The sequence below is a fragment of the Daucus carota genome, chromosome 7 (assembly GCF_001625215.2).
Source record: "Daucus carota subsp. sativus chromosome 7, DH1 v3.0, whole genome shotgun sequence".
Classification (NCBI taxonomy): domain Eukaryota; kingdom Viridiplantae; phylum Streptophyta; class Magnoliopsida; order Apiales; family Apiaceae; genus Daucus; species Daucus carota.
The window spans coordinates 7,593,978-7,663,927 of record NC_030387.2 but is presented as its reverse complement, the minus strand read 5'-3'; the positions used below and the strand labels follow the sequence as shown (position 1 = coordinate 7,663,927).

Sequence of the window (69,950 nt, the reverse complement as noted above, 5' to 3'; positions counted from 1 at the left end):
TCGTCAAAACCTTCGATTTGAGTATTTGAACGCCAAAATCCGAGTCCGATAACGCTTCCAAATCTTCGTTTGAATCTCAAGAACACGAAGAACACTCTCGGGAATTTCTCGGTTTTAACTGGTTTTATGAGTTTCGTAATAAAATAAAGTACAGTTAAGAATATTTATACTTATGAATAATTAGTACCCCTTTGGATCATATATGACATGAAAATACACTGTTTAATAGCTTTATACTAATAAAACGGGTCCAATCGGTACCGGTTTTCGAGATAATCATCAAAACGGGGCTTTTTAATCCGTCATTAGTATGCGGGTCCCACCGTCATTATGACAAGATAAGGATAAGTATAAAATATCTAGTTTCACGTTTATCGATACAACCGGATAATTATCGAATACCGAAAGATTCCGCCGGACCGGCTCCGGAACAAACCGTACTCCGGATCGAAAAAGTCAAAACATGAAAAGTGTCCGGAATGGTCAAATTAGGCTAAAGATGAATTTTGTTGAAATTTTCGGGAAGTAAAATCTCGGTACCGTTGTAGGTTGACGGTTTTCGAAGAAATCAAAATAATTAATAATTAATTAAAATATACATAATTAAATCCGTAAATCCAATATAAAATCATCGGACAATACATAAATTGATATGAAAATATCTAAATAAACTATATTTTGTACTGAACATATAAAAATTGATATTCCTCAAATTTAATCAAAAATACTTAACTAAATTAATAGAACAGGAACCAATTAATTCACAGAAATTCATATAAAATTCATATAATATTCATTAATCATTCAAATAATTACACAGATAATCCCAGATGTTACAAAGACGGCAGAAGGGAAAACCGAATTCGAGTAGGTTTCTTAGGCAATTAAAACTACGTATGACTTGATCCCCTATAAATATAGGGGTACGTAGGGAAATTAGGGGGACACGAGTTGAGAGCACAAGGAAGCAACTCGAAACTCTAATCTCAGTCACACCTTATTTTCATCACCTCTTGTACAAGTTTCAAGAAGCATCCACCTTTACAGATTTTGATTTTGGTCACAAAACTTGAATTTTATTGACTACCAAATTCCTCTGTTATCAAATTGACGCTAGAAGGAAGGCATTCAAGATCCATATCCAGGAAGAAGGATGTCTTATCGTTATGGAGGCTCCGATGAAAAAGTTCGTTCGGAGCGGAAGGTAACATATAATTTTAATTAATATTATAATTGATGAAAATATTAATTATTTTGACTATTTTTTTTTTGAATAATCAATTTTAATTAATTAATTTGACTATTGGGTGCAAATATATAAATAAGATATCAAAGGTCAAGTGAAATGAAAAATAAAAAGTATAGTATAGATATATAAAAAATAAAAACAATCATTTATTAAATAATATAAAATAAAGTAACATGTGAAAATATCTTAAGAAGCAATATATGTATAAGAAATAAGGAGAAAGAATTAGTAAAGTATGAGAATCGAAGATGATCGTGTGGTAGGCAATGAGAGAATTATTAGAATAAATATAAAACTATATATACTAATTATTTAAAAAGTTAAGATTTATTAAGATAGTGATATATATGAATAGGCAATTATTCAAATACAAACCACTAAAATAAAAACAAAAATACAAATAAGTGAAAATCCCTGAGCCAATCAACATGCTTCGAGGCTCATGATTAGATCTCATCGTACTTGGCGCCTTTTAGGAAGACGGCATAAGGAGAAACCGAATTCGAGTAGGTTTCTTAGGCAATTAGAACTACGTATGACTTGATCCTCTATAAATATAGGGGTACGTAGAGAAATTAGGAGGACACGAGTTGAGAGCACAAGGAAGCAACTCGAAACTCTAATCTCAGTCACACCTTATTTTCATCACCTCTGGTACAAGTTTCAAGAAGCATCCACCTTTACAGATTTTGATTTCGGCCACAAAACTCGAATTTTATTGACTACCAAATTCCTCTGTTATCAAATTGGCGCTAGAAGGAAGGCATTCAGGATCCATATCCAGGAAGAAGGATGTCTTATCGTTATGGAGGCTCCGATGAAAAAGTCCGTTCGGAGCGGAAGGTAACATATAATTTTAATTAATATTATAATTGATGAAAATATTAATTATTTTGACTATTTTTTTTAAATATTAATTTTAATTAATTAATTTGACTATTGGGTGCAAATATATAAATAAGATGTCAAAGGTCAAGTGAAATGAAAAATAAAAAGTATAGTATAAATATATAAAAAATAAAAACAATCATTTATTAAATAATATAAAATAAAATAACATGTGAAAATATCTTAAGAAGCAATATATGTATAAGAAATAAGGAAAAAGAATTAGTAAAGTATGAGAATTGAAGATGATCGTGTGGTAGGCAATGAGAGAATTATTAGAATAAATATAAAACTATATATACTAATTATTTAAAAAGTTAAGATTTATTAAGATAGTGATATATATGAATAGACAATTATTCAAATACAAACCACTAAAATAAAAATACAAATACAAATCAAGTGAAATCACACCTAAATGACATCACCCACTCCTATATGTCATCACCTACCTAGGACCCACACTCGCCCCCACTAAATCCACCCCGGACCTGCTACGGCCTCACCACGGCTCCGCACATACCCTGAACAAGTTCTAGACAGCCTTAAGAGCCAAAACTTGGCCCAACCATAATCCCACTAGGCCCCATCCCGACCCTATTAGTCCCCACTTAGACCCCATTTAAGCTCATCTAAGGGTCCATTCCTAGTCCCAAAGCCCTTACCGTTCTACTTAATCGCATTGTTTTGTATTTAGTTTGTATTGGAGTAGGATCCTGTATGAATAATACCATTTAGTCTAACAAATAAGGGTCCGTTTGGAGAAAGGTGCTATGGAGTTGTAATTATGAATCAAATTAGTGTGGTACGTGATTGAGGTATCATTTCTAATATCAAGAGTTTGATTAAATGGTTGAATGAAAATTTGTCATTTAAAATATTTTTGAATTATTAATACCAATGAATTTGAAATATTATTTTAATTGATATCTATACTATACTATTAAAGCCGAAACATTAAAAGTTTGGTCGGTCGGTCGGTACTTGGGCCAAAATACGGGCCTATCTATATAACCAATTATTCTGGGCCTATTTATATAAATAATTATTCTTTTTAATTTGGGTCAAAGTACGGGCCTATCTATATAACCAATTAATAATAATCCTTTTAAAACTGAAACATTAAAAGTTTGGTAGGTCAGTACTTGGGTCAAAATACGGGCCTATCTATATAACCAATTATTCTGGGTCTATCTATATAACCAATTATTCTTTTTAATTTGGGCCATAGTACGGGCCTATCTATATAACCAGATAATCCTTTTAATTGAAATATATTACTTTTTTATATTTTTGACTAAAAAACTCAATATTCTAAAATAACATTGATAAACATGGTAATTATTTTTTTAACTAAAATATATTATCTTTTTATAAATTTTCCAACTAAAAAATTAATCTTTTACAATTAATACGGACATGGGCGACATATTTATACGTAAAGATGTGTGCCAAAAGTCTAAAAGTCAAATAATTAAAAATAGAGAGAGTATTATTATATTGGTCGGACGGTCGGTACTTGGGCCGAAGTACGGGCCTATCTATATATATAACCAATTATTCTTTTTAACTAAAATATATTATCTTTTATATATTTTTTAGATAAAAAAAACTCAATCTTCTAAAATAATATCGAGCAACATAGTAATTGTCTTTATAATCAAAACGCTTTATCTTTTTTAGATTTTCTAACTAAAAAAACCGAGTTTTTACAATTAACACGGGCGCCATATATATAAAAATATAATATCATTAAATATAATTATTAATAAATAACATGTGATATAATTCAACCAAAATACATTAATAACATTATTTTTAAATACTGTAATGATCTCATATTAAAAGAAATATTACAAATCTGTCATATACTATATATTATTACACTATTAAAGCCAAAAATAAAAATTCACTTGGTTGGTCAGTTAGTTGAGTTTGGTGAATCGTTTGGTATTCGACCCACGGAGCTCTTGAATTTATAACATGTTATAGTATATTTTTTATTATCAATTAAAGCAAAACATTAAATTTAGGTTAGTATGATGGGGAGGTATTTGGTTTCATGCGTATGTTTTATACCATATTATTAATTATTAATAACGAAATATCAAAGGTTGATTGGTTAGTTTATATCTGAGTTTATAGGCCACCTTAAATTATAACATGTAAAAAAAAATATTTTAACATTCTCATTAAAATATATATGTTCGACCTAATTTTCAATTAGCCATTTGACGGACTTAACTATGAAGAATTTATCCAACTGTTAAGTAAAAAATTTATTAAACCATGTTATTCAATCATAATTTTATTTTTACAATAAAATTAGGTAACTTTAAAATATATATAATAAAATAACAAATATGTTAACCGCCCGTGCATTGCACGGGTTATAAGCTAGTTTTTATATATATGTGAGTTGTTGATTTAGTTTTGTATAAAAGATATATATGTAATTGTATAAATATAGATAAAATGAAAAAAAAAAAATTGAATTCTCGTACCCATATATGAAACCCGCCTGGATATGGAAAACTTATATATTGTAAGGTTGAGGTATGGCTTCCAGATTATTTTTTTCTCAATCGAAAATGAAGAAAATCTGTACTCTCTCCGTCCCTCCCATTGGTTGGGCCCGGCGGTTAAGGGGCACGGAGGTTAAGAAATATGTACTCCCTCCATTCCCAATTAATAGTCGCTTTAACTTTTTGCACGTATTTTGAGTTGCAAAAAAACGTATTTCTACATATTATTTTTAAAATATATTTTTCTGATTAAAAATAAAGATGTTAAACTTTATTTCGGAAAAAGAAAATTTCAAAAATAATGTGCGGAAGTATGTTTTTTATACAACTCAAATTACGTGCGCAAAGTCAAAGCGACTATCATTTTGGAATAAAGGGAGTATAAAGTAGTGAAAAAGAGAATGAAAAGTGGGTGAAGTGGTGCGACCCATTGATTTTTAATGTATAAAAAAAAGTTAGTTGTAACACCCTAGTCCCACATCGAGTAGTGTGGAGACTTTAGTTCAGTTTATAAGCATAAGTGGTATTACCAATTTGCACCAACAAATCATGATCTTTTGGGGGCCTGTGGTGGGCTTGTGGATTACCCAAGTTGTTGCAGTTGGGTCAGTTTATTTCGGCTTATTTTTGGATTCGGAATTTGGGACTTGACCCGATTTTTGGAAAAAGACGCGAGACTTGACCCGGGTTGTCACATATAGTATTAGATCGAGGTTGTCGAAAGCTTGATTTCGTCAAGTTGCCTGAGGTGGGGACACGAAAGCTGGTGGTATTATCCCAGAATAGCAAAAGTCTGGAGGTGGGGACACGAAACTAGCCGGTATTATTCCACAATGGCTAGAGAGATGTATGATCTGGGCCTATGGGCTATCTGTTTCGGCCTGACGAGGACGTTAGGAATTTAAGTGGGAAAGTTTGTAACACCTTAGTCCCACATCGAGGAGTGTGGAGACTTTAGTTTAGTTTATAAGTATAAGTAGTACTACCAATTTGCACCAACAAATCATGATCTCTTGAGGGCCTGTGATGGGCTTGTGGATACCCAAGTTGTTGCAGTTAGGTTAGTTTATTTCCACTTATTTTCAGATTCGGAATTGAGGACTTGACCCGATTTTCGGAAAAAGACTCGGGATTTGACCGGGTTGTCACATTAATGGAGTATATTAATTATTGTGAAAAGAAAAGAAAAGTGGAAAATTGATGGGACCCATTAACTATTTTTTATAAATTTTAAATTATAAATAATTGAATGGGACATCCAGAAAAGAATGCGTAAAAAAATGGCTAAAATATATCTAAGGCCCTGCTCCCGAGTTTTTTTAAGAGAAAAATCAAGTGCATGCAAGTGAAAGCAAATGTGCTTTCACTTTCATCCCATTTTTGAAGTGAAAATATGTTATATATGCACCCATTTTCACTTGTTTTCCTCTTTTTAAAAAATTCGGGAACACAAACAAAATTGAAAGTTTAGTAACTTTACTTTTTTTTTGGTTTGCTTTCCTCCCTAATTATATTTTTGGGAGCGGGGCGTAAGTGCTTGAACCAAATCTTCCCTAAATTCTATTGATATTAATAATCTATTATTTTTGTACATATAAAAGCGAAAAATATGTCCATTCACCATTTTGAACCTGACTAGTGTCAAGGCCAAAATTATATTGGATTTTTGTATAAAAGTTCTGTGGTTGGATTGAAGTGATAGATCGAATTTTATATGTGAGTCCTCATTTCCTTACTCGATACTTCCTCCGTCCGGTGATTTATATACAGATGGTTTGGAGACGGAGACCAAGAAAAAGTGTAAAAAGTGGTAAAGTTAGAGGAAAAATGGGTAAAGTGGTGGGACCCATTAATATTTAATGATAGTTTTGAGATAGTGGAGGAAAGTAGTGGGTGTAATAGTGTTTATATTATTATAGAATGAAGATAGTGGAAGAAAGTAGTAGGTGTAATAGTGTTTTATATTATTAAAAATTACTATTTTTGGAATGTATACAAATGATGGGACGGTCCAAAAAGGAAACTGTATAGAATTGACCGGGACGGAGGGAGTATTATCCCACACTTTTGTAAGGTAACATGCTTACACGACCAAATACAAGTTTTCCACCGACCTCATATGTGGTAAGTCGTGAAAAGAACCGACGAGTTGCAAATAATTATTTATCTGTACTATTCTATGTTTTCTTATTGGTCCATTTATATTATAGCGGCTCCAAGAAGCTGTCACGTGGGTAGCAGTGATTAAGCCATGTAATATATTGCACTATGATACGTGGAACTCTGGCATTGCATGCTTTCCTATAACCGACGTCTGTCCCATACCCACTCTTCTTTTTTAATGTGCCCGTCCCAACCAATTGTATACACATGATTGGGGAAAAAAAATGTAGAAAATAAATAAAGTTTAATAAAAAATAGGTATAGTAGTGAAATTTATTTATATGTATAATAAATTTGAGACGAGAACGGAAGATAATGGATGTAATAGTGTTTATATTATTATCAAATTAAGACAGCGGAAGAAAGTGATTGGTATAATAAATGTATAGAGGGCATTCTAAAAAGAAAACAGTATATAAATGAATGGGGAGGGAGCAGCAGTGTAAAGACCAAGACCCAACCTCTTTCATTCTATCCAGACATTTATATTTATGTTGTTGACAAGGGAGAAAGTAGTTAAAATCAGAAGACATACAAAGTAGAAAAAAGATGGAAGATATTGGAGTGACAGAGAATGAGAAGCAACAAGTGTTGACATCAAGACATGATGAGGATCATCAGGAGAAACAAGCTGCAAAGGAAGTCTTGGTTGACGGGGAAGATGTTGAGGAGAAACCCCCCGTTGGATTTATCAACCACCTCATTTCCAACTTCACCCCTGGAGGTAAACAACACGAGGAGGAAGAGAGTGTTATCAACAACAAGATGAGCTATGATGAACAAGAAGAAGAGAAACCAGTTGGTCTTATTAACCAGATCATTTCCAGCTTTGCCCCTCAAGAGGATACTAAAGAAATCAACAAGGCAAGTGAGGAAAAAGACGAGGAGGAGGAGGAGGAGAAAGGAGGGGGGATTTTGAGTCATATTATGTCCAACTTGGTTTCATCTCCAGCCTCAAGCCCCAGGGCCCAGGCAGCAGCAAAAGCTGGTGACCATCTTTTCGACGATGCCAAAACGTCGTCGGAGAAAGATGGTACTAATAGTATTGTTGATAACATTGTGTCAAACTTGCCTACACCCCTACCAGGTAGATACTTTTTTCGTTAAGCGGGATATACCTGGTACGTTTGTTTGTTTGTTTAGATGATTTACTTTTGTTTGGTTTGGTTTGTATCAACAGATGATGCTGCGCCTGCAAGTGATGAGGCCTCTATTCTGATCCACTCTATCATCCATGACTAGCTTGCCCACTGAAGCCTTGTTTTAGTTTTGATTTAGTTTTTATCCTATGCTTTTTACTGTTTTTATTTTTTCCAATTTTGGAGGGGAGCATGCTACTTGACTAGAGCCCATTGGTTTGTTGTAAAACTAAAATAGTTTGTTAAGTTTGGAGCAGGAGATTTTACTTGACCTACCTCACTTCTTGTATCTCTGTAGCAACTTTCACACGTTTGTTTAGTAGTAGTGGGTGATTAATATGACTGCTTCTGGCCTTGTTCAACATTCAAAATGTAATGTTAAACTGTCTTTCAACATTTTACACTTTAAACTTTAGTTAGAAGATCACAACCCAGACGGCTTGTGGTGCGGCTAAATTATTAAGGTCAAATCTAGTATGGCTCTTTCAGGGAGCAACCGCAGCTTTCTCTATAAAGAAATGTTTCTCTAATTATTTTAAAAACTATTCAGTTTTTGTAAAAAATTCACACAGATTTCACTATCTATCCTCATAAAAATATCACAAAATTACCAAACAGATGTACAACTCATTTCTGCAAAAAAACACAACCTTTTTTGGACTGAATACCAGACAAATTATCACATGAAATTTGGTGCCAATAATTACTTTTTTCATCAAGAGAACAATCAAATTGTATGAGCAGATTTTTAAAAAAAAAAAATGTTCGAGCTGAATATGTAAAGTCAACTTTTCATACAAAACTTTGTAGGAACTAACATTTCCTTAACCTTGTTCATTCTATCAATGATGGCATTTAAAGCAAAAAGGGACTCTTTTGCATAATAGATCTGAAATACAAGCCGAGACCAATTGTTTTACCAATAAATTAATAAAACCATCACTGGAAGCGTACACTATTCGCCTCATTTCAAAATTTACTGACACAGCAGCTGTCACATAATGTTCTGAATCAGGTGGGGGAAGGACAAGCATTGCATACAGGGACCACCTCTCACCTTGTAGCTTGCGGAAAGGGTATAGATCTTTATGTCTTAAAAACCAATCCTGAGACTTATCATAAGAAGAATCGTCTTCTGCTGGTATCCATTTCAGGCTGTTTGGAGCAAATAGGGAAACCAAAACAATTAGAAGATTGCTAATTATATAGTACTAAGATTATTATGTTATATACAAAATATATCAACTTATATTTTGAGAGGTATAGAGTACATTACCTTGTGGACCCACTCATATTCCCCACCTTTGGTGTCAAATGTCCCATGCTGCAGAGTTTTCAACTTCAAAGTAAAGCGAGGGCCACATTCCTGCAGGTTAAACATATATACATTAATGCATTTACATGCACCATACAGGCCTTTGCAGTTCAATAGATTAAGAAATTGAAAAAATATTGCAGCATGCTGATTTCTTTTATCAGAGCTCACAAGAGACTGTGATCAATGGCAGAACCAGGAATAGATGTAAGGGTACTGTAAACTACTCTTTAAAATTTTTACAGATGCATATCAGCCATCTGGACATTTATACACCAGTATTAAGCTGCTGTCCAGAAGACTATGTACACTAAGAGTCTATATGATCAAATGTTTTTCTGATGTATTGATGATAGAAAAAACTAATCTTGCTACTTCCCAGTTCACCCATATTCATTCCTCTTTCTATATCTCAAATTTTAGGTGTTTAAATTTAGAAATAAGAAAAGGACATATATTAACAAGTAACAATAGCTACAAATATACGGATATATTGAATATCACGTGGGTTGATAGTTTATGGACTGTTCAAGTTATTTGGCTTGGACCAAACTAGCAAGTAGTAACCGATCTCTTTAATTTGGGCTTAGCTGTTATGTATATTTGAAAAAAATTATTATAACTTGGCATTCTTAATACCTCTGCCCTGACTGATATTTTATTTTATGAAAAAGTCGAATTGACAAAAAAATGTGTTATCTCACTCAGAACACTGAGCATAACCTACTTACAGGTAAAACAGAGTATAACCTAGGTAGGATGTGAAGCATACCTGTAGCCTGGCTATTACTCTATCCTTCGCGACACCCTCAGCCTTGTCGTCCTTGTTCTTTGTATTTTTTGTGTCGGCTTGTTTATCTTCTTTGTTTTCAAATATATAACTGCGCATGACAAAAAGAGTAACTACCAAAAAGTATATAAACTTTAACAGAAATACAAGCTGACTATCATTTTTTCAAGGAGACACACCGATGATGCCTGAAGAATATAAAATCTCTCTGATTGTGGAAGGTTACAACTCGTCGACCACGGAAATTTGGGTCTTGGGGAAAAAGTGACTGGATTAGCCTAGAAAAACATACGAGTTGATAGTGAGAAGAGACAACAAAGAAAAATGACACAAACCAATGAACCCTCTTGAGTATTACAAGAAAGTAAACATTGGTCCAAATCAGAAAACCATATTGCAATCAGGGTATATTTAAGAATAACTGCACTAATATTTTGTCACAAAAAAAGTTGGAGAATGAGTTGCTACCTTCCAATGCGGTGACCTAACTGTGTCGTGAAATTGTTTAATACTAGTTCAGGCTTGTGACTAGTTGGATTTCCATGATTCTGCAAACAATAAGCAGAGGTTATTACATGGTAAAATATGTTGCTGAATCTGGCTCAACTTGACACATTAATCACTATAACTCAACAGGAGTCCAGCGTCACACACACACAAGGGGGTGGGAGGTCAGGGGTTGGTTGTGGCATTTGTAATATAACAGTTTCCTAACTGATAAAAAAAGACCTCGTGACTCTTAAAAATGCTATAGTATACTACCAAAGTCTATATTCCATTCCTTTTTCCCATATTCTTATGCCTTTCGCATGTCCAACAGATGAATTTGCTTTAGTCAGTAAATATAAAAGTATTTGCATAACTGTTCTCATAAAAATTATCGCACACAGGCCTGCATGCACTGAGACTTGAGCAATTTTCCTAACACCTACAAGAGGTATTGTGCTGACAATTTCACATGATAAAGAGTTTATGCTAGTGGTTCTACAAAAGAAAGGCCTGGGTAGCTAAAAAAGAATCAAGCGCAACTAGTGACAAAAACAATAACACTCCACAATATAAGAACCAACTATGTGTATGGAAATAAGAGCAAAGGAACCACATTCAGTGTGTTCAAAATAACCATGACTTAATTATAAAGACATCGGAACTCAAGTCAAACACACTGTAACAGGTAAGATATTGTTATTTGTCTTACAGACGCAACGGACAAATAAACTTTATATTAGCAACACATGAATAAAGCAGTTAAGGAATACCGCAAGAAGTCTGCAGGCTATAAAATGATACCTTAATATCCTTGCGCAAGACCAATTTTGTTAGCTTAAAATGTGCGGTGGGTCCATCAGGCAAGCCAATTACCAGGAGAGCATCTGCGCACAGACAATAGAAAATTTAGTACTTTTTTATAATTTTAGTTCACTACTTTCTATAACATACAAGGAGATACATCATAACATTTGATAATTTAATTGAGTATATAGCCATCTTGCTAGAAAACATAAAGGGTAGACAGTATATAAATGTATTCCAAGTTTTGAGTCATATATATTTGACCAATGCAAAGCAACAAAAATTATAATAACCATTGTAAAACAATTGTAATATCGTGTCAAAAATGAACACTTGAAATGTAACAAGCTCGAAGTTTGGACTGCATCTCATAAGAATAGCATAAATTTAACTCCAAAATTTCCCAAATAAACAGTTTTGCGTCTTCAGTTTTTCCTTTCTTTTTCTTGGATGAAGGTAGCGGGGTCAAAAACATTTGTCTACAAAGATTTATTAGTTTTCACTTAACAGGAAATGTACAAGTAGGAATAGAAAAGAGTCACTAAAATCATAATTCGAATCAAATATACAAACAGTTATGCGTCTTACGTTTTTCCTTTCTTTTTTAGACAGGGGCAGGGCCGCAGGGGTGAAAAACATTTGTCAAGTCAGAATTATTAGTTTACACTAAACGGAAAATGTACAAGTAGGAAGATCAAATGGTTCAACAAATGATAATTCAAATCAAATACACAAACCTGGTTCCCTGCGGTTAGTGTGGACAACTATGAGAGACGTAAAATCCTTCTTTTTTGCATATTCCACAATCTGAAAGATAATGGTGCAATATTTAGCAAAGAAGCCACAATTCACAGTATTATATGCAACAGGAAGTAGGGAAGCACCTTTTTTAAGTCATATGTTCCTCTCTTGTAGTAATGAGCATTTGGTATGACAGACAGCAGATCAGATATAAATTCTGGTCCCCGCTGCACAGAGTAAAATATTTACTAAAAGAAAAACAAAGAATACAAAGAACTAACGTACAGAGCATACCAACCATCCAGCAATCCACAAAGAATGCAAGTGTATATACGGCAAATGAGGAGAAAGAGTTGTTAAATCAAAGGAATAACTTGAAATAATTACAGATAACCTACAGTTGAATTAAAACGGCAGGTGGTGATCAATATCTTCGGAATGTGTTCTTGCTTCAACACAGAACTGAACTCATCAGCATCATTAGCAGCAAACAGCTGCAAATGAACGAAAATAATAAAAGTCAATATTTATTCTTTACATAGCTAAATTTGGCAAAAAGTCAGGAGAAAGGTGGAAAATCATCGAAGGACTAGCATACCTCTTCATCATCTGGTTTACAAATTGTTTCATCCGCTTCCCTTGTATTTTCAATTGTGCGAGGAACTGGCCTTGGGGGAAGCTGCACCCATCAATAATATTTGAGATGTACAAACTTTCCATAAACAATATCTCTGTACTGGCATATACGTCTCTTTTACAAGAATGCACATTTTAAATAGATTTAACCTATCAACTGGGACATATCGGGTATGCTTGGGCTTGTTCATCATATCAATTTCCTATCTAATAATTCAGGTTCCAAAATTTTAAAACAGTTGATGTGCAATCGAGTGAGCAGATAAACATAGTTCTTGAAATTTATATATGAAAATAAAATAGGAAGGATAACAGGCCAAAGTTTGAAAGAACCAAAATTTATAACTAATAGGTATCTAAACCAGCGCTCATTCATCAAAAAAATAAAAATAATATAATATATCATTCATATTATCAGCATAGATATCACAGCTGATCATTTTTAAGGAACAAATGGATGTCTGCTAACTTCTCTTTTGATATGTGGAGTTCCCCATAAACAGTCGGACCAAATATCAACATATGGATTTATACTAAAAAACAAAGGATATTTCATATTGAAATTCATATTCTGGATATGATCTGAAAATATCTGTGACAACAAAGACATAGGAGGAGGAAAAAACGAACCTCTTCACCGAGCTCAAGAGCTCTCCTCTCAAGATCATCACGAGCTTTCACTTTCTTGCGCTTTTCTAGTTTCTTCTGTTCCTTAAGCTTCGCATGAACAGCTGATCTTTTCTCTTTGTTTTTAATCATAGAGGGAAGCAACTGCTGCCCACTAGTCATCTTCGGCTTCTCATCCTTCTTGTAACTATCGTCATCTCCATCGTCATGTTTGCCCTTTCGTTGCTTATAACCCATCTTTAATCCCTCTGGACAATTAACAAAGGAGAGCCAAATTACACGATGCTACACCAACAACAAAATGTTCAACATACGTAGAATTTATACGAACACAATTACAGAAAAGATAAAGCCTTAAACCACAATCTCTCTTTCCTAGATCTAAAAACTCGAGCAAAAATACATTGAAGCTCACAAAACTAAAACATAAGTAGTGTTCTGTCCAGTGTATATATAATCTGCTGCTTTATTAACTAATCGACTTGACGACTAGTTGCATAAATCTCGCGTAACAGAAGAAAATCATTAGCTATATAAACAGCAGTGAGCAATCAAGTAAAATACATAAGCCACAAATATAGCTAGGACAGATATGAATTAATAAACATCTTTTAGGGCTTGAGATTGAAATCTTGCACTGATATAAAGATAAAATATTAATACATGAGGATAGAGTGATACAAAAAATGAGCTTATGTACATAGAGAATACATATGTACATGGAAAGAGGGAATACCTCTGAAGAATCAGACTCAGGCGGCCGAAAAGGCGAGCAACGGGAGTAGGGAGGAGGAGGAGGAGGACGAGCCCTAAATATGTCTCCGCCCTCTTCAATTTACCTCTATAACCTTCATCCCTTTCTTTATTTTACGTTGTTCGGTACCCCTCAATTTACTCAATTATTATATTATTATATTATATTATATTAGGGAGCGAGCGAGCGTAAAATTTAATTTTATAAGTTTTTTATGTAAATTTATTTGAATAAAAAATTAAAATATAAATTTTACGCGTCCTTTTCTTTTCTTTTGACTGTATATATGTGCTAATCAATTATTAGAAATAAATATTTTCGATTTTTAAAATGAAAAGACGTTAATTCCTTTCAATAATAAACAGCGAATACTACATTAATTATCAGCAAACAATTGTTAGATAACATCTTTTTTGTTTTAAATCTTAGGAAATTTACTAAGTATACAGCTTTTTGGATCTTATTTGCAAATGTATTAACTTCTATAAAATCTTACAAATATACTATCTTTTGGATGTTATTCGCAAATATATCACCATCTTTGATTCACCTCTGATACCAGTAACATCATTCTCATCCGCATGCTTCCTTCACCCTTATCCGGTGGAGTATGCTGGTTTTGATGGAGTTATCACCTACTATCACAAATCTATGTTTTGGCTGCTTAAACAACGCATTAACGTCGTCATTATACACACTCATTTATAAAATAAATCAAGGGAATAAGATGCCGGAAAATCAAAATGAACACTCCGAACAACATCGTTTCTGTAAATAATTTTTAAATAAATATTAATAGATTAGTATTAATAAAAAATGATAATGAATAGGATTTAAAATTGAATTAAGATAATGGGCTTAGAGTATTGATCAGACTTGTATTCAGATAATGGATAGGTTCAGAATTAAGGTTTCAAGCCTCTATATATTGATTGTGTTCCCTCATTCTTGTTTATTGTTTTTATTGAGAGCCGTCCAACCTTCTTCTTTGTTTTATTACAAAATTCATAGTTGCATTCAAACACAAATCAACTGTCTTCTAAAATTCGTAAAATATTCAATTCTTATCAGAATTCGATGATTCTTGATGTTTCGGAAAGCTCTTTCAATTTTCTACAACTTTCATTCACAATGTTTTCTCAGATTATGTTTCGAACTATTCTCAAAATTACAAAACTTAATCAGAATATCAGATCCTGTTTTCTCTTTGAGTTTGAATCAGCGGACGATTTCTTTAATTCCCGATTCGTTATAACTCCGTTTTTGATAAGCCTTATCTTTTCAGAAAGGTCTTTTCGTTCTCTACGACTTTTGTGTTTTAGGTTTTTTCATAAATTATCTTTTAGAGGGTCAAACCAGTCAATTATTGGTCTGAGCAGATTGGAATCATGAAGATATTTGGAGTTTAAGATAAATTCGGGGTTCGTGAGTTTAGATGGTCCCTTGTGAGATTCGTAAGTGTTTGAGTTTGCTATTTTCGAGGTATGAAAATTTTCTATTCTTTTCTCTTCTTTTATATTTTTGATTATTCATTATATTTATGATTGAGTTGATAAAATTGTGATCCTTGTACTCTTTGTACTTGTTGGTACATACTGTTTTATTCATCTCATATCTTTATTATTGAAAACTATTATTGCCAACTCATTTATATTTGTTTGTTTTGTTTCGATTTATTTGCGACATTGTTTTGTTCGGTTTTTTTAAATGAGTTTGGCAATTTTTGTAACCTTTATGTTGGGCTCTTAAACCTATCTCTGTGGTTAAATTACAGACGAGTTCATGGAGTTTGGAGTGTCTAGTGAACTCGGCACTTACTCGTATCAGTGCTGTGAGTATACGAGCACGTGTCTGGAGTATGAGATTGTATATTGATCATGATCGCTATCGTGTGTTTTCTTCTCATGGATTACCGAGGAAGGATTCTTTGTTTATAGAAATGCTTTGTGCATTTCATGTGTTTCCTTCTCGTGGATTACCGGAAGAGAATTTTATGATTTGTACCTTGCTTTGTGCAAGTACATATTTGTATAAGAGACCCTTATTGATACACACCTTACTCTATTCGGCCTTTTTAATTACTTAGTTCTATTCACTTCATCTGGTTTTGACATAACATATTTTCCACTTGATTGTTACCTTGTATTTGTGAGACACATTTCACTCGGTTAAAATAATATTTTTGTTCTTTTAAATTATATTCGTATTGGGCGTCTGGCTCACTCTGTTTATTTCCTTTCCGCATGAATTCAGTGGTTAGCGGGACTTGAGATGAGTGCAACTCAAATTAGTTTGTTGGATTATTTAATAAATTCCAGGACTTGGTTTAGTTGATTTTAAACTTCTATTAGTGTCACTTGTAGATTTCCGAATTACTTTAGACATTGAGATTATTATTTTTCCTTCTTAGTTTAAGTTTAATATTGGTCAGACTTGGTTTCGATATTTCAGTTGTTAAATAATCACTTGAAAATTTGGTTGTTACAGTTTCAATCCCGTTCTCCGACTTCCCTGAAGACGTCCAACTCAGCATCCTCTTGTTACCCCATTAGAAATCACAGCTTTTTCCTGCACATCAAAACGATTCGTCTCGCTCTTGACCACTGATTCAAAGCTCTGGTTCTTTTTTATATGTTTTAACCAAAAAAACTCAATTTTCAACAAATAACATAAAACAACATAACAACTACCCTTTTTATATATAACACATTATATTTATCACATTCCTAACTGAAAAATCGATTTTCTAAAAATAACACATGTGCAATATACGTATAAAAATATAATATTATTATATATAATTATTAATATACAATCGATGATATGATTCATTGAATACATTAATTTTATTTTTAATTATTCCATGCTATCACTTTCAAAGTAATATCATAGATTTATACTATATATTTATATCATACTATACTATATATTATTATTATTATTATTATTATTATTATTATTATTATTGATTAAGACTGAAATATTAATAATTTTATTGATCGGTCGAGTTTTATCAGTCGGTCGGTATTATTTTACAGGTCTCTTTAATATAAAACGTGTTCTAATAAACCTTTCTGTTATCAATTAACCCAAAACATTTAAAACTCAGTCGGTATAATCGGTTTGTATTTCAATTAAATTTAAAATATAGGCGATAAAATTACAAATGTTATAAATCATCGTGCATGGCACGGGTTATAAGCTAGTACGCGTATATATATGTCAAATCAATATGTAATAATTGTTGTACAAGTCATTACGCATTATAACAAGTCTAAGGGATCATTTGGTTAGAGAGGGGGTGTGAGGTTGGAATTAGGAATCGAGTTAAACTGGTATGGGCTTGAGGTCTCATTTCTGATATCAAGTGTTTGGTTGAGTAGTTGAATGAATATGGTTGAATTATAATATATATGAGTTATTAATTGTAACTGATTTAAAATATCATTAAATTAATATTTATATACATTTTGAGTCATTGATTTCATTTTATATTAATAATTTACATGAAATGATATAAATAGTAATGAAAATAAAAGAAAAAGAATTTGAATCCTGAAACCCATGTTCCATACACACCTCCCCTTGGGTATGAAAATCTCATTCCTTGTGGGTTTGAGGAATGGATTTGATAAAAGAAAATTTTCAACCAAACACTAGGTATAACACTAGGTATGAGTTTGAAATAACAAAAGTTATACCTCATACTAGGAATGCCCGAACCAAACGAACCCTAAATTGTTATGTCTGACTCTCTAAGAAAGTTAGGTGTGTCTTTAAAATGGTGAAGTTCAAATTACTTTGTGTTCTAAAGTTTGTAATACGTTATTAAAATAGATGACTAGAATACTTTTCTCTTCACTTCAGAGCATCACCAAACTACTACTCCCTCCGTCCCATAATTCTTGGTTTGTTTGACTTTTTATGATCAAATTGACTGAACTTTGACTACAAATTACATCTAATTCTTTTGTAATTTTAAAAATATAAAATATGCATAATAAAGTACGTAAAGTATATTTTTTTAATGATATAATTTTTATGATTGTTCTTAATCATATTATATATGTAATTTGTGGTCAATTTGACCATCAAAAGTCAAACAAGCCAAAAATTATGGGACAGAGGGAGTATAAATTTTTAGGAAGAAGTTTAAGTTGTTCATGATTTGAAAATAAAGCTTGGGACAAATAAAGTTTTATTCTAATATATTATGTGTACAAGTATAGAGCTACTGCATGTCGATAATTCAATTAGCTTATAACAAAATCTCAAAGGTAATAAATTCGAAATCTTTTACCATATATTTACCCCAGAAGTTTCGAACTTTGATCACTGCCCTTGCTCTGCCCTGTTAAAAATTGAATCTTATTTGATATAAGAAAGCACCGCCTGACTGCATTCTACCCGTCCCCATTCCTTATTCCCTCTTGAACCCTATACGCCTCCTCCCCTGCAAATCTAAGCTATCATCTCTATTTTAATATTAACACACACCAGTTGCCCCTCTCTATTCTCAGCCCATGATTTCTTACTCAACATAATCAACTGCCCTTGGACATTTTCTGTCAACTCTCTGTTTCGACTAGAGATACATGATCGTATACGATCGATTGTTAGTCGGATCATGCTTAACAATCCCGGTCGCGCCATTCCTCCAAATAAGATTGTCGAGTTTCAGAAAGCTTTTAGTCTTTTCGACAAGGTGCGATCTTTCCAATACATTATACTTCATGATTATGGTTATGTGATTATTTATGGATTCACAGTATATATTATTATGGTGTGGTTCATAATTTTCATGATTAAGTATAATGGTGTGGTGTGCTTGAATCTATTAGTGTATGTGTTGTTTTGTATCATATTTTGTCATTTCTTGATCTATTTTGCCTGATTCGGAGGAGATTGGGTATTTGTAATCATTTTTATATCATATGATTAGTTACATTTTTGAGTTTTGGATTCGCATTTTCGATTTTTAGTTTTCGCTAGTGTCCATGATGAATGTTTGTGTTTTTCCGGTTCTTGCACGGTGACTGTGGAGGTGGTGTAATGGTGCTTAATTAGCGCGTGTTTTGATATTAGATTATTCTGATTGACTTATTTTGTTGCATGATTTTAGTTTAGATTTGAAAATTTGGAATTTATTTGATTTTAATAGTAATAAATGTAGGTCTTAATTTTAGTTTTTGTGAATGGCAAGTTGACTATTTTAATTTATTTGGTTTTAAAATTTGAATTTTCTCTTCATACTTTAATATGAACTTTTATGTAGTAATTAGAAGATTAATTAAAAGATTCAAATTTTGAATCTTATAAATGAATGCATTTAAATATATTTGTACCATTTATGGGTTATTTGAATTTTGAATCTTGTAAATGAATGCATTTAAATATATATACCATTTTGGTGGCCAAGGGTGACGACGGCGACGGTAGTTCCGGGATCAGCATGCGATCCGGTTTCAAAAAGGAAGGCGCTTCACTGTGCCTTAATGAAGGCGTTAATTGTGCCTCTTTATTGAGGGTGTAATTTGTGCTCCATAATTGATGGAGTTAAATGTGCCTTATTTGAGGTGTTAATTGGCCCTAATTGAGGACGTTAATTGTGTCTTAATTAAGAGCATTAATATTTTATTAATTGTACCTTAATTAAGAGCTTAATTGTCTCAATTATGAGTTATCATAATTGTGGGAATTTTTTGATCATCTCATGCAATATACACGTGATTTTAATATTAATTAATTATTGGATATATTATCTTTTATTTTTATAATATACATAATGTGTTATATATGTCGACTTATATTATTCTTGTTTTCTTTCTTCTATTCTCAGGATTCTTGGAAGAAGACGGGTTTTTCTTTTCGGACATTAAAGTTTTATTGTCTAAATTTCCCCGGTCATCTTGCATGTCCGACGGTTAGATAATAAGCTTTCTTGAATGAAAGAATTATCACGGTGAACTGCTGTTTCATATTGTTGAGATTCATTCTCATTTTCAAAAAAAAAAAAAAAAAATCTCAAAGGTAATTGTATCATTATTTCAAGAAATATATTGTATAGCAAAATCATTCAATATGTAATACGACAAGGTCAAGATTTTTTACCGCAAAATGGAGAGTCGACAAATATTTATGTTTGTGATAAAGTCTTATATCGCAAACTTAAGTCAGCATATCAAATTCAAATTCAACAATGTTATCGTGAACTCACTTGTAGAAAACTCAAACAGAGAAATAAAGACATAATTTGAATGCAAGAACACTAGTAATTTTTCACTTGGTACGGCCCCAATTTCTGATTTATGGCATACATCCAAGTCTCCATGCTAACTAGCACAAAGATCATATTATTATCAATATAATAAAACTTACAATTTCACTGATTGAATCGTAAAGCTTTTCGGAAAATCTTTTCCCTCGACATAAATGTCACCTAGCAACTGCTAGCTTAGCTTATACTTTATAATCCTAACTATTGTCATAACCCGGCATAAGTAATATAAGATATAAATTATAATATGAAAATGTATCTTCTATACTTGAACAAATATGATTTTTGGAAATGTTCGTCACTAAAATTGCCAAGTCATTTTAACTACTGAATCAGAGTGCGCGCGCGCGCAAACGCACACAACCTGGCAGGTATTTTGAATCTATTTAACAAATTCAACAATATAGCAAATGAACGTTAGAATTTATAAGTCTGTTTAGAAAGATAATTCATAATTAAGAACTTGTCAGAAGATAATTCATAGTTGTTAGACATTTGAATGTTACATTACAATTATAACAACTATTATTTGAATTGATTTTGTTAGATAGAATAACAGGATGAGAGGTAAATAGATCTGTTGAAGTATATCTTGTTTCGGTTTTTGTATGGTGTGCCATGGTCTCATGCGAAGCACTAACTTTTATAAGTTTAACTTATTCTGATTGGTTCATACTTTTTAATAATGGTGTACCGGACCAATCAAAATGAGCTAAATGCATAGAATTTGGTGTTTAGCATGTGCTCATGCAGACAAACCAATCCTCAGTAGAAAGATATAATTAAAACGTTCATCATCAAAAAATCTGGGTAATAACAAATATCCCCTAGTCTCAAGATATATGAAATCCTACTCGCATTACCAAAAGAGTCATACATAGTCTGATACAATCATTCACGCTTCAAGTACATTATACGTTTATTCTTGTAAGGCCATAAACCTCTCTAAGTTTTATTATGCAGTTACATATTATCATGAATACATTTCATAATCAACAACATTTCTTATATCTTATGCAAAATACAAATTCTATCTAGTTGAAACTACAGTAGACTCATTTATACTGCTGCCCCACCCTCGAGTAAGAGTGCTTGATCAAAGTGCCACACACCTGCAGTGGGAAGTTTAGTTCAGTTAAGAAAAATGGCTTAAGGGCTAATATCACAAACACAAAACTGGAATGAGAATAAGAATCTGTTGATCTATATCTCATACCGTGTCCTTTTCCAACCCTCCTCAACTGACTTACATAATCTGATATTTTCTTGATAGCTTCAACCTGACAAACATTAAAAAATTAATAAATTACATTTAAAGATAGAGTTTGTCTAGTGTGTGTCACTGTAATTTACATTGTTCTGAAGCATCTGTTCATTTTATTTTTTTGGGTGCAGATGCTATATGTAAAACAATAATCACATCACTACTAATATAAATTCATTCAAGTATCTTTTATTTGGTAAACATTTTTAATAATTCACTGATGTGTAAATGATGAACTTATTTATTTTGTAGTTTTCAAGTTTTGGAGAATACTTTTATCATACAGAATCTTTCTAATCCAAGCCAAACATTAAAATTTTGGAAAATACTTCATATACAATACATGTACGTTACGTATTAATTAGAACCATCCTTATATTCACATAAATTGTACCAACTAAATTACAATGTCATCATCATTATGCGGAAAATTTTTATATCCAATGAATGCAATTTCATGCATTTAGCATTACTGTAAACATTTTAATCAATCGATTACCAATCTACCTGTCTTTTTATTTAAAATATACTCTAACAAACATGCTTATTTTAACTAAAACTGACTTATGGACATTTTTAATTTACAACATATTTTAACGCTATTTTAAATATAACAAATTTTCATGTCTCTTTTATTCTTAATTCTGTTTTAATAAATCTAATTATGAAACTTTAAAATAATTAAGATATCAGAGCCGATTCAAAGTTCGAATCACATCTAACAGCGTATTAATATCAAAATTTTATTTTATTAACTATAATATTATTCTATTCTATTTAATTTTAATTAGAACTAAATGCATTCAAATAAAATTGATTTCAAATGTAATGTTATTCTATTATACAGTTCACTAAAATTTTTTATTATTAACAATATAATCAAATTTTAAGCTATTAAAAGTAAATAATTTGAAGTAATAAATTATTAACAATGAAAGACAAAAACCAATTGTAAATTACCTGCTCCTCCAAAAAATTGCTCTCAATAAAGTCTGCTAGCTGAGGATCATTGCATCGATCAGCCACCTATTGTTCAATTAAAAGAAAAAAGTAAATAAAGCATAGTGAGAAAACTGGTTACGAAGATCAATTAACACAGATGGGGAAGAAAACAGAACAGCTAATAGAAATAGACAGAGATCATACAGCGTGCAAGTTCAGAAGTTTTTCATTTGTGAGCTTCTCTAAAGATAATGCTAGCTCCATGGCTGCTCACATAAGAAAGTTGATCTGTTACATCTTTGCAGAACAGAGAAAGAACAAAATGCTTTCACTAATTGTAGGAAATGAGATAATACTTCAACTTACCGTACAAGGCATCACCCTTCTCCGCGTGGTCAAATTCACTAGGGGGATTCAGTATTGAGTGCAGTTTAACTCTTCCACCGCGCATGTTCTGTTTCAGACCGAAGATATTAGGTTCTACGGAATAAATTCATCCATCCAAGAAAATAAAAAATACTACTCCCTCCATTCCATGGAGTAGTATACATATGGGGTGGGATACGGAGATTAAGATAAAATATAATTTAGTGGAAAATTGTAAGAAAAGTGGATAAAATGGTGGGATCAACTAATATTTAATGTATAAAATGAGTGTAGTGTAAGAAAATAGTGAATGTAAATTTTTATATTATAAAACTTTACTATTTTGAGAATGTATACATTTGAGACGGACATTCGAAAAGGAAATTGTATATAAAAGAATGGAATAGAGGAAGTATGTTATAAGCACCTGATATCCCATTAGCATCTCAGCATGTGTTCTTTCCTCTTCACTTGAATCCTTAAAAAACCTGATGAAAGCAAAGCTAATATCAAAAAAAAGTTCATGTAAATTAATAATAAAATATTAATTAAGAGGATTTGGGAATGTGAAAGTTACTTGGCAAGTCCTTTCAGAGCAACATTGTCCCTGTCGAAGTACGCAAACATGGCATGGTACAGATAGGAGTTGTTGTATTCCACACTGTGATATACAAAAGAGAAGTATTACTATGACTCAAAAAAGTTAGAATGAAGCAAAGATTAATGTTCATTATTCGTTGGAATTTTTTTTTGGGATACAGTCCATCTACCTACTGTCACAGATGATCACAAAAATATTCTTGGTCCTCACTGAATCATCCGAATTTTAGCTCCATTCTCTATATGCTTTTCAATTATTTAATTTACTAGTAATATCTTAATGTGAAATATCCATTCTTCCTATTAAATTTGATATCAATTATAACCAGTTAAGACTGGTGTGACTATTCTGCAATACGGATGTTGATAAAAGCCTCTGATATGCGTGGCTCACTGGCTCCAAATATGTTTTTGAATTTTACCAATCAGTCAGTATATAAGACATGAGATTAGTATTGTTAACCATGGAGGCTAATTTCAATACTAATTTATTCAATCAAATATAATCTATTGAACGCAGGCAGAAAAAGAATGAAAAAATCAAAATTGTACATAAAATATATAGCAGAGGAAGAAATTAAGAAAAGGGCAAGCTCACTTGATTTGCTCATTGATAGCTGATTCACATTCATCTTGAAAGCGTTGTCGAGCAAGGGAAGTATGAGGAGCCACCGGAACAACAAAAGCCTCATTTTTCACCTCTTCAAATGGTTGGAACACTAAACCACTGAGTGGCAAGTTATTACCACTATCAGTATCAACTGAAGCCGAACCAGAAGCCGAAACCAAGACCCCCGTTCTTTTTCTTGCAAAATTATTAATTGTTGCGGTGAAATGAGCAGAACAAGATTTCGAATTCGATGATAAAGATTTCGAATTCAATGCCAAAGGGGTTGCAAGATTTGCACCTTCAATGGCACAAAATGATGCAGAAGAAAACATTGTTATAAATTGTTTTATCAAGATTTGGAAACAAGAATTATAGTCTGTGCAGAAGGAGAAGATGAGGGTTTGTAGAAATTTATACTAATAGGAAAGTTGGAAAATGAGACTTCTTGATTACCAGGAGTCATTTTGGACCATTGGATGAGCTGACACGTGGACATCCATGATTGAGTAAGAAGATTGGCGTGTGGCCGACCCGTGCCTTATCTTTATTTAAGTGGTTCTGCAGGGATTTCTGTTCCACGTCAGTGTAAGGCATCTAAAGAGATTTGTGTGCGTTCACACTTGAGCCACCAAGGTTTTGTTCCGTTGGTTATTTTGCTTCTTCTTCGTGAGTAATCTCATTCCGCGAATAATAATACGGTTTTTCTAGTATGTGAGCACACACTAAGCACCAAATTCTATAAGTATAGTGGATTTTGATTGGTTTCTACTTTTTTATAATGATGGAACTCTTTGCAAATTCACCAACCACACCAATAAAAATCCACAAAATTTATAGAATTTAGTGCTTAGCATGTGTTCATGGCACATGTTAGACAAACCCATAATAATAATAATGATACTATGCACACATACAGAGCATAATCAGCACTTAATTTTGATTTTAGTGGAGGTTGGCGAATGTATTTGTAGTAGTGTTGACAGCTTAGTTTTCTAGATGAGTAATTGACTCCCCTAATACATGTGACGGATGGGATAACTTAAGCGCTAATAAATCAAGTAGGAAAACAGCTTAATCCTTTTGGATTTGTTCAAAGCAATCTTTACTAGCAGTACACAAGGTTATCTTACGAAAACAAACCAGTAAGCTAGCCTTATCAGTTTAGGGTCCTGTTCCTGACAAGTGTTTGTCAGGGAACATTTACACAACACACTGTGTCCCAGCCGTTGGATCGACGATCCAACGGCTGGGACAAAAGGAAAACTTTTTAAGTATCCGCGGTAAATAACCGCGGACACTAGATCTTTCCACGTGTTTCTTACGCGGAGAGACAGGGCTATCCGCGGTTAATAACAGCGGACAACACAGAAACCCTAGGTCTCTCCTTCTAAAAAAATAAATTATACTCTCCTTTTTAAATTTATGGATTTAGATCATTATTATGATTAAACTAATTTTGTTTTAAATAAATAACAATTAACTTTATTTTATATTATATGTTTATAATTCTTTGTTTATATATTTTAATAGTTAGTAGATTATTATTAAAATTATCATTATTACCTATACATTCTTATGTTAGTATTTTATTATAAATTTAATAATTTTTTTTAAAGTTTTTTTTATTGATTGACTAATTTTTTTTTGTGAATAGTTAATATATAATTTTTATTCTTGTCACATATTATATATTATAAGTATTATTTATTTTTTGTGTTATATAGAATATATTTAAATTTAATTTATTTAACAAAAATATAAAATGCTACTTAGACAATGTATATTTTTTAGACGTTTTTCTTGTTTTAAGTTTTAAATTAATTTAAAAGAGAATAATATTTATGTGGTATATATACCCCATAAAAGAGAATAATATTTATATACTTTACAAAAAATAATATTTATATGTTATATATACCACATAAAAGAGAATAATATTTATTATATATTCTCTTTAAGTACATAAATATCACCCTAATCACGAAGTCCTTTACAAAATTACACAGCCTTGTTAAAGTAAAAGAGAGAAACAATATAAACAGCAAACCATGCAGCTAGAAAGCAAGAAGGATCGAGAAAATACAAAAATATTTAGCATAAACATCTAAAAACATACATTGTCTAAATAGCATTTTATATTTTTGTTAAATAAATTAAATTTAAATATATTTTATATTACACAAAAAATAAATAATACTTATAATATATAATATGTGACAAGAATAAAAATTATATATTAACTATTCACAAAAAAAATTGATTGAAATCAATAAAAAAAACTTAAAAAAATAACAATTAAATTTATAATAAAATACTAATATTAGAATGTATAGGTAATAATGATAATTTTAATAATAATCTACTAACTATTAAAAATATAGTATAAACAAAGAATTATAAACATATAATATAAAATAAAGTTAATTGTTATTTATTCAAAACAAAATTAGCTTAATCATAATAATCATCTAAATCTATAAATTTAAAAAGGAGAGTATAATTTATTTTTTGAGAAGGAGAGACCTAGGGTTCTGTGTTGTCGGCTCTTATTAACCGCGGATAGCCATGTGTGTCCGCGTAAGAAACACGCGGAAAGATCTAGTGTCCGCGGTTATTTACCACGGATACTTAAAAAGTTTTCCTTTTGTCCCAGCCGTTGGATCATCGATCCAACGGCTGAGACACAGTGTGTTGTGTAAATGTTCCCTGACAATCACTTGTCAGGGAACAGGGCCCATCAGTTTATAGCACTTTCGTATCACTTTTGTATATAGCGTGTTCGGAGGTGAAACCGTACCCAACTCATTTACCGTACCCAACTCATTTAGAATTACTGTATCTAATCTGAAACTCATATTCGTGGTGAATACTTTTCGTGTATATTTAATAATAAAATTTAATTAAAAAATATTTTAAAAGTATATTTATATATATTAAGAAATATAAATTGAATTTTAATATTTACATACAATTGCGTACAAATTTGTGCATGTATATATATATTTTTACATGAAAATATACTAATTTATTTTGAAATATTATTATATTGCCTACATTCGTGTACCTTCGTACATATAAAATGAAAATCCATATCTGACACTAAATTCATCTTGTATTTTCGTGTTCATGATCCAAAATTCAAAACTCAAATAATAACTTTTCGTGTCAGTGTACAAATTGTCATATCTACCTACATGTTCATTTGACTTAACTTTTTTTTTTTTGACAAAATTCATTTGACTTAACTTAAAAACATGAAAATTTCTTATTTCTTATAAGCAAGAAGTAACTTCTAATTTTCAATTTTGGATTTCTTTTTATTTTTATAACTTATAATGTATAAAAATTATTAATATTAATATAATTTTTGTAAAAAAATATATTTCAATTTATCTTTTAAACTATTTGCATATATTTTTCTAAAGTCAAATTTTAAAAAATATATCTAATAATAGATTTGAGATAGTGGAGAAAAGCAAGTGTTTTTATATTATTAATCTATTATAAAATAGAAATAATGGAAGAAAGTAGTGGGTGTAATAACATTTTATATTATTAAAAGTTATTATTTTTGGAATGTATAAAAATAGAGTGACATCTGAAAATGAAAATTTTATTGAAATGTATGAGACAAACAGAGTAACATTTTCAACTTATGGGAATATGAAATATAAGTCAGAAGTCGACTTAGAAATTATTTACACAAACGGTTCGAATAAACTGATTTTGACTTATACGTTGGACGACAATAAAAGCCATTGGTTACTTTTGTCCCACTCATTTCTATTTACTCTTTTCTTTATTATTTGCACACATTTTAACACTTCTATAAATTATAATTTTGTAGCTTATTTTTATAAAAAAAATGTTGTGAACAAAAAATTAAACATTAAATTTTATTCAAAAGAAAAATAATTTTAAATAATTTGTAAAACTATATTTAATAACAGTTTTAAAATGTATGCCGAACACTACATCCAGACGGATATTGTTCACAGGATGAGGAGTATATTAACAGATTTGTTTGACAAATAAAATTGGAGCTTCATTCGGTTCGATTCTTGAATTTATTATAATTATTAAGTAAAAATTACAAAACACCCCATCTTTGGATATATTAGTCTCTCAAATATCTTTCACATATTTTTAGAAGATTTGAGTGTATATTTTAAAATATTATTTTCTAAAACATTTTTTTGTGAATCTTTAATTCACAAGTAAATAATTAAAATCAATATTTTCTTTTGACAAATGCAAGAAGATTTCATTAATTTGAATATAACACAGCCGGGACAAACCCCCAACTGTCGATACAACCAGGTGGCAAAACAAATAACATACTAAAAAAAATTAGATGATTTGTTTCCTGATCGTTTAACACATAGAATTTAAAAATTCTTAAAGCTAAAAGTGAAATCAAAGACATCCCAAGCTATCCAAATAGCACCAACATCTCTGGAAATAATAATATTGCAATTGATCATATCACATAAAAACCATTGTTAGCCCAATATTCAGAAACACAAATTGCATAAATTGAGATTGGAGAAACGGTACCACAGCTATCTACATGTCGGACACCAGCTATAGACGTGCTGAAGACACCCCATTATCTACATGCCAAATCCCAAATATAGATATGCCGAAAGTATAAACTCGTGAAGGATGAACAATCTTTGGTTGTGAAAGGTGAGCTCTTGCAATAATCACCACCGTCCCATATTCGATACAGTCTTTGTAGATAACCAAAAATATCAATAAACTCGTTCTCAACAAATCCAACACGAAATAAACCCAATCATAACAAAACACTCCAAAAATAAAGATAAAACACACACTCCAAAAGGAGAGACACACAAACACCCAAAAATTGAGTTTTATTGAGAGAAAATTAACGAGAGTAAAAGATAATGAAGAGATTGGGGCTTTCCGCCGGAAGAAACTAGTGGAAGCCCCTCGATTTACTTGAAAATGGACGAACCTAGCAAAGGAGAGGAGGGAGGCGGCAATTAGGTATTTCGCTGCTTTAAATACATGATCAAAGCTTATAAAAATATGTGCAGTCAAGAGATTGACATGCCCGAACACCGATTTCCTGTTTGTTTCTTTTGTCGTGTTTGTTTCTTTTGTCGTATACTGATAGGCAGCTAGCTGCTCTTAGAGGAGCGACAACGCTCCACTTTTTAGTGGCAAACTCCCCCCCGGGAAGCACAATCAGCACATGTCATGTCCAATAGCGCAGGATGAAAATGAAAAGTTGGGCATGTGGACAATTTGGTGGTCATGGCCAATAACAAAGCACGGTTACCAATAATCTTATTTTACGTTTCTTTTATTCTTTAATTTAGAAATATAATTGTAGTGTACATGAGTGTATACGTAAAACTGTTGAAATAGTAACGACTAAATTTTTTTAATTATAAATATTAACTCATTTTCATTCATATAAAATCCATCTCTCTAGTAATTTTCTATTCTAAAATTATACTCCAAAATGATGAATCCCAATAATTCTCAACCTTCAAATTCCAAAAATTCAAACTCCAATCCTCAAGCTCCAAATTAAAATTTTTATATCCATACTTTCCATTTATTCAAAATGCCAATATGAAATATGCTCAATTTTCAGACGAACGAAATTTCAATTCTCAAATTTCTAATCCTTCTTTTCCATTTTCAAATAATCTATTCCATTTACTTAAAATTCTCAAAGGTATCCTTTCCCATACACCCTCCAACACCATTTTCAGAAATCGGAAACAATCAGGCGCCAACAAATGTCGAAGAATCTCCACTTTCACAATTTTCTATAATTAATAGTAGAGATGTCATAGATTTAAATGATAATTTCATTAAACCTGAAGATATACGAGAAAGTGATGTTCAATGGAAATGAGAAGAAGATAAGCTTTTAATTATTGCTTGATTGAATGTTTTGATTGATCCGCTAATTGGTACTGATCAAAGGGCGAAACGTTTTGGGAACGAATTCGTGAGTATTGAGCGAAACCTCATTCCGAAATTAAACTTAATGCCATCTATACATTTGTTACGGTTATACACTGCATTCTTTTTTTTCCCTCTTACTTGTTGGAGGTGGCCTATGTAATCCTTCTTAATTGTCTCATCTTCACTTGAAGATGCCACTGACCTCATTTCATCATTTAGATAGCCAGACTACCCATTTCCATCACCATAGACTTCCTCAAAGCAGAATTCACTTTATTAGCTTCTGCAACTTTTTTTTTTCTTTATACACTTCATATTTTCAATCAGCTCACCATCACCATCCCCCTAAAATTCTACATCTTCACTCTCTTCCTCAACCTCAGTATCAGTCCCCTCCTCCTCAAACACTCCCACAAAGTCAGGGTCATCTGCATTGTTTTCATCAATATACATAGTGTTCAATTTTCTCCTCCCTTATTGCCTGCTCTGTTTCTAGTTCTTCCAAATCAAAGTGGTCAACATACAAATTATACTATCATATGTTGAAAAAATTTCTGTTATCTCCTTCATACAAGCACGATCTTACGAAACCCTAACCCTTTTTTGAAACCGTAAACATCACATCAATAATAAATTAGAGAATTCTTGTGATAATAGTCAAATACAACTGCATAATGCTCTAAATTATTAAAAGCCATGGTCTCTTTATCCCCCACTGAATCAACTCCCCCTACATACTGGACAGACAAAAAAAAAAATCAATTCTAAGCATGTAAGCACCATCATTATTATTGAGATGGACACCAGTAGAAATCTCATACTACTAAAAGTACTCCCTCCGTCCCCCTTATTGGTTTACATTGAGGGACGGGGCTCAACACGCATTCTAATACTCTCATAAAATATAGTTTAGTAAATGATTTTGAATATTTTACTGAATAAGAATATTTACTATCTAAATATTTATACAAAAAAGAAAAATTTCAAAAGTTATAATTTAGGGCATTTGATGAAAAAGGTTGCTCCAACGATGTGCTAGTGATGCCTTATATCAGTGAGACAATCTCTTCAAGACTTATTTTTGAGGCATCTCTCTCTTTCTCTACTTTATATTATGTTTTAATGATGAAAGACAATATTTAATAATAACATTTTAATTATATAATGAGATTAAAACACATTGTTGGAGTTGAAGTTAGTAAAATATATTAAAATACATAATTTTTTATATTATATTAAGAATCTGTATATAAAAATGAGATGCAGATATTTTAGTTTGAAGCGGTAAGCATGGCCGTTAAATAAGTTGATAACATAGTGCAATAAGAAAAAGCTGAAGATGAAGGGTGTTTCACTCGTCTCTTATCACCATCTCTTCTCTACTCAATCGCCTTTCCACCGTCACCACCACCACCACCACCGGAGTTTAACTCCGCCGCACAAACATCTTCGAGTGGTATATACAACACACCCCACTTGCTCATTTCGCCTTAAATCATCAGAAAATGAGAATGATTCTACTACACATCTTCTCAAACCCGATGACACAGTAAGTTCCTCCCAATCAGAATCGGGTCCGGCCTCATTTGTACAACGCTCACTTTCTTTTCTCAGGTAATTTAATACTAGTTGAAGTTAGTTGTTTATATTTATATAGAAATTTCATTTGGTTTTTATTTGTAATGTAGAGATGGATTTAAGTTGGATGAAATTGGAGGGGAGATTGTCTCAATTGCATTGCCAGCTGTATTAGCTCTTGCTGCTGACCCTCTAACTTCTTTGGTTGATACTGCTTTTGTTGGTCATTTAGGTATAGCAAGCTATTTATGTTTCACTCATGCTAATTTCTTACTACATATTCACTTATGTTATTTACTTATGATACCAGTTTTTCTTGAATAAAGTTAGTTCATTTAGGCCTTAGGGAGGGGTTTTCTTATTTTCTATACTAAGATGGAAAGCTATCAATTTTATTGCGTACTAGCATCCCTTAATTACCTTTAGCAGCTGCAACCATGGAGTGTACGTAAATAGGATGATGCAATTAAATGGAAGTAGAGCATTTACGCATTTATTATATATGATGAAGTAAGTCTTGGACTACTTCAAAGTTGCCGCCTTTTGAGATTATTCATAGAATATGCTCATTTAGACATGTAGTGTCTCAATGTTCATCGCAGAACTGTAAAGTTGTATCTTATATGCGTCTTCCCACTTGCAAAAGTCAGTTAATCTTACTTATTAATTCTTTTTTGGTTGTAGGTTCTGTTGAACTGGCAGCAGTTGGAGTTTCGGCTTCTGTGTTTAATCTTGTGTCGAAGTTGTTCAACGTTCCTTTGCTAAATGTCACGACCGCCTTTGTTGCTGAAGAGCAGGCATTTATCACCAAGGGTGGTGATAAGCCCCTTTACAGTGGCCAAAGTACTTTGTTTATAGTTTAATCCTCTATTGTCATTTTAATAAGTTCAGTATACTTCCTTTTTTTCTAATGCAATGTGTTTCCATTTCCTTACAGACGGGCTTCGAAGCAAGAAAGTTCTCCCCTCAGTGTCAACTTCTCTGATACTGGCTGCCACTATTGGCATTGCAGAAGCAGTAGCACTTTCAGCGGGCTCAGGTTTCTTAATGAATACCATGGGTATACCCTTTGTACGTAATACTTAGCTAATTACATAGTTCATTCAAATACCAATTTAGCTTCACATCATTCTATTAATAATATAGTACTATAATTGGGCCCTTTTAGTCTTTTAAAATATTAACAAGCTTTAAAATTTGTCCTAATAAAATTTAAACACCAGCATCAAATATGCTACAACTTGAAAGTAATCCAGCATAACTTTAGATGCTTTCTTCTAGTAATTTTCTTTGCATTTAGCTCTGGTACAGGTAGCAAAGAACCGTAATTATGGTGATCACACAGAGTATGAGCACACACACAAAGAGCAAGTAATAGATTGTTGCTCTCTCATATCTATACGTATGAGAAGTTAGTCATACAAGTGCCAATCAATAGCTCAATGTCTATTGATAAGATTTTTATAGATATTTAAGGAAAATATAAAAAAGAACCTCCTTGTGAAAAGTCTAGCATCACTACTAGTTTATTTCCACTGTATGACTGAGAAGGAAACAGAGTTTCTAGAATCTTATATTTCATTATATATTTTGAGTATCAAATAACCTTGAGTTATACACCATGGTTTATTTATAGCTTAAAGTAATTATTATCTAATGTGGGCACTGAGATTATATTCCTGAGAATCAGTACCCTGATATAAAAGCTTAATGCTTCTCAGGAATGACCGAGTTGTCCAGAGTGGTTGTAAATCTTTAAATTGAGATAAAATTATCATGTGTTAATTTGTTTGGATAAGCTTACTTTTTCATATAACTGATAAACTACTGTGATTGAAACCTTTGTATTACTTTTGTTCTGCAGGATTCACCTATGCGTGTACCAGCAGAGCAATTTCTTACACTGAGGGCATTCGGTGCCCCACCAATTGTAATAGCGCTAGCTGCACAAGGGGCATTCCGTGGATTCAAGGACACTAAGACACCTCTATATGCTGTTGGTAAGTACAAAATGCTGAAAACAATTCACTTATAGCTGATCCACTACTTCAGGTTAGATGTAAGGTTGTTTGTTTTAATATTTCCTATGCTAGTGTCACTTCAATAGATATAATTTTGACAGGTAAAATTCAATCTTTGTGCAATAAGGACCCATGTTACTGTTTGCTAGCATGCCAAGTTTAATAGACAATTTTTCCCTGATAATAAGAGTAAATGTAGGGTATGGCTGACCTGAACTATCAATCAGAAAGCTTAATCGGGAAACTTATTACATGTTTATTTGAAGCTCAATTACTACTAACCTAAAGAAAGCATGTATAGACCATTTTCTATGATAGAGGTATAATATGTCAAAAATTAGTTTACATAGTAAGAGCAAGTCCAACAGTGTCCTAGCAAATGCCTTATAAATATTATAAAATATAGTGTCCTAGTGATTTAGGACATCATCTCAATGTATCAACTCCAACAACATGCCCCATTATTGTGCCTTATTATTAAAATAATAATATATATTGGAATTGTTATTGGAAAGAAATGAAAAGGAGGGAGGAGAGAGATGTAGTGGAATGGTAAAAAACTATTTTTTTATTGATAGGGCATACAAAATGGTGCCTCAAAAATAAGGCACTTGTTACATGTCCTAGTGTTTTAGGGCAACACTAAGACATTGTTGGAGCATTGATTTGCTTCACATGCTTTAAATTTTGATTTAGGACATCAATATAGGGCACTCTCGGCATGTATGTTTTTGATTTTTACCTACATGTTAGGCATGTTACTATCTTGCTCTATGAAGGTAAGAAGTCGGTTTATTTTCTGCATCAAGAAACTTTTAAGTTATGACAGTCTTTGAAAGTCCTGTCTAGCTTTCCGAGAAGTAGCTTGGTTCCCATGTAATAAAATTCACCACAAGTGTATGAGCTTATGCAAGTCTATGGACAAATACATGTTACAGTGAACACAAATGCAAAAATTGAAATGAGCAATGCAAGGAGATAATAATATGTACGAAATTAACATAAAAATGGATTTTGTTGGGGTCGTTTAATGTTTGTGACTGATGAATTTCCTTAAGAGCCCAAAAATCCAAAAATAATTATAGTAGAGTGGATGCAGCGTCAACATCATGGTCTGCTGACATATTTCAATGAAATTATAATACTGGCATCCCTCCCTTCCCTGATCAGATGGACAATCAAATTCAAATGCTGTCTTACTGCTGTTAAGATTACTATTTTGCTTTCTGAGAATCATTTCTGGATTCAGGTGCTGGTAACTTACTGAATGCATTATTGGATCCAATATTGATTTTTTTTCTTAGTTTTGGTATTGGTGGAGCAGCAATATCTACCGTAATTTCTGAGTACGTTGATGATGTGGTAAAACTAATGTGACTATTTCCTTTTCCAGATTCATATTTTGTATATATTGTCTTTTGTTAATCTTATATGCTCCTAACATTTATGCTTCAGGTACTTGATTGCCTTTATCCTCTTGTGGAAATTAAATGAAAAAGTATCGCTTGTTTCTCCAAAGTTCGAAGCAACAAAAGTTTTCCGATATTTAAAATCTGGTATGTCTGCAAACTGTAGGTGTTGAAATCTGATTGTCACCCTGCATGCTGCACTTGTGAACAAGTATCTGGTTGTTAACATGCTTATGCCTATAATGCTGATTCTGTATTTGAAAGATATTTCAATTTTAAATAATGTCTATGCTAAGAGTGTCACACAATGGTGTCTCTTTAAGAAACATAAAAGCAATTGATGAGTATCTAAACTTGTATTTGCATATTACAGAATAATAGCAAAGGTGTATTCACCATCTCTATGCCTTGTAGTTCTTCGAGAAGAGAATTTTCTATAATTAATTTTCTTAGACATATTACCTAGACTCGTTTCACTGTTATATATAATTTGAAAGATACGCTAATACAACTCAGGATGATAAAACCCTATGTACCGATGGATCTTTCTCCATTTGAGTAATTATTTGACATCACTGGTGACAATCATGTGTTTCTATGACTTGTATGCTTTCTTACCCCGACTCGGCTAAAAGTGTCAAACATAGACACGTGTCTGAATGTTGGACTCTGCGATGTTTTTAAAATAATTTATGTCTTTGGCAAGTGTTTGTATGTCCATACCCATGTCCGAGTGTCGAGTGTCCGAAATGGGTATTGGCAAAATTAAGAGTCGGGTAACGGAGCTTGTATGACATGCATACTTCTTCTTACACCTTAAATGTATGTATCTCGTACGTAGGTGGATTCCTAATTGGAAGGACTATAGCGGTTCTTGTTACTATGACTGTAGCAACATCTATGGCAGCAAGGGATGGCCCAGTACCTGTGGCTGGTTATCAGATCTGCTTGGAAGTCTGGTTGGCTCTATCTTTGCTTAATGACGCGTTAGCAATTGCAGGCCAAGTAAAATCTTTGACTCTACAATTATGCTTAATATCATTATATTTTATCTAACATCAAGTTACTTGTAAAGATGGATAAACTTTCGGTTAGGTGCTAAATAAAATATTTATAGTTCTTTTTTTGAAACTGCAAAAGGCACCTGTGATGTGGGTGGAAACTGTTAGCTCAGTTATGAAACTTCGCTAATTCTTACAAGTTACTTGGCACATTTTACAAAAGTGTATATTATGTATATAATAGCAAGAGAAATAGGATATGAATGAGGCGAAGACATGAAATCTTTGTGGCATTATTCCCATATATTACTCTAAAATAAAATGACAAGAATGTTGACAGCTATCTTTCAATAGATTGAAATACTGGTAAACAAACTTAGGACAAGGAGTAGACTAATTGATAAGAAAGAGCTGAAGATAATCAACAAGATTTAAAAAAAAAAGGTGTGAGCGACCTACAATGGATAGTCTAAGCTATTTCAGTTGCCTAGATACACCAACTTCAGAGAGGAGAACAAGGAAATATCTCAATACAACTCCTTACCTCCTGTCCTACTTCTGAGTTTTCATCCTTAATGGCAATCGTGTTGACAAGTCTATAGCCCAAGTTGCTCCTGTTCCTTTATAGTATTGATGGGCTATTCATTAGCTGGGTTAAACTGTACAGTTGTCTGAGTTTGGCCCATAATTCATATAAAGATTAAAATGAATGCCCTCTTTAGCAAATATGAGGGTTAATGCCCAAAATGACGAGATAAAATAGTTCGCCATTTTAGCACCTGCATAACAATTTATAGTATAGTGTGCCACCATGACTGCGAGACAGAAATCAATGTTGTGCCTTTCTATGTTTAATTTTAATTGAAAATATGCATCAAATGTTACCCATGAAAGCAATGTGTTTCACTTGTCACGTATAAAACAATTGTGCTTCATTTATAACACTGCATCTCATTTTTTCTCATTCAATGCAAATTTTACATGTGTTTCCTACGACATTATGTTAACACCTCTTTCAGATTTGCCATTTTGGAAATTTACGCTAATATCATCATCCCAAGGCAAAAGTCTGTTGCCAGAGTTCGTAAAACTGAGACCAAATAGATTTTTCTTTAGAATCAATTTACAATAGCATCTAACTAAATTAAAAAACGTATGCTTGTTTTAGGCGGGGTAATTTGTATTATGCATTATCATTAAAAATTAATTAATGATTTACTGATCCTCTGCTGTCCCTGTTCATAATTTTGTAGGCTCTTCTTGCCAGTTGTTATTCAGAAGGGAACTATGATCAAGCACGTGAAGTGATTTACAGAGTTTTAAAGGTTGGCCATGTCCCTTTGTCCTCTACATCACTGTCTCCTTTTATGCTGGCTATTAGTTTGGGTACAGCTATAGTAATTGATCCACTTGCATCTTGTCCTAATGATCTTTTGCTGAAAATGCAATTTCAACAGATAGGTATAACAGCTGGTATCTCCTTGACTGTGTTCTTATTACTCGGGTTTGGAGCAATCTCTAGCTTATTTACCAATGATTCAGAAGTTCTAGAAATTGCTAAATCTGGTACCCTGGTAAGAATCTACTATTGAAACTAATTCATTTGGGAGGAAGATATGTAACGTTCACGCTTTAGGAAACATCTGCGAGTGAGAATTTATTGTTGCTCTCTTTCCATCTACCAGTTGAATATAATTTGGGATTGATGAATGCTGTCAACCTAGACAGTGTATAAGAGTCATACACTAATAAAGAGATATATGGGATAGTAGGTTAAGCATCGATGACACTCAGCTCACAACCTAGGGTAGAAGTACAAACTATTACTCCCTCCATCCCATTTTAAGTGTCCTGTTTGACTTTTGAATGGTCAAATTAACCAAATTTTGACTGAGATTTACACGTATAATATAATTTTGAAAAATAAAAAAATTATGTCATTATAAAATACATACAATATACTATAGAATGTACTTTTTAGTTTTTTAAAATAATAACGATTTTGTTCTTTATGCTTGGTCAAAATTTGGTCAGCTTGACCGTTGAAAGTCAAAACAGGACACTTAAAATGGGATGGAGGGAGTACTTAGCATTATAAACTATTATGGTCTTTATGCGTAGGTATTCCTAAAAGTATATTTCTGGTGTTCAGTATTTCAATCTTTAGGCAATTTACTCGAGGCAGAATAATGGACTGTTTGGCATACCATTATTTTGCAGTTCGTTGCTGGATCTCAGATAATGAATGCACTTGCTTTTGTTCTTGACGGGCTATATTATGGGGTTTCAGACTTTGAATACGCAGCATATTCCATGGTAATTTTCTGTGCCTCAGAGTTTCGTATTTCCTCTTAGTCCAAGTTATCTCCATCTCTCTTGACTTTACCTGTCAAATATAGGCATTGATTGGATTAATCTCATCACTGGTCATGCTTGCTGCTGCTCCTATGTATGGTCTTGCTGGGGTCTGGATAGGATTGTATCTTTTCATGACATTGCGTGTGGTAGCTGGAATCTGGAGGTAAGCATATTCTTGTGATTAGCTGAAATTGGTTCTGCTAAAATCTGAGTTTATGACACTGACATTTAACTATTCTACAAATTTACTGGATTTCATGAAAGAAAAGAAATACTCGTATCATCAATGTTTTCTGGAGAAGTACAATGTTCTGCAATACTGCTTATCCTGTAGATGATATATCTCCACAGTGGTTCTTTTGTGACATGAATTCAGTACTTCCAAACAATTCTGTATTAATATATAATGCACATGTTGCTATCTATGTTGCTATCTTTTTATATTGCACCTTAATAATATATCAAATCTTAGGTTAAGTTCAAAGAGTGGACCATGGAAATCAATTTGGTCTGAGGAGTAGGACATCAATTATGTGATCTACTTCACGAATCTGAATCCACACAGTTTCTCCTTGTGGACGATGACATGAAACTCACGGGGCACTACAACTCTACAAGAACACAATAATCTCTTGATATGATACACTGAGCTGCACCAACGCCTAGGCAGAGCTTCCCTGAGGATGTGGCTGTTAAGCAATTTGTAAAGAGGATTTGCACACTCAGATTGCGTTGAAATTATGCTGATCCCAGGAATGAAAAGGGATGTTCACAGTTACCAAATCCAATAAGTGGCCATAGGAAAAAGTTACAGATATCTAACTTACTTGCAGAAGATTACTCATCTTACACATTACAATTTTCAGAAGGTAGGAAGCATAATAGTTATGTAAAGGTCCTGGTTAAAGATGTATTGGGTTTACTTATATTTTTCCAAATGGTACACAACTCATTATACATGCTTGATCTGTGAATAAACTTTCCTTTTGTTCGTTATTAATACAAGTGTTATAACACAAGTATAATGTATCGCCCTCAGCTCCTAGCGGATAGCTGTTCCTCTACAACGTGCCAACTCGATGACATATAAATGCCAGATTGAAAATATAGCTAATAGTTTCTATAAATGTGTACAGTCCAATATTTCTCTATTCTTCCTCCAAGTGCTTTAGTTTCAACAGATGCCAACACCTACATACTTGGGCAATCATGACTCTCCATCATTTGATAAACACACATTTCTGACTGTAAATGATCTTTGTTTATATAATGACGCACACCGAGTTTTAGACATGCACACTAAATTATATCAATGAACAAGAAAATTTGAGTTTTAAGCTCTTTTTACTACAGTTACAGAAAAACTAGTCTCTTTTTCTATCGCTTTTTATGTTGTTGCATATTGGCGATATGATGGAAACTCCTGAAATCGAAGTGAACAAACATAAAGTACATAGAAACCAACTTACAACTAACATTCCATCTGATACATATCTGATACATATCACACAATAAACTCAGATAATTTTCAAGATACATATCACACAATAAACTTGGATAATTTTTAAGGCCTGCGTGAACCTAATGGCAGCAATGAAGCAGGCAATATATGCCACTGATTTTCTAACTACATGAGACAAAATTGCCTTGCCACAAGTCCGCCACAAGTATTCAGCCCTACTTCGGAACCTACAGCACAAAAATAAAATTCAGAGGAAAATATTGCAACAGCAACAGCAACAGGCAACAAAGTACTATAAAAGTTATATTATATGATAGTCATGATTTAAACTTTAACGAGATACTTATCAGTAACAGCAGTTAGTACTAGAAATACAGTTATCACCTTTTCAAATATAACTTTGAATGCCCCAAACTTATAGGGTCGACATCTTTAATAATATTGACTTGTGTCGAATACAGAAATTACTAATTTTACAAAATTGGTATTAATTATTAAAACTACTAAGGATATACTGAACAACAGGTAAGTTCATTGATCTGATAGATACATCCAATTTTTGTTCAAATTATATAAGACGGCCAAGATAAATTTTGTTGTATATTTTTTGTCTGAAATCATTTATGAATGATGTCCATTAATCAAAAACAAATTTTCGAGGACAAGATCTGATCACTAATATATTATTATATATAGATACAAGTTGACATTCAATAATGAACATTTCTTTCAGGCACTGCCTAGAGTGAACAATATGTCCACTAGGTATCACAAGTCTGCTAGCTATATCATGATTCATATTATAAAGTACTGGTGGTCAAATAATCAGCTTCCAACTCACAGGACACGAAGAGGATCGATGCAAAGAGGGGCAAATGCAGAATGCCACAGCGAGACATATTTATACTATATCATTAAAGATAAACATGCAAAAGTTTAATAGTTGGTTTGTAGTCTGGTACAGTGGACAATAACCATTAAATCACTTGAATCAAATTGATTAGAACCATTAAACTAAATTTTCTATAATTATTCTAAGATTCGAATCATGTCAACAACATATTAAAATAAATTAATAACTCAAACACACATAAGAGAATTATTAACTTACCCAGATGTCACTGCATGTAGACAAATTTAAAAGTTTATATACATTAGAGATATGAGTGGAGGGTAGGATTGAAGACGACGAAGAGAAATTAAACTATCTATTGTATGGCTTGCTTTTACCGATTTCAAGTTAACAGTTCACAACAAGGTCATGTGAAAGTTGCACACTACCAAAACCAATATCAAAGATTGAAACTTTCTAAACTGCGGAAAGAAAAAGCACCAATCATTCTGGTTATACATAAAATATGAATGAAATTTGCTATCAATAGTACTATTAGCATCACATAGACGGATTACTCTGTTAAGCTATAGCTACGTAATTAATTGTTCTCAGCATGCAAGTTGAGGACACACCAGTGATGAAGTAAATGTAAAAGTCAATTTTCTGAGGAACCTAAAGCTAAAATACATGTCAGTAAGTTCACAATTTATAAACAATAGTAGCAAACAATAAACAAAAAAGGGAAGTACCTCAACAAATCAAGAAATTACTCCAAGCCAGCAACTTTGTACCTTAACTTCATATTACGATTCTCCTGCCAAATATAATTATAATTCATAACACTGGACATATAGACAAAGCAACCAATATATTAACCACATTTCACATTCAACTTAATTATAAAAAAATAAAATCTTTTTGAGTGAAACATTTCAATACCTGCTCAAGCACTGTAGCCGATGACTGCTCAACAAGCTTAGCCAATCCATTGAGCTTTGCTATCATCTTACTATACAACTCCTCGACTTGTCCTGTATAACCGGAAGCTACAGGGCCAGTCAAATTCTCCAACTGCTTAAGCTGAAAACCATCAGCACATATATCCAACTGACTCTGATTCTTGGAAGCCAAATTCATGTCATCACTGTCACTCTTATCATCCTCGGACATCGAATCCGGGTCCCTAATCTCACACGGCATTTCCGGAAACGGGGAATTGGTTTCATAATCAGCATAATTCCCTACACGAGGCCCAATATTAATAATCTTCATCGTCTTGGGCTCGAATGCCCCGGCCGGTAACCGAAACTGATACACACGATAATCATGCGTGTGAATCAAGAGCTGATCCTCTTTTCGAAACGGAGTAGTGAGTAACATAAACAGAGACGGTGACAAAGTAATCGGATTCGGCGAATTCAAAGCCTGAAAATTCAACGCGGTAGTGGAGGAGAGAGACTCGGTGACGGCCAATTCACGCATGGACGGACGGAGAGCGGTTTTGCGGCGGCCGGAAAACCAGCCGATTAGGGTTCCGGAACGGGGAACGACGGTGCGGAGTAATGGGAGATTGATTTGGGCGGAGGGGGAGTAGAAAGAGGCGGTGGAGCTGGAAGAGAAGAAGGAGGTGATGGTGGCGATTAAAGACGGCGAATTGTCGGCGGCGGAGGAAGAAGAAACGTCGTCGGAGAGATTGGAGGGGGCGTTGAGAGAGATGGTGCCGAAGAGAAGGCCGTCGATGTCGCCGGAAGAGGTGGACATGCGGTGGAGGAGAGAGGAGAGAGTGGGTCCTGGGATGTGCACTTCTTTGATCTCACGGGACTCCATTGTCATCATACTCTCAACTTCCGATGTCGCTCACTCTTTTTCACTCGCACTCTCTGTTCCTCGCCTTAATTATGACTCCCTTGGTCCCATTAGTCCACCCATGTTTTTACCTCTGGTTTGGGTTTGTTTCACTAAAATTTATGAATTTGGATACTTTTGATTGATTGCTATAAAAGTTTGTCTAGTGTGTGCCCATGAGCGCATGCTAAACGCGAAATTTTTTGCATTTGGATTATTTTTATTGGTGTGATTAGTGTATTTAGGGGGTCCATCATTATTAATAAGTAGAAACCAATCAAAATAAACTAAACACAAAAATTTCTGCGCCCATAGGCACACCATAGAAAAACCATTGTTATAAATGCCTCTCATTATTAAAAGGTGTAAGCTAATGAAAACAAGAGAAATTTTCAAATTTGTGCTTACTTTGTGTCCATATCATATCATAAAAAACCCGTTTTACTTTACTTGTTGAGAAGTATTTTAAGACTCTTCTTAAACATAGTTTTATGATTTTTTAAAAAGATTCTTAAATAAAATTTTGACGTTTAAACTTCAAAAAAGAATTAAAAAAATTATCGAACTATATTTTTATAGGATCCTTAAAATACGTGTAAATAGTGAACATAAACAATCTGCTGGAACGAAGGAATTAATTAATTATCAGTTACGTCACTTGCTTCATTTTTAATAGAGATAATTGCATATCGCACCCCTTAACTATCATTCAAAAACGATATTGTACCCATACTTTGGGAAACTCAACTCACGCCCCTTATCTTTACAGTTCAAACCCGAGATGCACTCCTCTGCCGTTAACTCTGTGCACTCCGTTAAGTCACTGTTCATGTAATTGCAATTCGGACCCCATAACTTACGTTCAAAAACGATATTGTACCCGTATTTTTGGAAACCCAAATCGCACCACCTATTTTTACATTTCAAGAACGATACGCACCCCTATCATTAAATTCCGTTAACTTCCGCTAAAATACTCTTTCGTCTCAATTTACATGTCCCTTTTGCTTTTTGAGAAGTCAAACTGACTAATTTTTGACCAACTAGTGGAAAATATTTATTTATTATTTTAGAAAATAGAAAGTTACATACTAAAATGGACTAAATTTTGTTTAAAAAAATATCATCAAAAAGTAAATCCAGTCTATTTTAATAGAGGTAAATAATAAGGGGTCCGAATTGCAATTGCGTCTATTATTTGCGAAATTCGGACCCCCTATTATTTGCGAAAACAAATAGACTAGATTTACTTTTTGATGATATATTTTTTTGTTTTTTTGTTTTTTTGTTAATTAAGCTATCCCCAAGTCAAAATGATTTTACATGTCGAATAATTTTAAATTTTTAGTAACATGTGTATCAAGTACTTAAAATATACTCTATTTTAAATATAAAAAATAAATGGTATGTGATATTTATTATAAATAATACATAAATTTATATATTGAATAAAATATATAAATTTTAATTATTTTGTTTGAAAAATTGATCAAAAAAATTTAAAAAAATATCATCATAAATTAAATCTAGTCTATTTTAATATGTAACTTTTTATTTACTAAAATATTAAATAAATATTTTCTAATAGTTGGTCAAAAATTAGTCAATTTGACTCCTCAAAAAGGAAAATGGACATGTAAATTGAGACGGATGACTATTTAACGGAAGTTAACGGAATTCAACAGAGGGGGTGCGTATCGTTCTTGAAATGTAAAGATAGGTGGTGCGATTTGAGTTTCCAAAAGTATGGGTACAATATCGTTTTTGAACGTAAGTTAGGGGGTCCGAATTGCAATTATTTGTACAGTGACTTAACGGAATGCACAGAGTTAACAACAGTTAACGGCAGAGGGGTGCATCTCGGGCTTGAACTGTAAAGATAAGGAGTGCGAGTTGAGTTTCCCAAAGTATGGGTACAATATCGTTTTTGAACAATAGTTAGGGGGTGCGATATGCAATTACCTCTTTTTAATATATCAAATAGATCACTGATAAATTTTTAGTGTCATTTCTACCACTCATTTTAAATTAGATTACGTCTTAACAATTTTTTACAAAATAGGTCAAGTAAATGTTTTTGTTAAATTATATGACATGAATTTGTTGAAATTGACATGAAATTCTATACAAAACAATGTGATGATAAATGATAAAACAACTCTAAAAATAGATCATAGAATGATACATAAGTAAATGTTGATTTCAATTGAAAAGGAAGGATGAGTACCTGTTTGTTTAGACAAGCGAAATAGCAAGAAAGATGGTATATACTTTTAAAAAAATTCCAATAATAAAATTTTAACATTTATAAATTTTTTAAAATTAATAGAATGTAGCTTTATTTTAAATTAGTGAGGCAAACGAGATCAAAATTTATTAGTGACCCACTTTATATATTCGAACGAAGTAAGGGACCTAATTGATGATTAACCTCTTTTCTTTGTTAAATACTTTCTTGTTTTTCCTCGAGGCTTTTCCTTGGCTCCATTTGTTTCTGGTCATCCAAAACATTCAGTTTACAGATATGATCATCAAAATTTAAGTTTCATTTTTTTTTTTGTCTTCCTAAATAACAAACATGATGAATACACTTATAAAGAAAGTTTTGAATGTGATGGACACTAACAAGACTGAACACAGTTAAAATTAAAGTGTTTGACGATGTTGAGAACGAACGGATTAGAGAAATAATTTTTCAAATATGTGATAAGCTTGACTTAGGACGAACACGACATGACTGATAATATTTTTGAAATTATTTTAATGTTCGACCTTTTAGAAGGCGACGCGAACACAGGAAATTTTTTTAATGTTCAACCCATTCAAAGGCGAACATATGTTGTTAATTTTTTTATTATGTATAGCCAAAGTCAAGGGCGAATAGTACTATAAAGCTTTAACAAATCTTCCCATGCAAACTGTTAAAAATAATTACTCTATAAAATACATACACACTTCACGTAGAGCAATAACATTTTACAACTCTTTCTTATATTTTGTAACTCGTTTAACATTTGTTATATTTATCATGACATCAATGTCGAGCAACTGTACAGTTTCACAAAGAAATTATGTTTGTGTTCGTGGTTTGAGGGCTCGACTATGTACTTCTTGGAACTCGATAAATCCTGGTTGAAGGTTTTATTTTTGTGATTATGGTAGTGTAAGTGAAAATGATAAAAAAAAATTTACTCGATCTTCACCTGTATATAATTACGTGCAATTATTTTGAGTGGTCTAATGACGAGCCCGAAGACAGACATGTTGAAATAATCAAACGTTTGCATAATGAGAGGATGTTTTTGTAGCAGACATTGAATATTTACAAAAGAACAATAAAAGATCAACTAGAAGGCATGCTTATTTTTAAGAAGCGAAAGAAGATCGAGAAGGAGAATAAGTTTCAGAGATTTGTTCGTGGTTTAGTTTGTGCTATTATTTTTATTGTTGTTGGTTTGGATTATGATATGATAATCATGTTATATATTATCTTCGATTATCTTATTGTATTTGTTTAGGTGTTTGTATCACTTGTAATGACATATTTTCAAGTCAATGTCATGGAAAAATATTAAGTTTAACAATTTATATAGTTTTTAGATTTTAATGCATTCAACTTAGTTAATATCCATATAATCACACCATATCTTAGTTAAATAAAAATATTTAAGTAATTTGGTTTTAAAATGACAATTTGTGGATACATTTATGTGCCGTTAGTTGATAGTGATTTATAGATAAAACAATCCAGAGAAAAGATTGTGTTGATTGGATACAACACACAATCCAAGAACCACTGATGATGAAAAATTCAATATGATCGCATCTGAATCATTAATACTTAATTGCGGGTCATTTTTTAAGTCATTAATTTGTAGGTGAGGTTATAATTTTGAAAGGATATCGAGGTTTGATACTGGTTACTGTCTTTGCTTAGTGATTGACATAAAAGCTTACATCAAACGCTAGTACCTTGTACGAGCAATACGAACATCGGTTATAGTACTGACCCTCATCCGCAACGACAACAACAATTATTAGCTTGCAAGTACGACGCACTTGAAATTTAGAGTAAGAAAATATAAGGGGAACCCCCTTGTAAACTAAGATATATGTATATTTAGTGTTTGAAAATGCGTGTTATAACAAATTCCCTAGTAAACTAAGATATATGTATATATAATGCTTGAAAATGCGTGTTACTTTAGAGCATTAGAAGAAGTCGAAGGTTAACCTCTATGCCCAAAAATTGGTTGCACAAGTAGAATGAATCAATTGATTTAAAGTTGATGATCTAACTAATACACAGATCGGTGATAAAATATGCAATATAAACTCATGTATGCATGCAACATGTCATCATTGTACATAGGAAGTGTTGAAACCAATTTTTTGTCGGAAAGACGAACGAAGAGAACATGCAAAAAGATGAATACGGCGATATTCCCCTAATTCATCTCCGGTATGAGAATAAATTAATTAGCTGGTCTTTTCTGAGTAAGAAAGAATTATGAGTGCTCTTCAATGTGTGTTAACAATGAATGAATGTAAACTCAAATACAATTTGACATGAATGGGTGAATTGCTCTTTAAATCTAGCTTAGTGGACATTGTCTGGCAACGTCTCAATCAAGGCCGGGTCTCGAGCTTCGTAGATATAGATGTGGATAATATCTGAATGGACTTGGCCCCAATCATCCCAGGTCAGGGCAACTATATGGGCCTCCAACATGTCCCAATTTATTTGTCTTGTTTGATTTTTTATGATCAAATTGACTATATTTTGACTGAAATTTACATATATAAAATAATTAGAAAAAATTATGAAAAATATATTACTAGAATCTACATCTATTCTACTTTGAAATGTATTTTTTCGAATTTCAAGTTCATGAAGAATAATTACTAATTACCGGTCAAATCTTGGTCAATTTGACCGTAAAAAGTCAAACAAGACAGATAAATTGGGACGGAGGGAGTACGTGTTTAAAGACCGAAAAAAGGAAATAAAAAACATACATGCTTAGATCACTTGTTATACATGTCATAAAGAAACTATATGATCTGCATGACTGTATGTATCTATTAGCTACAAGTATTGTTACGTAGCTGCGTGTTTGTCTGATCTATTTTCATACATTTTCTCTCACTGTTTGACACACACTATAAAGTATAATTCAATAATATTTTCAAAATTTTCTTTATCTATATAAAAACAAGAAAAGAAAATTTTGAATATAAGTTATACAATAATACTTGAGGAGTATTAAATTACGTGTCGGGGCGGAGGGAGTAATTTATATCAGCCTTCATTATGTTTCTGTTGGTATTTCAAAACTGTGACTTTTAACAGGAGTACTTGCACAACTTGGAGCAGCCAGTTGAGGTTTTATCTCTTCTAGTTTCTGAAGAACTTCTCGGGCTTCTGGACGTGCAGTAGGTGAAGAATTCACACAATGCATGGCTAATTGCAAAGTTTTAAACAGCTCCTCATTCACGTCTGACGTATCCCCCATAAGTTCCAAATCAAACACTTCATTAGTCCATTCTTCCTTCAGGATTGACGACACCCATTGTGGCAAATCAACACCTTCCCTGCCTTCATTTGGAGATTTTCCTGTCAAGAGCTCCAATATGATCACCCCAATGCTGTAAACATCGGCTTTCGTGGTGACATTCTTGAGCTTTAAGAGTTCTGGTGCACAATAACCTTGTGTACCAGCTGTGGCAATCACATCGAGGTTTGTAGCATTTGTCATGAGCCTTGAAAGCCCAACATCTGCAATGGCAGGATTGTTGTGCTCATCTAGCATAATGTTGCTTGATGTAAGATTTCCATGAATTATATTCTCTTTAGAGTGAAGGAAACAGAGGCCTCGTGTCATTCCCATAGCAATACTCATCCTTGTTGGCCAGGTTATTGTAGTGTCAGGTCCTCGAGCTGCACAAAATGATATTTATATCAATCAATTGATAAAGTTGAAGTTCACAGTGATTCTCAGTTCTTGATATTGGAATTAGTTTGTGAAACTAACCATGGAGGAAGGATGCAAGGCTTCCGTTTGACATATAATCAAAAACAAGTAGCTTCTCTCCTTTAGGTCCCATGTAATAGGCCCTGAGAGCCAATATATTTTGGTGTCTGACTTTCCCCAGTGCAGCAACTTCAGCTTCAAACTCCTTCTGTCCCTTCGCGGTTTTCTCTCTTAGTCTTTTCACAACCACTTTATTGTTATCCTCCAATGTCGCTTTATAAGCCGTTCCATATGTACTCTTCTGCATTATCTCAGCAGTGGCAGATAGCAAATCATCAGCTGCAAACACAAATGGGCCATCAAAATGCACTAATTTTCCACTTTTGTCACCAGATTCGACTTTGGTTCCCATGGCTGGAACCGACTTTGCACCAGCCAGGCCAGATTCTTTACTAACTTTTGAGTTGCTCTTTTTCCTAATCAAGCAGCATCCCAAAATGCAGCACAAAACAAGTAGGACAAGAAGGAGCGTTCCAGCTGCTATAAGAATAATATCTTTGGTTTTATGCCCTCTGCTTTTTTGATGGTTCGTAGCCTGTGACGAAGAGGAAGGTGTGGGAGAAGGGCAATGAGTAGTGGGGCTAAATCCACATAACTGAATGTTACCGACAAAAGAAGTAGAATTGAACTTGTCCAGAAGCTTAGAGGGAACTTCCCCAGAGAGATTATTGTTGGAAACATCGAAAGAAGTGAGGTTTGGCAAATTGGATATTGAGTCAGGAATGTCTCCGGTGAAACTGTTATCTGATAGATCAAGTTGCAGAAGGCTAGACAATTTTCCAATACTGGCGGGAACATCACCATCAAACTCATTACTTTTCAGATTTAAGACTGTAAGATTTTGCAATGTGGATACAACTTCTAGGATTTCATTTTTAAGGTGGTTGGCCTTTAGATTCAATGAAACAAGCGCTGTGAGATTTGAAAAACTAGTAGGAAAGCTTCCATTGATGGCATTCCCCGATAAATCTAACAGCTGAAGCTTTGTGAGACTACCTAATTCATCAGGTATGGTTCCAACAATCTGGTTTCGACTCAATAAAAGTTCTTTGAGATTATACAATTTACTTAAAGAAGATGGTATATTCCCTGAAAGAAGATTGTGGTCGAGGGTTAAAGATCGAAGTTGGTAAGAATCATTTGTATTCAGACCCCAAGCATCTGGTATGGAGCCTGATAGATTGTTGTGTTGCAGAGCAAGAAAAGTGAGTGAAGGGAAATTAGTGAAACTGTTTGGGATCGAACCAGAAATTGCATTATAACTAAGATTTAGTCTATAAAACCTAGTAGAATTTACAAGATTGGGTGAAAGGGTTCCGGTGAGCAGATTATTACTAAGATCAAGATTTTGAAGAGAGGGGCTGTTACCAATGGATGCAGGAATAGAACCCGACAAACGATTATTGAATAGATAAACCCCTCTAAGGTGGCAAAGAAAACCAAGAGAATTAGGAACTGGACCTTGAAGAAAATTGTCATGTATACTAAGCCAACGAAGGGCTTGAAGCTGTCCGATTTGTTCAGAAATTCTTCCTCCTAATCCTTTAAATGGAAGCTGTATCACAATGACTTGGCCATTAACACAGTTAATTCCTTGCCAAGTACCTGAACAAGCTCCATTTCTAGTGCCACTCCAGCTCCTCAAAACACCTCTGGAATCTATCAGTTCACGCTTGATGGCCTTAAGTGCTTGATAATCTTCTACAGTTGTGATGACCCCATCACCCGGTTTAGCTGAAACAAAACAAAAAAATAAAACCAAAACAAAGATTTGAACATGACATGCATAAGTCAAATTCTTGTTCTTGGCTTGAACAGTCCGAGCAAGGCTTTCCATAAGCAGTATTAGCATGAATATTGAAGATGGCTTGAAAAAAAGTGTGAAATTTCACAGCTTTTTTGCTCTGAGGATCTGCGAATGTAGTAGAGAAGCAATAATGTATGGAGTTGAGAAATAGCATCTGAGACTGTGATGAGCCTATACAGTGAGTGAAGCTTAAAAGTGTTGGCTGACACTTGACAGACAGAGTCAGAGGGGAGTTGGTTATTTAGTTAGTCTTTAATTGGTAGCCAAACTAACGGCTACATTCACATGATAATTTTTAATCAAAGGTCACATGTTATGAGACAGTCGTCTCTTAACGGCCATCTTTTTTGGCGGGTGCATGAAGACGTCATTGTTATCTGTTGCATAAGAGAAACTCCGATAGCACTTGCAACAGAATGGCCTTTAGAGATGAATATTACATAGCTTTGAGTACATCTGCCTTGCTTTTCAGTGAACTTATAACATAAAAACAGACCTCAGGGTACTGTGGCATCTTCATCATCTAATTCTGCATCGCTATGTTATGATCAACATGGTTGCTGCCTCATTCTCCCTAGCAGAGATATATCACCTCGGATTGTAAAAAAGAAACAGCCATGCGAAAACAGAAACACCCAGTACTTCAGAGTTGATCAGCATCTCCCACAGTCTCCTAGTTGGCTCTTAATTATAATGTAAAACATATCTCTCTTAATATAGTCAGTGTGAACTGTCTCCAACAATATTTCTTCAAACTATTTTTCTATTTTATATTTTATTAATATATGAACTAAAAGGAGGAAAGATGGTGGATAAGTAGAAGAAAATGAATTTTTTATTAACAAAATCGAGTTAAGAGTCATGTGGAGGCTCGAGTTAAGAGTCATGTGGAGGCTCCTAAACGAGAGGAAAGTGAAGTGACTCTTCTTAAGTTTATAAAGAGGCTCCAAAAGTCTTTTGGAGCTCTATTTAGACCGATACTTTTTTTTTCAGTTAAAAGGTCATAAAGAACGCCTCTTGGGCATGCTATAGAATCATCAAATATTTTTAGGATGCCCAGAAATAATCATTATATATTTAACAAACATAAGCACGTTATCGCCGGTGTTCATAATCTATTCCTTAACATATTCAACAACTTTGCCTATGGACAAATAAGCTTATTCAACAAGCAATGGCATGGAGAATAAGAAATCATATCACAGGCTTATAGTTTAATTACCCATTAACAAGCAATGACATGTATATTTCTCTGTAATACACATGAGACCAATACTATAGAAGAAAGCATATTGCTTTTATCAACATTCATAGGACTGGCGAATCCTTAACCACCAAAAGCTATGACATTCACCTTGGCATTTATCAAATTGTATGGAACATATAATCTCTAGACTCGAACAGTAGCAGTAATTACAGGAGATGGCGATGGACCGGTGGCGCCTTTCAGGAAAGACAGGAATCCGGTAGATGCAGAGTCTTGCTCATCAAGAAACAAATCTTCTGGAACCCTAAATGCCCCATGACCAGAAACAATAGCCAATCCCACCATTAGGGCTGATGTCAGGACATAACCAACGCTTGTCAGAAAAATTACGGCAATTGTGGTGATCACCAGAATTCCTAATATTTCTCTTTCAGAATATGTGCGTCCCCAGATGACGAGTGGTGGATCAGAGGGGCGGAAAAGGTAGAGGAAGATCCAGGAGGCGAGAAGGCCAAGGAGGAGAATGAGGGAGATGGGGTGTGTCACAAGAGAAAATGCCATCACAATGGCAATCAGAATGAGGTAATTGACTCGAAAATAGGTGTAGTTCTTGCGAATGCGAGCTGTGGCATCTGAGACAGACTCTGGTTTTGCAAAGGCAGAACGGTCAACAAGCTCCGACCACGGGCGGCAATGTGCAAGGCGGTGACGAACTGTTTCACTGATGTTGACGAAGAATGAAGTAATTGCAGAGGTTGCTGTGGGTGGTTGGGGGTCGGCAGAGACACCGGTGGATGGGTGTTGGATGATTACAGTTGGGAGATTTGGTGGTTGGGGATTAGAAGCCATAGTCTTAGATCAATTTTCATGGACAGAGTTTTGAGAGAGGGCTTGTACAAATTACTGGTATTAATTCTGCATCTAGAAATTGAACCAGAGAAAAATGAGGGAGATTTTTCTGATGGACGTCAAAGAATTTTACATATCTGAGCTAGACATCAGTACATGTACATCACATATATAACTTACCATTTACTGGTTCTATGAAATAATAAACATAGCATACCAAAATCTAATAATAGCCAATTGCCATTACTACTTGAAATCACATGTTTCACAACATTTTTGCCCTGCCACTTCTACAAAAGCAAAACCAATAGTTTCATTCTGTTACTACTTTGTGTTCTTGCTCAACATCTAACAACTACAATTCATGAGATACTATAGTTTTAAACTATCTAGCTCCCGGAGTCAGAAACTTGTCAATGTAGAAGTATGCCATAAACTTCCATGACAGGATTAGTTTGTAAACTAATCCAATAGAGTCAAACTCAAGACGAAAATATCTATATAATATGACGAAAATTATATCGACTCCAACTCATTTCAAGCTTCTAACCTAACAGCTCAATTTTGTTTACCTATATAATATGACTTGTCAAATCTTAGCTAAGGTTCTAGTCTTCGGACATTGTATCCATTTGGGGTACTAATCAGTTCCCCAATTTTTGCACCAAAAACCTATACAAATCAAAGAAAATTCTGACAAAGGCTAGCTGCAGTGTGAAGGGCATGTATAATGAACAAATAAGTAGCTAAGGACACCTACTTTTAGAGTGATCAAGTCAAAGCCATTACAGAACTTCTCAAACAAGGGTAATACAAGATTGGGAGCATTTGAAATACAGTTAACACGATAGACACGTAAGATCTTTGATTAAGTCTAGAACATTCAGAATCAAAAATAGAAGCACAGACATGTCACATTTCAGGTGATAACATTAGAGCTATCCCGATTCTAGATATTAATAAAGTTTCTCCCACTTAAAGGAGTCAATTTTTTTATTAGTTTAAATAGCACATCAGAAGTAAACCGAACAACAAGTCTAGAAAGTAGAGCCATTCCATCCAAAGTCAGAGCCCTGGAAAAGAAACAAATACAAAGCAATCAGAACAATCAAAAGTCTCTGGAGAAGCACTTGACTTGAAAAGAAACAAACGTCTAAAGTAGCAGTACAAAAAAAAGGTCGATGAGAACAGAATGAAAATATCTAGGGAGACTCATTTGTTTGTAAACAACAAAGGTGTATATTTACATGATCTAGTTCTGGTGTAAAGCATGTAGACATTGTGCATATTCTTGACTCTGACTGGCCTAAACAAGCAGGAAGAATGCAATAAGAAAACTAAAAATGTGTGTTGATATCCAACAAGACAGCGGAGAGATGAGAAATAACTTGCCTTGGAATCAAAGAACTTCAAGAAGAAGCGGTTTTTGGGAACAGACAATTTAGTTTCAAGAATTTCAGCAATGGCAGCACTGAGTTGCTTGTTGACACTAGGACTGAGTCCCCCAATGGACACTAACTCACCAAATGCTGCTGGCTGCTCAGTACCACCAAAGGCGATAGGAACAGATCCTTTGACAACAATCATCACATACTAAGCATTGACAAACAAAACAGAACGATCAAAGTTCAATATTATGATAATTAGCAAGGGGAATCAACTAATAAGGTGATAGAGTACTAGATAGTTTGACTTTTTGACACAAATTTCTAAATCTATTCACATAGTTAAAATCATTATTTTTAAAATTTTCTTTTTTTAAATACAATAATATGATTAATATATAATTCGAGGATTTTTTTTAAAAAAAATAATGATTTTAACTAGACGACCCTTTAACGGCCTTACACATTCAAAACCAGTTGTCTAGATATCGATAAGCAGGTCTATGATGATTAATTGGGTAGTCGAGATCAATTAAATATAATTTGGTGCTCAAAATAAATACTGACTAGCAAATTACAACACATCATTTTACCACTTTTATCATGATACTCCCTGTATCCCAAATTTGATTAGTCAGCTAGAATTTGAGCACGTAACTTACTGTGTATTGACCCTCTAGTTCCTTCTTTTTTTTGTGAATAAAAATTTATTTTAATATTAAGACTATCTTTCTTTCTATTATGCTATTTTAAAATATATATGCCAATTTCAATTTTGGTCAATGCACTTTAAAAATTGTCTGCCGAGAGTCGACGAGTTTATCTAATTGGGAATGGGATGGGGGGAGTAATTGCAAAAAAATGGTGAAAAATGGCAATTGGGTGTTGAAAGTAAACCCTAACGAGGCTAATACACTAACAAAAACAAAAAGAAAAACTAGTGTAGTGGTAGTAACTAGTGTATAGTTGTTGAAAAACAGAAGAAAAAGAAATAATTATAATAATACCGCCTCGGGTTTTCCGATGATGGTGGCCACGGTGGAAGTGGCCTGGGAGAGAATGGCGGAAGTGTCGACGCCGTCGAGGCTGACGTTGGTTGAGATGTTGAGACACGGCATCCTTAACTCCTCTGCTGCTTTGTTTCTTCTTTGTCTTCTCTGATCAACCGATAAGTAAACAGTGGCACTCACTTACCTACCCCACTATTCCCCATTTTACCCCCGCCTCCCTTCATTTTACGATTATGAGATGACTCATTTACCCTCATTTTAGGAATAAACCTCTCTGCTTTTATTGTTCTTGCTCTGGATACTTCTTGTCGTCACGCTTGATTTATGGGTTCATTAAAAAAAAAAAAAATCCTCATTACATATATCAAACAATTGTTGTAATATCAAAATTTTACACATGCCTTAAATAAATTTTTCTAAGACAGTGATTGTTTAAATCAATGGAAAATGTTATTGCAAGATTTTTGTTTGCAGAGCAATTTTAATTCTCTCTCCCTCTTGAGTCACATAAATCATACAACTCTGGTATATATTTCTACAAATTGCTCTGGAAATTAAAAAACTGCACTTATAACATTTCAATAAATCAATTTAAAATTTTCTAATATATTTCAGCTTGATATGAATTTTATCAATATATTAATAAAATTATAAATTGTTAGAACCCTAAATAAATGAAGTATAACTTTTAATATTCAAATATATACATGTCCATGTCTTATTTTAAATTATATTTGTAATCTATTATCACACATTGACTAAAAGTCGATATTATATTTGAATTTAATTTTTCTTCCTGAATTATTTTAAATTATTTTTTATTTATATATCCTGTCTTTGTGCAAGTCAAATTATATTATAGATTTTTTGCGACAAGATATTTGCACATAAATGAATTGAATTGATTAAAAATTATGTGATGATATTCAATTTATTTGATGTTAACACTCAATTTTATTCCATATCGAATGGGGGTATGATGTTCTGTTTTTATTAATTTTGATGTGCAGGGATAAAGTACAAAAAGTGTGAAAAATCGAATTTTTTAGAAATTTTGAGCGAAAAGAATTACTTTTGAGATTTAACACGACGATTTCATAATGCTAAAAAAACTGAAACATCCACATATAAACACTCTAAAATTTTCTATCAAACTATGTACATTTCATGACAACATGAAATGTGGCATCACAGGACACGTCACGGATTCTTGATATCGTTACGGTATCACAAAACCCTTCAGGTTACCATGAAGGCTTAAAATTTTATTAAAAACCTAATTCAACCACTCATTATACACATAATACACACAAAAATACTCTCAAATTCTACCTAAGATCTTCAAACCATTCAAAATCATGAGGAAGAAAGTTAGAACTATTTCAGCATGAAAAAGATATGCTCCTTTGATGAGGACCGATATGTTATTATAGATGTTAATAAGAAGATGCTCCTTTTCACGAGGACCGTTATACCATTTTGGAGGGTCAATTAGACGATACTGATGGGGACATGATGACGATGATCCGATACATGGGTTGGCGAAACGTGCGTGCTACTACATTATAAACATTTTCTACCACTACGCATGTGTTCTATGCTAATTTATCATATACGGTTTCTATATTATTTCTTCGGTCTGAATTGTGGATGTGCCATTTGGAGCAACGACTATTCATGAGATTTTTGATTTGCCGACATCACAATCGGTGTATGTATGATGAGTTTCAGAGATCAATGTATTTACATAAGAGGACTTGGACGGAATCATTCAGGATGTAGTTATACTATGTACGTGCTGCAATTTACACAAGCCAAATGGCAAGTTTTGTATTTTTATATAGAGCATTAAGTTTGTATGAGAGGGTTTTGTATAACTTTGTTTATACCTGGATCCTGCCTACTTATCCCTTCCATTCTTTGACCATGGAGAGAACTATTATGCTTCATGACCTGTCAGTACTTTGATGTTGGTAGTTGTTATCTTTTTTTTTTCTTTTATAGAGTTGAAGTATTATGTTTAGTTACATTATCATATGATGTAAGGCATAATGTAACGTAGATTATAATAATGATAACTCAACTTGATAACAAGATAGGATATAATAATCGAGTCTGATACAAGACTCGACATATTGAAGAACATGTACATACATAATCAAACAATCAAGTAAACTGAAGCAATCACATAGTTATTAAAAGAAGTTCATTAATATGTTCAGGGCTTAGCAAAGAATAAAGTTCAAATTATTTCGAGAATCAGAAGTTGTCTATTGATTCTATATAGATGCTAGTAAATTCTAGTATCATCATCTTGATTATTAATTTGTAATAAGAAACTGAAGCATTTTTAACCAGGAATGGACTGATCAATGTTAACAATAAAAAATGATATGAATTTCAGTGTTAGTCGTTTGTGAACCAGGCCAGTGCACTAAATATCAGCATGTACGAAGCTGTTCGTACTATTTATTTGATGAAGAATTGATCAGGTCAACAAGTCAGCAGGTCTAAGTCAAAGTCAAATGTTGCTGGAGTTATTGCTACTATTTGAAGTTGAATTAGAAAACAGCGTCAGAACAGTTTCACTACACCATGTATTGGATTTAACACACCCTTTTCAGTGTTACAAACAAAAATATAACATTACATGTCTTGAAATTGGTCAAAATTGATCTATTACTACACTATTATTTATAGTTAGCATTATATAAATAAATGTCATCATATAAAAGATTTAATATCTATGACTACACTAAATCCCATATAGCCGTTGCCCATATAAAAAGTGTAATCAAATTTAAATAAAAATCAGCGGGACATTAATTGCTAAGACGGGTTACAGTGAAAATATAGATATTTTGAATGCAGTGGGTTAAATAAAAGTACTCATAGCTCTCACCTTACCCTCTTTCGAACCGCTTTCTCTCACACCATCCTTTCCGCACATATTTCTCGCAATCTCTCCCGCACATATTTTTCGCAACTCTCCCACGCTCAGGACTCTCTCTCACTCACTTCTCAAGTAATTAGGATTTCATCAGTTAGGGATATCCAGCAACAGGTTGTAAACATATTTTGTAGGCCAATAATGCACTATGTCTTTAAAAAAGAAACTAAAAAAATTGAAAGAAGGTCCAATCAGGATGAGTGGAAACCGAACCGAAAATTAAAACCACACCAAATAAAACCGCGCCGATACCTTGGTTTTGGTTTTGGTTTCTATTAATTTTAAAATCGAATAGATCCCGAACCGAACCGCAACAATATATATATATATATATTTATTTTTATTTTATATATTTAAATATAATATATAAATTATATTTATTTTAATTTATCATGTCTATTCTTCTGCCATCTTTGTGTTGTAGTACCAACTTATCTAGGTATTCAAGTTTCTCCGAACATGTTCATTAATTTGCAGAATGTGGGAGTTCTATGGCGAACTATACATGTTTGATGTTTGGCCTAACTCTTTATTCCTGACTACTATTTATGGCATGGTTGAAACAACTTCTATTGCATTATGTTCTTTATTCTTTCCAGACTTGAAGTCAGATAATTTTGTGACATACATTTTACTCATTATATCGATCAATATTATACTCATTATATGGATCAATAGTTTCGTATCTTGATCACTGATGTAACTATGGAGATATTACTATTTTTGACATATTCAATGTAAATTTGTTAAAGACACCGATATTTCGAAAGTTTATCAAACTCTCACGGTTTGAAAACGGAACCGCAAACCGAAGCGCAACACGATATTTGGTTCGATTTCGGTTTTCAATTTTAAAAACAACACTTTGTAGTACCAGTTGTGGTTTTAGATACAAATCGTAACAAACCGCGTCATACATACCCCTAGGCTGAATAATAGAAAAAATAGTAAAAAAAAAAAATATTGAAATATTAAAGTATAAAATATTGAAGTATTGAAATATAAAATATTAGAACATTGAAACTCAGAAAATCGGAATTTGGAGGGAAAAAGGGGAAACTTAAAACTATAGTGTCTTGACGGGAGTCTTGGCGGCGGCGATGGAGCAACAACTCCTCCGCAGCTTCCTCGAACTGAGCGCCACCGATGAGCCCCCATCCAGGCACACCCTAACACTCGCACGATCACTAATCACCAATCCTTCAACTTCAGATTCAACAATCTCCACTATTCTCCAAGCCCTAACACACTCTCTCTCCCTGAATCCTAACCCTCACACCATCTCTCTCCTCTCCGACATCTCTCTCCGCCACCCCCACCTCCGCCGTCTCATCTTCTCCTCTCTCCGTACTTTCTCTCTACTCCCTCACAATTCTCCTCGCCTTGTTGTCGAATCGCTGTCTATACTCGTATCGATTGCTGAGCAGGACTCTGAGCTTCTTCAGTTAGTTGAAGAGTTGAGTGAGAGTGTGTTTTTGTCTGTATGTTTTGGTGGTTGTGTTAGTGCCAGGAGGTGGTTGTTGGCGAATGCTAAGAGGATTTTGGTTCGGCCGGCGGTGTTGGTTACCGTGTTTTTAGGGTTTAGTAAGGATCCGTATCCTGAAATTAGGAGAGTTGCTTTGGATGGATTGAGCTGTTGTGTTGGGATTCAGGATAGAGGGGTGATGGAGGGGTGTTTTTTGCGTGGTGTTGAGATGCTTTCAGATACGGAGGATTCTGTTAGATGCTCCGCCGTTCGAGTTGTAAGATGCTTATCTTTCACATTAATCTTTCACATTAATACTTACAAATCATAATAGAATTAGGAACAAGTCAATGGCCTTCGATTTAGTTTAATTGAGTTACCAAAGATGATATTTCACATAATAATGTGCCAGATGTTGGTACTGTTCTCTTCTTAAGTAAAATGTTCTGGCTCTTTTTGTGATGATTTTTGTGATTTATTTGATATGCAACATATTTTAAAGTAAGCAAGTTCTGAATTTTCATGTACACTGGTTATGGTTGAATAGAAATGGTAAGTTTCTATATTTCTTGCGATTTCAGATTAGTGAGTGGGGGCAATTACTCACGGCATCCAGCGAGGGAGCAAGTAAAAAGTACTGGTCTGATGCCTTATTTGAAAAGGTATAGATTATAACTATGTTTCACAAAGCTCAATCCTGTTTATTTGAAATTTAGAATGGATAATTTTGTTTCATATTTATACCTACCCATGTATAGTGTGCCCTCTTTTAGTCTTTGGAGCTATGCAGGTTGGGTAATGTATATGTTGATGTGAGACTAGTGATGGCCTTAGCAAACAAAAAAAAAAGAAAAAAGAAAAGAAAAAGAAAACGTTTATATGGTGCAGTCATATCTTATTGTACTACCTTTTTTCAATCATCTTTTCTGCAGCTTTGTTCAATTGTCAGAGACATGAGTGTAAAAGTAAGACTTCAAGTTTTTGATGCCATTGGGAAGATAACGATGGCCTCCGAGAATATTCTACTTCAAACCCTGTCTAAGAAAGTACTTATCAAAACACAAACATCTGATGTTGCTGGAGCTTTTGTGCATGGGATGGAGGACGAATTTTATGAGGTAACTTCTAGAATTTTTAATAAATTCTTCTCTTTCTTTGGGATTCATGTAGTGTATACATGTATTAATATTTAGCTATCTAAATTGTTATGTAATCTGTTTATGTGTGTGTGTGTGTGTGTCTACTCCCTCCGTTTCAAATTACATGTCCACTTTCTAAAAATCACATAGTTTAAGAGAAGTGGATTTTGAGAAAAAAGAGTTGTATTAAGTCATTAATTGAACATAATATGTGGCATATGGTTGATCTTGGAAATATAAATTAGAAATATGTGAAGGAGAGTTGATTTTGGAAATATAAATTTACATAGAAAGTTGAAGTGGACAAGTATTTTTGAAACAATTTTTTTTTTCTAAAGTGGACATGTTTTAAAACAGAGGGAGTATATATATATATATATATATATATATATATATATATATATATATATATATAGGCAAGTGATCAAATACAAACTAAGAGTAAAATAGAAACTACAAACTAATATGAGTCCTTGAATGAATCTAACCTAATGCCCCCTAGAAGTCAGCACACAAGGCCCTAACAGACACGATCCCATACATTCCCTTCCGTTTTTTAATTTGATTTTTTCCGTCAATTGATGATGTTTTTTTGAAATCATTTCACTGTATTTTTCTTCATCTTCCAATGATCAATTTGCATATCATATGTGCTATATTTCAATTTGATTTATAAATTTTTTATTGCAGTTTTTACTTTTTATTTTAAGAAAGGTTTGTAGTGGAGTAGGACCCTGTATCTATATATACATATACATATATATGGGCAGATCTGTTGTTTATGCTTAAAGTAGATATCACGTATTTACCATCTTTCCTATATTAATAATGTTTGCACTCAAATTAAGCAGGTTTAAGAATTAAGTTTAATGAAGAAATTGACAGGTTAAATTTACAAGTTAAGGTCAAGGCATTGAGTTCAATAAGATATTGTTCTGATTGTTCGATTAATATACTTGTAAAAGCTCAGGGTCAACCTGGCTTGAGTCTAAGAATAATTAGGTGCCATTAACCATTATGAGCCTGACATGAACACCGCATGTTCATAAAATTATATGTTTAAGGTAATCTACACATTGTTTCAATACCATCAAATATATGTTCTCATCTCCGTCACCCACCCAACCGCACCCATACACACATGTCTTTGTTTTCTTATATTGATGTTTCTTTTTAATTGTAAGTTCATTTTTTGTCATTTCCTGCTATGTCTTAAGGTGCGAAGGTCTGCTTGTTCTTCCTTGCGTGAACTCTTCATCCTTTCTTCTGACTTTGCTTGTAAAGCCTTAAATTTGTTGGTGGATATGTTGAATGATGATTCAATAGCTGTCCGATTACAAGCACTACAAACAATGCATCATATGGCGCAACATGACCATCAGGTTCAAGAAGAATACCTTAACCTGGTAAGGTCTTGTACTTAAATATATACTTTTGTGTGGCTCTTAAGTTGCAGTGTTGGGAATTTGTTTAGTTCTCTTTCATGCACGGAATATTAATTATTGTTAATGAGGCTTTCCTGAGTAATGGGTAAATGTGAACATGAGATAAGCCCATATGAACTATGGCTCGAGGATTTGCTTAGCAATTCTTTTTTAGCATTCAAGCTTCATGGTTTGCATTTGTTGCGCTTGTTAAGTAGAGTATCAGTTGTAGTGTTATATTGTTAAGTTTACACATGGATACACTGGCTTATACACACATATTATTTACTTCTGTTGAGAAATGGTGAATTACAAATAAAAGTGCACACATGAATGTTATTTTTTAAGTTCAAAGTATCTGTTTTTCCTTTCATATCTATGTTGTATGTAGGTGACTCCAAAGTACTGACTCCTTGAACTAGTTTGTCATAGACAATGAATGATCTTTGCTTTTGTATTGTGTAATATCTATCAGTTTGTCATTATTATATATAACTAATGACTAATTTATATTAGTCATGTTCACTTTTCATCAAGTGCACTTCGCACTTGAGCTCTGTCAACCCTATTGCGCTTCACTGCACTTTTCACTTTTAACTACTATAGAATTGATTTTACAGTTCTCATGGTTTGGTTTTGCAGCTGTTTGGTGCTTTATTTGACACGTCTTCCTCAATAAGGTCTGAAGCAAGGAGAATAATTCAGTTACTTAAGATGCATAGTTCAAAAATGTTTAAGTTCTGTGTTAATGGCCTTGTTAAAAATATGGAAGCTTTTCCTCAGGTCAGTCATAATTAAAATAAATCCATGCCTACTCGAAGTGATACGATGATAATTTTCCTGCTGTCCCATTTATCTTGACCTGGTCTATTTTTGGTTGAATGGACTAATTTTTGAACTAAGATTTAAAGTTATGCTTTTACAACTTTTTAAATCCAAAACCGAAAATAAAACAATATCGTATGTAATATGCATTATGAAACTGGACAATATGGCCATAAAGTAAAACCAGGCTAAAACAAACAAATGCGATGGAGGGAGTTTTAAATGTACTAGTATTTTTAAGTTCTGGCATCTTCTTTAAGATCTTTAAATAATCATAATACATCCATGGGAAAAGTTTACTTTTATACAGATACATGGAAAACATAATTCTTGTTGGTTCTAATGCTGTTTTTCCTTGTACAACAATACTGCAGGATGAAGCTGATATATTTCTTGTTCTCTTTATTATCGGTCGAAAACATGGTAGTTATGCTGCAAGTACTGTTGAGGAGACTTCTCAAGATGTAAGTTCTATAAAACACTACTGTAATAATCAGTGTGTCATATTTAAAACTTCTGAAGAGGCTATCTTTTTCTCCTGCAAATATAAATCGCTTGCAACTGTGGTTGAGCCTTAGATATTTCTGTATGAATTGTCTTCAATGAGCCTTTTCTCTTTTTGCCAAATTTATTATTCTGCCATCATTGTCAGTCTAGTGATGCATGCTAAATGTGCTATGCCTGTATACTACTTCCTAGTTCCTAGTGATTAGTATATCTTTAAATTTTGGATCTTTCACATGTGATCTAAATCTTTAAAAGAATGTGAGTTTATGGCTCTGCCTCTTGGTTATTTCGATTTAATAAAATGACTCCATGAACTGAAACAGATATCTCTTATGTTTTAGATAGATGACTTTTTCGAAGGCAAGTTGGGATCTAATGGTGCAAAAACTGCTCTAATTCTAGTACTGGCCATTTCAGCTTCACTATCACATGAGATAAACATATGCAGAATTCCGCCCAGAATGTTTTCATATGCAGTCACTCTTCTGGGGAGAATATCTTCTGGGTTAGCTTATGCTTTGGATCGTCATGTACTGTTCTCTTACTTGTGTGCTTGCAGTAGATCCACATCTGTTTCTGACTCGGAGTTGATTAAAGGGGATGAGATTCTGCAACATATAGTAAATGATTCCTCGCGTAATCAGGAATCACGGGAGCAGAGCAGCTCAGAAGTATCAATCGCAGATTGTCAGTTGGAGGGGATCGAAGTATTAGCATTAGTGAATCTAGTCCTAGCACAAATTAGTAACATGTGGCAACCGATGCAAGTTGGATGCATTGATGGAGTACTTAAGACTTTAAGGTATGCTACGATTTCTCTTTGTTTCCTCGTGATATTTACTTGCATACATTGAACAATGATTAGTTTGAAATGGATTTGCCCTATCTTATCTGTTGTCTTTCTAGCCAAACAGTCACAGTGTGAGGTGAAGTTAATTATATCACCCTATGTCCACTTCTTCAGAAAGTGCGGATCAACAAAGGGCTAAGTGCTGATCTGACAGAGTTAATAATATTCCACTGATGGACAAGAAAACAAGCTTCTTTCTTTTTCTTCCACAGTATAATATGTAAAAATAAAAGGAGAAATCAGTTTCTTGGGGCTGTAAACTTCTATATTCTTAGAAGAATATCAGTTCATCTATAAATTAATGCCTGTTAATGTCCACTGCTTTTCTAACAAAATATAATGCAAAATTTTTAGATTTCATACTGCAGTAATGACTCATGCATGTATCATCTTTGAACGAATAATACATGATATATGTATATGCAAATATAAGTAAACGGTATTCAATATTTTATTAGTTAAGTAGTATTCATTGTGTTAACCAATTCGATAAGTTTCTTACTTGCTTCCCTGCATCTTCGAGTCCATATAAATACTTATTCAACTTATCTATGATTATACAACTTAACTTTTATAGAAATAAATAAGACTACGAATATTTTCTAGTTTGCTTTCATCTTTGGAATCTTATTCGTTTTTGATATTTTCATGGGTGACATGCAGGAGTTTGAAAGAAGAACTGGGAAGCATAAATAATACATCATCCCAATCTTCTGGTGTTTTGGTTTTTGCACTGAAATATATACGGGTGTTGGAGCTTTTTGGAAAGATCTGGACAAACTTAATGTGTCTGAAGAAGTCCCCGTTAACAGGAGAGATAGAAATAAATTTTGGAGAATTAGATTATAAACTAAGAGAACTGGCTTACACATTCTTAGGGTTGGATAAAGAAGTGACGATCCACCTCCTGGAGTTGATGGTGGTGACTTGTACACTGAAGTTATGTAGTTTACAGCCTTGGTGTTATGTATCTACTCTGAGAAAGCTACATTCCATATACTCAGTTGTGGAACTACTTCTTGACAAGGGATCCATTGAGCCTTCACATTTTTTGGCAGAAGCAGGAAAATCTTTGCATGGAGTTCAAACCTCAATTGGCGGGATGAGTAACTTGTTTCAGTTCAGGAAGTTGCTGGAATTATTTTCTCTGAAGCAGGTTGAGTTGGCAGGAGGGCTGAAACACGTCAAGGCAGAGTTGGATATCATCAACAATACCTGTGAAACTCCACTTTTCTTTGTTTCAGGCCTGCCTGTTGGAATAAGATTACAAATCACCTTATATAACATGGATGTTGATAACAGGTTGTGGGTGAAGTTAACAGTGAACGAGTATTCTTGTCAATATGTGTATCTTGACCTGAAACAATTCGGAGATAGTGACCCTGTTAAAAAGTTTGTATTTGCTGCGCCATTTTACAGAACTCCTAAAACAAATTGTTTCAAGTTGAGAGTTACCTTAGGTATGGAAGATTTATCTGGTGAGAAGGTTATAGTAAGGAACTTTAGGCATCCTGAGCATGATCTCATTTACCTTTGCACCGAGAAAGAGGTGTTTCTTTCCAGGATTGTAAAATAGGATTAAGCATTAGCTATACATGCCTTGTTTATAAGCTCTTATATTTGAATGTCTAAATGCATGTCTCTTAAGTACACAATAAAGCATTTTCCCCCAACCACAATATGTTTTTGAACCTAAATCAAATAAATTTCTCTTAACAGTGTTTATTTGGAAGTAGACTGTGGCGGTCGAGAAAAGGCCCCAGCTCCACATGTCACAAAACCAACAAATGATACCCAAAATAAAATAACAGAGTTTGGAAAAAAGGTGCCAAATATCATTCATATGGGACATTTTGATTTTGGAAAGAAAACAAGAGATGATGTTGCGTTTAAGTTTGAAAATTTTACAAAATATTACACGCCAATAGCATTTAGATTGTGTAGGTTAAGAAGGACCAGCATTTTGGATCATAAAATAATAGCTGTGTGACTGTCTTTAACTTGAAAGTTAAGAAAAACATGATCATATTAGACATGTGACACTTGTTAAGTTATTCATAAATTAAAAGGTAAATTATTATTCAAACTTATTAGTTTAGATAAAATTTTGTCAATAATAACTTATCATGTATAAAAATTAGTAATATGATAATAAAATATAAAAATTAGCTTTTAAATTGGTTGTATGTATTTTTATAAAATTAAATCTGAAAAATTAAAATACGTTCTTGAAATTTTACAAATTTTAAATTTTTAAATATCATTACATAACTGAAAAACTAACTTATATTTTCAATAAATAAACAGTGTAAATAAGGCAAGTTTATTATCACTTCTACTTTTATATATTAAAAATGGATCATATAAAACATTACCTTCCTTACGTTCACTTCTTTTCTATCATTCTCCTGGCACAACATTCTCTTCTTTTTAATCGATAATGAACCACAGTAATCAAGTTAGATTTATTTTTGCGGCCTGAATACATTATTTTAGAATCTTGTGTAATTTTGGTGACATTTGGTCTGGCTAGATATGTACCAAATATCTGGATTTAGTTGTGGTTTACAGACCGTTCAAAATTACTATATCGCAGTAGAGAATAGATATGTACCAAATAACTGGATTTGTTTAATAGATTGTTGGATAGTTAAGTTTTCGCCGTTTAACTATCAACTATCAACTACTTCCTCAAGTAACACTAAATTACTTTTGATATTGTTTAGGGTATTTTTAAAGAACCTCTAGCTCCCTTTTGGTTTTCGTTTGAGAGGATCTTTTCTCTTGCTCAATGCACTTGCACCTACATAACTCCTTAGAAATGAAGATATCAGTAAACGTGCTAATTCCTATGAAGAGGTGATAATTTAATCATGAAACTTATTTTAATCAAAAATTCAGTAAATGTATTACTAATATCCTACATAATGTGAATACAATTTATCCCTGTTAATTGACCAGGTATATTCCTGATAATCTTGCTTTCTATAAATTATAAGTGATTCTTGTTAATTGGGCAGGTATACTCTTGGTAATCTTGCTTTCCATAAAACACAAGGTTTTGTATAACGAATTTCTAGAAAGTTTACATCAACTCGATTTAGGGATGTGTTTTTTAAAGAAGTAGTTAATTCAATGGAATTGTCATTGGCCCATGGTAAAATTACATTTTTCTTATTGGGTCTCTGCATTCTCTTTAGCAAAGTATCTAAATCACATATGAATGTGTGGATGGTTGATTTACACAAACATAAAGGACTTTACACTATACTATTTGATAATTTTTCAGGTTAGCTGGAACCCACGTCTTCATGAGCCTTGCCCCACAAAGAATTGCATGGCACATCAAACATCAAAGTATACTGGAATGTTTCAGGCAAAGGATAAGGGCTGACGGTACATTTTTCCTAAATTCTACTCCCTCTGTCCCGTCAGACTTTTTGAGACTCTCGTAGAGTATAGTTCTATAACGTATTTTTAATTTTTTGAATAAAAGTTTAAACGTCAAACTTTTCTTCAGTAATTTTTTAAACAAAAATATTTAGTATAAGTATATTTCATAAGAGCCTTAAAATGCGTGTCAAAAATAACGTAAAGAATCTGGTGGGACGGAGGGAGTATCTGGATACCCAGCTTAAAGCTTTCTCTGAGTCTTTAAACAGTGAAGAATATCGTAAATGTCATTTCAGTTAATGGTAGATTTTTTGCAGCTTCGGAATACTTGCTCATGTGTAATGTTATGCCTTCTTATAGGGATTTTGGTGTGGTAATGTCCCAGCATTTCTTATGGTTATGCCGTATACAGCCATACAGTTCACAGTTTTGCATAAGTTGAAAACAATTGCTGCCGATTCTTCTGAAGCAAGTCTATGGTTCCTCAGAAATATCTGTATTGATTTTATTCTCGTAGTTATAACTTTCTGAATATTCTTATTGTGTGGTTGTTTATATGGTATTGTGTGGTTATGTACGTAATTTAGAGTCATTAAGTAAAGATGTAGTAAATTGCAGTCTGCAGATAAAACAATCCATCTTATCAGGCTACCTGACTCTTGTGGAGGTCATAAAGAAATAAATTATCATTAAGTTTCTTAGCAAATATTCGACAATATGCATTTAATCATAATTTGCATAGTACATATGTTTTTATGATCTCTGCGGGAAGTGTGTTGAGAAACAGGCATCTCCTCAGGACGGGTAAACATGGTAATGAAATTCAAATTGGTGCATTGTCAACCCGCCTTGGTAATACCCATGATCTATGGAATGGGTCCTGGTCCCATGATTGCCAGGGGCCTGTTGAATAACATTTAGGTTTTGGGGTGTTGGATGAATATCTCGCGGCCGAGATTATAATAAAATTTTAACACGTCTAGCGCTTTTCTAAACGCTAGACGGCGTTTTTAACCGCCAGACTAATTAAAATGTTATAATCCTGGCCGCTGGATATTCATCTAACGGTCAGAAAACTAAATGTTACTTAACCTGTCCCTGACAATATAGAATTGATGTTCACGGCCATAACAATGCCCAAGTTGCAACAATATTTCCACACGACACTGTAGAAGCAACTAGGCAAGTAAATGTTACATAGATGTTATCTGGTCTGTGAAACCATGAATATATTAGAACTGACAACTTGCCTTCTAATATAATCAACACTCCTCACAAAAATTAAGTCAAAAAAGGAAATTGTTTGGTGCTTTGTTGGCAATAGAGTTTTGTGTGTGTTATTATGTTATATGTTAACCCAAGATTTATTCTACCAACCATTTCTGGTCATTAACCTCAATTGTGTGTTTTTCAAATCTTTAGTCTTTGACCTGCTAGAAGAATGAAATTTGAGAAGATAGTGCAAAATAAGTTTATATATAAAATCTATATTGTACATCTGGAGATGTAAACTGATGCATATTATTCCTATGCAGGGACCCTCAACTGGTGAAAAAGATTGTTGCAGCTACTGCTATTGAAGTTAGAGCTACTCCCTCTGTCTCTCTCATTTCTTTACAGTTACTAATTTGGGATGTGCCTCTCATTTCTTTACGTTACTATAAATAGTAAGTTTTTCCCATCATTACACCCACTATCTCCCCCTACTATCTCATATTTAACAATAAAAACTACTATTACACCCACTACTTTCATCCACTATCTCAAATCTATTATTAAATATCGATAGGTCCCACCACTTTACCCACTTTTCATCTAATTTTACTCATTTTTTTATACATTATCTTGGTCTCCGTGTCCCCCTCCAATGTAAACAATCGAGGGGGACGGAGGGAGGACAAGAATACCTTATGCCTTTGCACCTTGTATTGTGGTACATAATTGTGGAAATATTCAACTCCAGAAATCAGAATGCTTCTTTCACTTGGTTTGCTCAGCAGTTCTTAGAAATATATTTAAGGTACTATTTTGGTTTCTTTCCGCTAGATAGTTATAAACCAATAACTTGGATTGCTTTCCGAACCCGGAGCTTCAATTCTAAGAAGATCAAGATTCATTTCTATAGTCAAGATATGTATATTCTGATTTCTTCCTTTGTTGTCTTCTCAAATGCAGGGCGATAAATATTAAGGGGTTGCAAACTGCAATTTATAAAAGTATGTTGACCGAAGTGCGTTTGGGCCCAGGTTTAAGGGTGCATTTTGCAATTAACTCCATATTTTATAGTGGCAGAGAAATTATCTTTTACTAGCTAGTTCACCAAAATAACTAGTTTCGAGCTATATAAGCACATCTGGAACTCTTGATATTTTCTAGTTTACTATGATAATTGGTGTCACTTAATATAAGCACATCAGGTAGCCAGATCACTTCATAAAACAATAGCGGAGGCGAAGCACCTGCAGGC

At 33.3% G+C, this 69,950-nt stretch overlaps 10 protein-coding genes across 14 annotated transcripts in view; 3 read left to right on the top strand and 7 right to left on the bottom strand.

The window, feature by feature from the left end:
- Positions 1-7,259: 7,259 nt before the first annotated feature.
- Positions 7,260-8,198, top strand: LOC108195556 (uncharacterized). The gene is made up of 2 exons (XM_017362529.2): positions 7,260-7,912; positions 8,006-8,198. The coding sequence occupies exons 1-2, from the start codon at positions 7,375-7,377 to the stop codon at positions 8,065-8,067; spliced, it is 600 nt and encodes a 199-aa protein (XP_017218018.1). The 5' UTR covers positions 7,260-7,374; the 3' UTR covers positions 8,068-8,198.
- Positions 8,199-8,735: 537 nt separating this feature from the next.
- On the bottom strand, positions 8,736-14,247 carry LOC108193345 (uncharacterized). Of its 2 annotated transcripts, none has more exons than XM_017359949.2 (12): positions 14,103-14,247; positions 13,370-13,614; positions 12,702-12,782; positions 12,502-12,597; positions 12,247-12,330; positions 12,100-12,169; positions 11,360-11,442; positions 10,538-10,617; positions 10,249-10,347; positions 10,052-10,160; positions 9,241-9,330; positions 8,736-9,119 (listed from the first exon to the last, which is right to left on the bottom strand). In XM_017359949.2, exons 2-12 carry the CDS (start codon positions 13,601-13,603, stop codon positions 9,081-9,083), a joined length of 1,065 nt encoding a protein of 354 aa, XP_017215438.1. In that variant the 5' UTR covers positions 13,604-13,614; positions 14,103-14,247; the 3' UTR covers positions 8,736-9,080. The 2 variants fall into 2 exon arrangements, with proteins under 2 accessions (XP_017215438.1, XP_017215439.1); XM_017359950.2 differs by having other exon boundaries at positions 13,370-13,651; positions 14,103-14,198.
- A 6,989-nt stretch (positions 14,248-21,236) lies between these two features.
- LOC108193400 (ferritin, chloroplastic) lies at positions 21,237-24,593 on the bottom strand. The gene is made up of 8 exons (XM_017360027.2): positions 24,168-24,593; positions 23,547-23,630; positions 23,397-23,457; positions 22,970-23,057; positions 22,808-22,869; positions 22,622-22,687; positions 21,614-21,677; positions 21,237-21,509 (listed from the first exon to the last, which is right to left on the bottom strand). The coding sequence occupies exons 1-8, from the start codon at positions 24,509-24,511 to the stop codon at positions 21,457-21,459; spliced, it is 822 nt and encodes a 273-aa protein (XP_017215516.1). The 5' UTR covers positions 24,512-24,593; the 3' UTR covers positions 21,237-21,456.
- A 6,813-nt stretch (positions 24,594-31,406) lies between these two features.
- LOC108196850 (protein DETOXIFICATION 44, chloroplastic) lies at positions 31,407-39,163 on the top strand. The gene is made up of 13 exons (XM_017364318.2): positions 31,407-31,742; positions 31,817-31,938; positions 32,391-32,549; positions 32,644-32,777; positions 33,571-33,706; positions 34,977-35,073; positions 35,183-35,283; positions 35,978-36,141; positions 37,391-37,462; positions 37,595-37,711; positions 38,358-38,453; positions 38,537-38,658; positions 38,968-39,163. Exons 1-13 carry the CDS (start codon positions 31,468-31,470, stop codon positions 39,014-39,016), a joined length of 1,644 nt encoding a protein of 547 aa, XP_017219807.1. The 5' UTR covers positions 31,407-31,467; the 3' UTR covers positions 39,017-39,163.
- A 767-nt stretch (positions 39,164-39,930) lies between these two features.
- LOC108193370 (uncharacterized) lies at positions 39,931-42,732 on the bottom strand. Its single transcript, XM_017359988.2, has 3 exons — positions 41,732-42,732; positions 41,542-41,606; positions 39,931-40,184 (listed from the first exon to the last, which is right to left on the bottom strand). Exons 1-2 carry the CDS (start codon positions 42,626-42,628, stop codon positions 41,559-41,561), a joined length of 945 nt encoding a protein of 314 aa, XP_017215477.2. The 5' UTR covers positions 42,629-42,732; the 3' UTR covers positions 39,931-40,184; positions 41,542-41,558.
- Positions 42,733-47,835: 5,103 nt separating this feature from the next.
- LOC108195425 (probably inactive leucine-rich repeat receptor-like protein kinase IMK2) lies at positions 47,836-50,651 on the bottom strand. The gene is made up of 2 exons (XM_017362386.2): positions 48,673-50,651; positions 47,836-48,578 (listed from the first exon to the last, which is right to left on the bottom strand). The coding sequence occupies exons 1-2, from the start codon at positions 50,522-50,524 to the stop codon at positions 47,950-47,952; spliced, it is 2,481 nt and encodes an 826-aa protein (XP_017217875.1). The 5' UTR covers positions 50,525-50,651; the 3' UTR covers positions 47,836-47,949.
- A 1,078-nt stretch (positions 50,652-51,729) lies between these two features.
- Positions 51,730-52,673, bottom strand: LOC108193496 (PRA1 family protein B4). The gene has a single exon (XM_017360178.2). It carries the CDS (start codon positions 52,533-52,535, stop codon positions 51,870-51,872), a length of 666 nt encoding a protein of 221 aa, XP_017215667.1. The 5' UTR covers positions 52,536-52,673; the 3' UTR covers positions 51,730-51,869.
- A 696-nt stretch (positions 52,674-53,369) lies between these two features.
- Positions 53,370-55,177, bottom strand: LOC108193498 (uncharacterized). 2 transcript variants are annotated; one of them, XM_064081673.1, is made up of 4 exons: positions 54,928-55,128; positions 53,928-54,128; positions 53,783-53,841; positions 53,370-53,608 (listed from the first exon to the last, which is right to left on the bottom strand). In XM_064081673.1, the coding sequence occupies exons 1-3, from the start codon at positions 55,036-55,038 to the stop codon at positions 53,788-53,790; spliced, it is 366 nt and encodes a 121-aa protein (XP_063937743.1). In that variant the 5' UTR covers positions 55,039-55,128; the 3' UTR covers positions 53,370-53,608; positions 53,783-53,787. The 2 variants fall into 2 exon arrangements, with proteins under 2 accessions (XP_063937743.1, XP_017215669.1); XM_017360180.2 differs by lacking the exon at positions 53,783-53,841 and having other exon boundaries at positions 54,928-55,177.
- A 3,721-nt stretch (positions 55,178-58,898) lies between these two features.
- Positions 58,899-65,723, top strand: LOC108193689 (protein SIEL). Of its 2 annotated transcripts, XM_017360463.2 has the most exons (8): positions 58,900-59,622; positions 59,927-60,007; positions 60,278-60,463; positions 61,702-61,890; positions 62,551-62,691; positions 63,108-63,197; positions 63,582-64,042; positions 64,754-65,723. In XM_017360463.2, exons 1-8 carry the CDS (start codon positions 58,981-58,983, stop codon positions 65,664-65,666), a joined length of 2,703 nt encoding a protein of 900 aa, XP_017215952.1. In that variant the 5' UTR covers positions 58,900-58,980; the 3' UTR covers positions 65,667-65,723. The 2 variants fall into 2 exon arrangements, with proteins under 2 accessions (XP_017215953.1, XP_017215952.1); XM_017360464.2 differs by lacking the exon at positions 62,551-62,691 and having other exon boundaries at positions 58,899-59,622.
- A 4,007-nt stretch (positions 65,724-69,730) lies between these two features.
- Positions 69,731-69,950, bottom strand: part of LOC108194231 (uncharacterized) — a 6,071-nt gene continuing 5,851 nt past the window's right edge. For both annotated transcript variants that reach the window (XM_017361165.2, XM_017361166.2), the window contains exon 11: positions 69,731-69,950. This exon is cut by the window's right edge and continues 54 nt beyond it. In XM_017361165.2, the coding sequence (XP_017216654.1) occupies positions 69,915-69,950 (36 nt within the window). In that variant the 3' untranslated portion in view covers positions 69,731-69,914.

What these genes read in the sequence shown, in the direction of transcription:
- LOC108195556 (XM_017362529.2), top strand. Translation starts at nt 7,375, where the DNA reads ATGGAAGATATTGGAGTGACAGAGAATGAGAAGCAACAAGTGTTGACA. An exon ending in CTTGCCTACACCCCTACCAG is followed by an intron (nt 7,913 to 8,005) that starts GTAGATACTTTT and finishes TTGTATCAACAG; the next exon opens with ATGATGCTGCGCCTGCAAGT.
- LOC108193345 (XM_017359949.2), bottom strand. Translation starts at nt 13,603, where the DNA reads ATGGGTTATAAGCAACGAAAGGGCAAACATGACGATGGAGATGACGAT. An exon ending in TTAGGTCACCGCATTGGAAG is followed by an intron (nt 10,348 to 10,537) that starts GTAGCAACTCAT and finishes ATGTTTTTCTAG; the next exon opens with GCTAATCCAGTCACTTTTTC. An exon ending in GAGTAATAGCCAGGCTACAG is followed by an intron (nt 9,331 to 10,051) that starts GTATGCTTCACA and finishes TTTAACCTGCAG; the next exon opens with GAATGTGGCCCTCGCTTTAC.
- LOC108193400 (XM_017360027.2), bottom strand. Translation starts at nt 24,511, where the DNA reads ATGTTTTCTTCTGCATCATTTTGTGCCATTGAAGGTGCAAATCTTGCA. An exon ending in AGATGCTAATGGGATATCAG is followed by an intron (nt 23,058 to 23,396) that starts GTGCTTATAACA and finishes GGTCTGAAACAG; the next exon opens with AACATGCGCGGTGGAAGAGT. An exon ending in GCAATTTTTTGGAGGAGCAG is followed by an intron (nt 21,678 to 22,621) that starts GTAATTTACAAT and finishes AATGTTTGTCAG; the next exon opens with GTTGAAGCTATCAAGAAAAT.
- LOC108196850 (XM_017364318.2), top strand. Translation starts at nt 31,468, where the DNA reads ATGAAGGGTGTTTCACTCGTCTCTTATCACCATCTCTTCTCTACTCAA. An exon ending in ATATCTACCGTAATTTCTGA is followed by an intron (nt 35,074 to 35,182) that starts GTACGTTGATGA and finishes TTTATGCTTCAG; the next exon opens with GTACTTGATTGCCTTTATCC. An exon ending in GTGGTAGCTGGAATCTGGAG is followed by an intron (nt 38,659 to 38,967) that starts GTAAGCATATTC and finishes ATCAAATCTTAG; the next exon opens with GTTAAGTTCAAAGAGTGGAC.
- LOC108193370 (XM_017359988.2), bottom strand. Translation starts at nt 42,628, where the DNA reads ATGATGACAATGGAGTCCCGTGAGATCAAAGAAGTGCACATCCCAGGA. An exon ending in CGGCTACAGTGCTTGAGCAG is followed by an intron (nt 41,607 to 41,731) that starts GTATTGAAATGT and finishes TATATTTGGCAG; the next exon opens with GAGAATCGTAATATGAAGTT.
- LOC108195425 (XM_017362386.2), bottom strand. Translation starts at nt 50,524, where the DNA reads ATGCTAATACTGCTTATGGAAAGCCTTGCTCGGACTGTTCAAGCCAAG. An exon ending in CCTTGCATCCTTCCTCCATG is followed by an intron (nt 48,579 to 48,672) that starts GTTAGTTTCACA and finishes CATTTTGTGCAG; the next exon opens with CTCGAGGACCTGACACTACA.
- LOC108193496 (XM_017360178.2), bottom strand. Translation starts at nt 52,535, where the DNA reads ATGGCTTCTAATCCCCAACCACCAAATCTCCCAACTGTAATCATCCAA.
- LOC108193498 (XM_064081673.1), bottom strand. Translation starts at nt 55,038, where the DNA reads ATGCCGTGTCTCAACATCTCAACCAACGTCAGCCTCGACGGCGTCGAC. An exon ending in TCATCGGAAAACCCGAGGCG is followed by an intron (nt 54,129 to 54,927) that starts GTATTATTATAA and finishes GTCAATGCTTAG; the next exon opens with TATGTGATGATTGTTGTCAA. An exon ending in TGAAGTTCTTTGATTCCAAG is followed by an intron (nt 53,842 to 53,927) that starts GCAAGTTATTTC and finishes CTGCTTGTTTAG; the next exon opens with GCCAGTCAGAGTCAAGAATA.
- LOC108193689 (XM_017360463.2), top strand. Translation starts at nt 58,981, where the DNA reads ATGGAGCAACAACTCCTCCGCAGCTTCCTCGAACTGAGCGCCACCGAT. An exon ending in AAGAAGAATACCTTAACCTG is followed by an intron (nt 61,891 to 62,550) that starts GTAAGGTCTTGT and finishes TTGGTTTTGCAG; the next exon opens with CTGTTTGGTGCTTTATTTGA. An exon ending in GGAGTACTTAAGACTTTAAG is followed by an intron (nt 64,043 to 64,753) that starts GTATGCTACGAT and finishes GGTGACATGCAG; the next exon opens with GAGTTTGAAAGAAGAACTGG.